At 31.9% G+C, this 72089-nt stretch overlaps 2 protein-coding genes across 2 annotated transcripts; one reads left to right on the top strand and one right to left on the bottom strand.

The window, feature by feature from the left end:
• The first annotated feature begins 42707 nt into the window (after nt 1-42707).
• LOC123211105 (novel plant SNARE 13-like) lies at nt 42708-47135 on the top strand. Its single transcript, XM_044629645.1, has 10 exons — nt 42708-43056; nt 43765-43857; nt 44411-44504; nt 44797-44834; nt 45381-45478; nt 45861-45940; nt 46016-46072; nt 46149-46241; nt 46373-46447; nt 46715-47135. Exons 1-10 carry the CDS (start codon nt 42980-42982, stop codon nt 46814-46816), a joined length of 807 nt encoding a protein of 268 aa, XP_044485580.1. The 5' UTR covers nt 42708-42979; the 3' UTR covers nt 46817-47135.
• Nucleotides 47136-47235: 100 nt separating this feature from the next.
• On the bottom strand, nt 47236-59623 carry LOC123211104 (probable sugar phosphate/phosphate translocator At3g17430). The gene is made up of 10 exons (XM_044629644.1): nt 59266-59623; nt 58635-58877; nt 58081-58188; nt 49712-49743; nt 49567-49617; nt 49177-49238; nt 48823-49084; nt 48167-48432; nt 47968-48062; nt 47236-47810 (listed from the first exon to the last, which is right to left on the bottom strand). Exons 2-10 carry the CDS (start codon nt 58716-58718, stop codon nt 47637-47639), a joined length of 1134 nt encoding a protein of 377 aa, XP_044485579.1. The 5' UTR covers nt 58719-58877; nt 59266-59623; the 3' UTR covers nt 47236-47636.
• Nucleotides 59624-72089: the final 12466 nt, after the last annotated feature.

Below are 72089 nucleotides of genomic sequence, written 5' to 3'. Positions count from 1 at the left end.
TGAAATGAGGAATGAAGGGAGAGGAGAAATTAGAGCTCAAAGGCGACTTGAGCCCATTTATTCCTTACCTAATCAGCATACCCCTCCTGAATTTAAAGGTACTAAAGATCCTTTAATGGCTGATGACTGGATCAAGCAGGTGGAAAGTACTATGGATTTATTTTCTATGACTGATAGAGAAAAAGTTCGGTATGCCAGTTTCTTGATGAGGGGAGAGGCCCGCGTATGGTGGGACCTAGTTAAAAAAACCAGAAATGTGGATCTGATGACCTGCAAGACTTTAGAAGGGCATTTGAGGCCGAATATAGAACAGCTGATGTGGTAGCAGTCAAAGTTCAAGAGTTCATTTCTTTACAACAGGGAGAGGGTTCAGTAAAGGATTACTCTACCTGTTTTGATGTTTTAGCCAGTTTTGGTTCAGGTATGGTGAGTACCCCTAGTCTCCGGTTGGACAGATTTCTTCAGGGCCTTAGACCGGAGATAGCCTTGCATGTATTAGCTGGACCACAACCTCCTCAAACTTATAAAGAGGCATTGGAAAGAGCATTAAGGTTGGAGGTATATGTTAATAAGCTACCCAGGAATGCACCTTCCATGTCAACACCTCCATCATTGACAATACCCCAAACAGTGATGCCAAGTCAATTAGCTTTACCTGCTTCATTGACTATTTCAGCACCTGCTACAGCATCAGGGGGTAGCTCAATTGGCTCCAGTTTCAGAAACAATAGAGGAAAAAGAAAATTCCAGTCAAAAGCAAATAGAAAAGGCTAGAAGAGTGATAAGATGCCTAGAAAAGAAAATATTCCCCAATGTCAAATTTATGGGAGACGTCATAGTGGGGAATGTTGGTACTAGCAGAAACAAGTGATTTGTTATAGATGTCGACAGTTAGGGTATATAGCAAAGGATTACCAAAGTACCGAAGTGCCAGTTCAGATACAGCCACAACAAAGCCTAATTCTGCCAGTGCAACCAGGGAGAGGTACTAATGCACGGGTCTATACAGCTACCCATAGTCAGGCGGAGGCTAGTCCATCTGCAGTTACTGGTCAACTCTTTTTCCACTCTGTTTCTTTATATGCATTGATTGATTCAGGAGCTACACACTCCTTTATTGCACCAGGGGTTATTAAAAGGGTAGGTTTAGTGCCTGTTAGATCTACCCATTCCATTAGAATTGAGATGCTAGATGGGGGGAGTGTGATTACAGATAAAATGCTAAAAGACCAGAAGGTAGTGATACATGGGAGAGAGTTAAAGGTGGACTTGATTGTCTTTGATATGCCCGATTTTGATGTTATCTTAGGCATGGATTTCTTAGAAAGATATGGAGTTGAAATTGACTGTAGAAAGAAAAAGGCTCGATTCCAACTCGATAATGGGGATTACTTTAATTTCGGAGAGGGCCATCAGCCTAGTATGATGATCAGTAATGTAAAAGCACAAAAATTATTGAAAAAGGGATGTACGGGATATTTAGCTCATGTGGTGCGTGAGCATGATATTCAAAGATTGGGTGTTCAAGATGTCCCAATAGTACAAGATTTCCCAGATGTCTTTCCTGATGAGCTACCAGGTTTACCTCCAGAGAGAAAGTTGGAGTTTAGTATCGAGTTAGAACCTGGCTCAGCCCCAATTTCAAAAGCCCCTTACCGAATGGCTCCAGCTGAATTACAAGAATTAAAGAAACAGTTGCAAGAACTTTTAGATAAGGGTTTTATTAGACCTAGCCACTCTCCTTGGGGAGCACCCATACTATTTGTCAAAAAAGAAAGATGGGTCGCTTCGTATGTGCATTGATTACAGGGAGTTGAATAAACTGACGGTGAAGAATAAATACCCGTTGCCTCGAATTGACGATTTATTTGATCAATTGAAAGGAGCTTCTGTGTTCTCCAAAATTGACTTGAGGTCAGGTTATCACTAGGTGAGGATTGCAGAGCAGGATATTCCAAAGACAACTTTTCGGACTCGCTACGGGTACTACGAGTTTGTGGTAATGCCCTTTGGATTGACTAATGCTCCAGCAATCTTTATGGATTTAATGAATCGAGTATTTCATGATTGCCTTGATAAATTTCTGGTGGTATTTATTGATGATATCTTGATATACTCTAGATCAGAAGAGGAACATGCCGAACACTTGAGATTTGTGTTACAAAGATTGAGAGAAAAGAAATTGTATGCCAAATTCTCTAAGTGTGAATTCTGGTTGGATCGAGTAGTATTTTTGGGACATGTGGTTACTAAAGAAGGCATAGTTGTAGACCCCAGTAAAGTGGAAACAATACTTGAATGGGTGAGGCCAAAGACTGTGAAAGAGATCAAAAGCTTTTTAGGGCTAACCGGCTATTACAGAAGATTTGTACAAGGTTTTGCTCGATTGGCTAAACCACTTACAACTCTTACCAGACAAGGAACTCCTTTTCTATGGACTGAAGCTTGTGAGAAAAGTTTTCAAGAGCTAAAAAGACGGTTGACTACAGCTCCTATTTTAGTATTACCAGAGGAAGGTGTAGATTATGATATTTATTGTGATGCCTCGCATAATGGCTTAGGAGCCGTGCTGATGCAAAAGGGTAAGGTGATAGCGTATGCCTCTCAGCAGTTAAAAGATTATGAAACACGCTACCCTACCCATGATTTAGAGTTAGCAGCAGTGGTTTTTGCTTTAAAAATTTGGAGGCATTATTTATATGGAGTTAAATGTAATATCTACACCGATCATAAAAGTCTAAAATATTTCTTCACTCAGAAAGACTTGAATATGAGACAAAGGAGATGGTTGGAGCTAGTCAAAGATTATGAATGTGATATTAAATATCAGCCGGGTAAAGCAAATGTGGTAGCCGATGCCTTGAGTAGAAAGATTGTCATAGCTCACCTCACCATTCAGATAGAGTTACAAAAAAAGTTTCAGAGGGAACAGATTGAGGTGATAAGAAGTCAAGTGGCCAGATTGGAAATTCAACATAATCTCTTCAATGAAATAAAAGAGAAGTAAGTAGAAGATTTATGGTGCCAGAAAATAAGTCAACAGATATGCGAAGGGAAAACAACTGAGTTTCAAATGATAGATGGAGTGCTCAAGTTCAGAAACAGGGTATGTATTCCCCAAGATCTGGAGTTGAGAAAGAAAATCCTAAGTGAAGCACATGATACACTTTACACTGCTCATCCTGGGGGAGTAAAGATGTATCAAGATTTAAAGAAAACTTATTGGTGGATAGGTATAAAGAAAGATATTGGTGACTATGTAGCTAAGTGCTTGGTATGTCAACAGGTCAAGGCCGAGCATCAGAGACCTTCAGGTTTGCTTCACCCACTTAGTGTTCCTGAATGGAAGTAGGAAGATATTTCAATGGATTTCATCATTGGCCTACCTCGAGTACAAAAAAGCTATAATGCATTATGGGTGATTGTAGATAGATTGACTAAATCGGCCCATTTTATTCCAGTGAAAGATAGTTTTGCTTCAGATCAATTGGCCCAGATTTATATACGGGAGATTGTGAGATTACATGGCGTACCCAAAACTATTGTGTCGGATAGAGACCCCAGATTTGTTTCAGCTTTTTGGGGTAGCTTACAAAGAGCATTGGGTACTAAGCTAGTATTTAGCACAGCATATCATCCTCAAACAGATGGCCAGACAGAAAAGGTGAATCAAATACTAGAGGATATGTTGAGGGCTTGTTGTTTAGATTATAAAATGACCTGGCATGAAATGATTCCATTGATCGAATTTGCATATAATAATAGTTACCAGTCCACCATTAAAATGGCCCCATATGAGGCTCTTTATGGAAGAAAGTGTAGATCCCCATTACATTGGGATGATATAGGAGAGCGAGATGATTTGAGTCAAGTTCTTGGGCCTGAGTTAACCCAAAGAATGGTGGAAGATATAAAGATTATCAAGACTAGATTGAAGCAAGCTCAGGACAGACAAAAGAGCTACGCGGATTTGAAAAGGAAAGAAGTAGAGTTCCAACCGGGTGACAAAGTTTTTGTGAAAGTAGCCCCTCACAAGCACGTGATGAGATTTGGAAGAAAAGGGAAACTTGCTCCAAGATTTATTGGCCCATTTGAAATTTTAGAAAAAGTGGGCAAGGTGGCTTATAGACTTGCACTTCCACCTAGTATGGATCGAGTTCATAATGTATTTCATATTTCTTTATTGAGAAAATACATTAGCGATCCTTCACATGTCTTGAAATCAGATGATGTGGAATTAAAAGAAGATTTAGCTTATGAGGAGCAACCAGTGCAGATACTGGACAGAAAAATAAAAGAGCTCCGAAATAAGACAATTCCATTAGTGAAAGTATTATGGAAGAATCATAAGGTGGAAGAAGCCACATGGGAGGTTGAGCAACAAATGAGAGAGAGATTTCCCAACTTATTTGTTTAAATTTCGAGGACGAAATTCTTTTCAGGGGGAAGAAATGTAACATCCGAATTCAGGTGTGTCAGTAAACTCCACTTCCAAAATTACCCCTAGAGTTGATTTTATAACTTGTTGTGTAAAGAAATTGCAAAAGAATCATAGAAAACTACTAAATGAGCAATATTTTTCAAAGGGGGTAAAATGGTCATTTTACAAAGATTCAAGAGACAAAGTAGGAATTAAAATTGAAGGGCACACTTGAAATTATATGGTGGTGCTAAGGGTTTTTGGTAATTGGTTAAGGATAAAATAGTAATTTATGGAAAAGGTTAAGGGCAAAATGGTCCAATAGGCTTATAAACTTATTTCTATTCATTTTCTCTCCCATTTTGCCGAGAACCTCCATTGTTTGAGCTAAAAACTTCCCTTAACCAAAATTCGTCCAAAAACCTAGCTAAACCACCTAATTTCTAGAGGCCCCAGTTATAAAAAGTGTAGATCTGTCAATTCTGGTCAGTTCTAAGGTAAGAAATTTAATTTTTAAGATATGTGAAATTTGGGAGTTTGATGAATGATTATATTTTTGGTTGATTAAGGTTGCCAAGAAGAAGAAAAGAAAGTGAATAAGCTTAAATCACCTATTTGGCAAAGAAAAGGTAAGAATTTCATACTTTACATACTTGAAGTAAATTTGAGTTAGGTTATTTAAATAACCTTTACTTATATCAATATATAAGGTATTAGAATTAATGTGATTTATGCTTAAAAGGATAAAGAAATTCATTAGGATTCATGATGTAATTTTTGGCCATAAGGGTAAAAAGGTAATTTTGGCCATAAGGGTAAAAATGTCATTTTATGTGATATAGGTTAATTTTGCTTAATTATGTGCATAAAATGTGTGAAATAACCCTTATATTAAGCCTATATTGTATAATTTAAATTAATTTGAGGCATGATATATATATAAATGCATGAGAAAATAATATGATATTTGAGAAGGAATGAAAAGAATAAGGGAAAATAACAAATGTGCATATTTCATATTATGGTTATATATGCATACATGAGGAATCATAACATATGCATGATTTAGAAAAAAATAAAGAGAGAGGAAAAATATTTTCTAAGTCATGCATGCTTTTAGAAAATGGAAAACAAGTATTTTTAGTTTTATAATGACTCATATGATACAGGAAAGCAGAAAACATACTAAAAATCCTTACACGCCAGCTGTACTGTGTGGACAACAAATAAAATAATCGGTTGTACTGTGTGGACAGCAAATAAAATAATCGGTTGTACTGTGTGGACAACCAGCTGTACTGTGTGGACAGCAAAGAAAAAATATCAGCTGTACTGTGTGGACAGCAAAGAAAAAAAAATCAGCTGTACTGTGTGGACAGCAAAAGAAAAATATCAGCTGTACTGTGTGGACAGCAAAGAAAAATATTAGCTGTACTGTGTGGACAGCAAAGAAAAAAAAATATGCGTGTAAGAGAGAATTATACTTTGTATGGTGACTGCAAGTACTATCATATGTAGTCTAAATCGATCAATGAGAATGAGAGAGAAACAAATTAGTAAATATTTTATGAAAGTCATTTGCATTAGAATTATGCATACAAGCCTGTGTGGCTGATAAAGAGTTGAGAAAGATGTACGATCAGAAAAAAAAATGTCATGGCACTCATACATGCATAAATCATAATGAGTGAATCATATCTGTACAGTAAGGAAATGAATAAATGTGTGAAAGAAAAGAATTATGATATGTGTTAAATGCGTGTTCTGTGTCAATTATTTTGTTGTAAATAGTTCAGACACGCTGAGTATGAAAAAGATTATAAAAGATTAATACTGGTATGAAATACTTTAAGTGTTTAGTATGATTTTCTTACTGAGCCATAGTCGCTCACTCCGTTTAATTTAATATTTTACAGGTAAAGAAATGCAGCAAAGGTTCTCGGGGAGCACTAATGAGACATGAGGCTAAGGGAGGAAGACACCATAATTTTGTTGGCTTAAATGTTATGATGTATATGTAATATATATATATGACTAATTTGGAAAATTAGTTATAAAGTTTCTGTGGGTGATAATTTTTTAATGATAGTTATTATTATGTACTTATTTTATTTATTATGATTATGTGATAAAAATCCAGTCGATTGGTAGGACTGGTTTGTGTGAATTATAAATTGGGAGTGTTACAGGGCATAATGAAAAAGAGAAAAAATTTCCCGGGCCCTCTAAAATAGGGGAACTCATGCCGATTTTCTGTAACACACCCAATGGTTAGGAGAGGTTATATGTTAGCTGAATGAAAGATTATGTACAAGAATCAACTTGTATTAATATAATAGATGCATTAGTTGAATGAAAAAATTGTGCACAATAATCAACCTGCATTAATGTGATTAGATGCATTAGTTGAATTAAACATTTTGTACAAGTATCAACTTGCATTAATATGACTGAGTTTATAAGTTGATAAAGGTGCATAAGGTTAAGTAACACTTAATGTTGATCAATTGTGAAAGTTGTCATGGTCTAATGTTAGGTAATTGTTACCTCAAATAAATATTTGGATAATACACATCATGTCATTTATATTTAAATGATTGAATCATTGCATTTTTTTAATATATCATATTTTATGGATTAATATTTAATAGGTTATAAATGAGTTTATAATTTATATTAAATATTAATGTGAATGTTGTATGAATGGTTAATTAAGGGATAATTATAGGTGTAATTTGTCTTCTTTCAAAATTTGAATAATTAGGATGTAATATTCTTTTAATTAAAGAGGTTTATATTAAATAAGTCTATCTCATTTATTTAATTTTATTTTATCGAGTATGCATGTCTTAGTTTCAAATGTAATTGGAGCGATTGGACAAGGACCCGAAGACAATCCGAATAGTGATCCAAATGAAGACATAGACCTAGGTGAATAGTATGTTATTAGGTTGTAATTTCAAAAATCCTATGATCATCCCATTATGTTTTAAATTATGCATATATGAGATGTATGTATGTCATGCTTAATTGAACTTAATTAAAATTAAGTTAAACCTAAATATCTCTAATTTAAATTAATAAATCTGTGTCTCCCATCATGGGATAATTAAATTCTATAACATAAATTTTAATATCTCAAGAATTTTATTATGTGAGAGATGTAAGATTTATATCATGGAATTAAATTTATCTTATTCTTGGATGGTTATCTTTATCATGACCAAGATTTCTATTATGTGAAAATATGATGAAAATAGCTATTTTGGGAAAGCGTGATGGTTTGGATTTAACTAGCCAAGGATATCAAGATTTTCATAATATGAGGTATCCAAAAGCGAAAGGCATGGAAAATGAATCAAGCTTTATATAGGGATATAAATGAAAAGCGTTTCCTACTTATTAAATTTAATTAACCAATATTTTTATAATGTGAGATTAATTATGTTTAATAAGAATTTGATTCCCTATTAAGAAATTTAATCTAGCGAAATTTCTAGATCCTATCTATGGGAGTGTAAGATTCGAATAAAATAATGAGAGCTAATGAGATTATGCACTAAAAGAGTTTAAATTCATACACACACACACACACAAAAGACACTAATGAAAATTAAATTTTCTTTGTAGTGTTTTCCAATCTATTGTGATATGATAAAAAGAAATAGCCAATAATGTCTTGTTATAAATTCTGGATAACAATATATTGATAGGGCCAAACTTTAAAGACTGGCTAAGAAATTTGAGAATTGTTCTCACCTTTGAAAAGGCTATGTATGTATTCGAAACACCCATTCTATTTGACTTGGCTCTAAATGCCACGGATGATGAAAAGGAAGTTCTGGAAGTTTAGCAAGATCATAATCTGAGACCCGAAGTACATGCTAGCTTTAATGAATAGAGAGCTTTAAACAAAGCATGAGAACATGCAGAGCACGTACAATATACTTATGGCATTACAAGATTTGTATGGTAAGAACTCACAAGTCGTCAAGTACAATCTGTGTGCTATACTTTTCGAAATGAAACTAAGGAAAGGAATGCCTCTAGATGACCATATCATTAGGATGATAAATATTCTAGAGTAGCTAAATGTCTATAGAGTTGTGATTCCCCACAAAAATCAACGTAAATTTGATTATCTAATTTCTCTTGAACAGTTATAAGCCGTTTATAATAAATTATAATTTGAATAGAATCAAATGCACATTCCTAGAGCTTCTGAATGAGATTTATGAATTCTATAATCAAGGGAAAGGGCATGGAAAAGTTAATGTTGCCTCCATCAGTGGAGCAAAGAAGAAACACAAACAACCCAGAAAAGGTCTAAAAGTTAGACCAAAGAAAAAGAGCATTCAGAAAATCCAACCCAATATAGACAAGGCCAAGGCAAGAGGTAGTGCTTTGACTACAATAAGGATGGACACAAGAAGAGGAATTATCTTCTGTACCTTTAGAGTTTGACGGAAAAGAAAACATCTATATTTACTTCATTTGCGATAAAAATTGAGTTAAATGTTAATTCAAATTATCAAATCTAGATATTAGATTCAACAGCTACATCTCACATATTTGTATCATTATAGGATCTACAAAATAGTTTTGCTCTATCAAAGAATTAAGTCATTTTAAAGATGGCCAACAAAGCAAGAGTTGTACTTGAAACCATAAAAGATTGTTTGCTAAAGCTTCCATCAAGACACCTTTTGAGATTGTGTAGAGTTTTGTATTTCGCTAAAGCTACTAGAAATATAATTTTTGTATCTATCTTATGTAAAAATGGTTATAATATGCAATTTAATGGTAATGAATGTTTGATTCATTTTAGAAATTCTCTAGTTGGCAAAGTAATAAATACAAATGGTTTGTATGTTTTGGAACAAAATAATCTCAATATTATAAACGTTGTCACAAATAAAAGATCTCAAGAAGAAATTAATCTAAAGTTATTTTGGCATCATTGCTTAGGTCATCTAGGAGACAATAGGATAATAAGATTAGAAACAAATGAAATTTTGAATTCATTGGGTTTTGAACCCTATCCAATTTGTGAATCTATCTTTAAAAAAAAAAGACCAAATCACCTTTTAAAAGTAAATAGGAAAGATCTAAAGAACTACTGAAACTAATACATTTTAATGTATGCGACCCATTTAGTAAAATAGCGAGATGTGGCTTTCAATACTTCATCACCTTTACTGATGATAATTCAAGGTATGGGTATGTGTATTTAATAGAATACAAATCTAAATCATTTGAAAAGTTCATAAAATTCAAGAAAGAAGTATCAGAAAATTCAAGAAAGAAGTAGAGAAACAATTCAAAAAGAATATTAAGTCCTTACGATTAAATCGTTGAGGTAAATATTTGAGTATGAAATTTTGAGACTACCTAAAATAAAATGTAATCATATCCTAGATGACTCTTCTATACACACCACAACACAATGGTGTATCAAAAAAAAGGAATCGTACCTTATTAGATGTGGTATGATCCATGGTAAGTTTTACGAACTTACCAACATCATTGTAAGGATATGCATTGTTTACCACTGCGTATATTATGAACAAAGCACCGTCCAAATCAATTCAAAAAATATCATATGAGATGTGATATGGTAAGCCTCCCAGTGTTAATTATCTAAAAATGTAACCTCTCCTAACCATTGGGTGTGTTACAGAGAAACGGCATGAGTTCCCCTATTTTAGAGGGTCCGGGGAATTTTTTTCTCTTTTTAATTATGCCCTGTAACACTCCCAATTAATAATTCACACAAACCAGTCCTACCAACCTACTGGATTTTCATCAACTTAATCACAATTACTACAATAAGTACATAATAATAATCATTATAAAATTTATCACCCACAGAACTTTATAATCAATTTTCATAACTAGTCGTATATATATACATATATATAGATATAGCTATACAAAATCATATATATATATATATATATATATAGGAAACAAAAAATATATACATATCCACCAATATCTACATCAAGTATATATATATGCATATATTCACATATACATCAACAAAAATATGGTGCCTTTCTCCCTCAGCCTCATGTCTTATTAGTGCTCCCCGGGAACCTTTGCTGCATTTCTTTACTTGTAAAATATTAAATTCATCGGAGTGAGCGACTATGGCTCAGTAAAAAAATCATACTCAACACTTAAAGCATTTTCTACCAATACTAATCTTTTCTAATCTTTTCCATACTCAGCGTGTTTGAACTATTTACAACAAAATAATTGACACAAAACACGCATTTAACACGTATCATAATTCTTTTCTTTCACACATTTATTAATTTCCTTACTATACAGATATGATTCACTCGTTATGATTTATGCATGTATGAGTGCCATGACATTTCTATTTTCTGATCGTATATCTTTCTCAACTATTTATCAGCCACACAGGCTTGTATGCATAATTCTAATGCAAATGACTTTCATAAAATATTTACTAAATTTTTTTCTCTCTTTCTCATTGATTGGTCTAGACAACATATGACAGTACTTGCAGTCACCATACAAAGTATAATTCTCTCTTACACGCATATTTTTTTTTCTTTACTGTCCACACAGTACAGCTAATATTTTTCTTTGTTGTCCACACAGTACAACTAATATTTTTCTTTGGCTGTCTATATAGTACAGCTGATATTTTTCTTTGCTTTCCACACAGTACAACTGATTATTTTCTTTGTTGTCCACACAGTACAACTCGCGTGTAAGGATTTTAAGTATGTTTTCTGTTTTCCTGTATCATATGAGTCGTTATAAAACCAAAAATACTTATTTTCCATTTTCTGAAAACATGCATGACTTAGAAAATGTTTTTCCTCTTTCTTTATTTATTTTTTTTTTCTAAATCATGCATATGTTATGATTCCTCATATATGCATATGTAATCATAATATAAAATATATTCATTCATTGTTTTCCCTTATTCTTTTCATTCCTTATCAAACATCATATTCTCTTCTCATGCATTTATATATCTCATACATTTAATTAATTTCAAAATATACAATGTACGCTTAATATAAGGGTTATTACACATATTATGCACATAATTAAGCAAAATTAACCTATATCACATAAAATGACATTTTTGCCCTTATGGCCAAAATTTACATTATGAATCCTAATGAATTTCTTTATCCTTTTAAGCATAAATCACCTTAATTCTAATACCTTACACACTTATATAAGTAAAGGTTATTTAAATAACCTAACTCAAATTTACTTCAAGTATGTAAAGTATGAAATTCTTACCTTTTATTTGCTAATTTGGTGATTTAAGCTTATTCACCTTCTTTTCTTCTTTCTGGCAACCTTAATCAACCAAAAATATAATCATCCATCAAAACTCTAAATTTCACATTGCTTAAAAATTAAATTTCTTACCTTAGAACTGATCAGAATTGACAGATCTACACTTTTTATAATTGGAGCCTTTGGAAATTAGGTAGTTTAGCTAGGTTTTTTTTTGGTGAATTTTGGTTAAGGGAAGTTTTAGCTAAAAAACTAATGGAGTTCTTGGCAATTGATGAAGAGAATGAATAGGGTATATATTTTATAAGCCTTTTCGACCATTTTGCCCTTAACCTTTTCCATAAATTACTATTTTATCCTTAGCCAATTACCAAAAACCCTTAGCACCACCATATAATTTCAAGTGTGCCATTCAATTTTAATTCCCACTTTGTCCCTTGAATCTTTATAAAATGACCATTTTAACCCCTTTGAGAATTATTGCTCATTTAGTAGTTTTCTATAATTCTTTTGTAATTTCTTTAAACAACAAGTTATAAAATCAACTCTAGAGGTAATTTTGGAAGTGGAGTTTACTGACACACCTGAATTCAGATGTTACAAAAAATTTGCAGATGTCCAACTTATGTTAAATTAGTTAAAACCAATACGCTAGACGTCAAGTCTAAAAAGACTCGGTTCATAAGATATCCTAAAGATTGTTTAGGAAATTACTTTTACCTCTTGTTTGATCAAAGAATCTTGATTAATAAAAATACGCACTTCTTAGAGAATGAGTTCTTGCAAGAATGGGGTGTGAGAAGAATAAAGCTCAAAGAAAATTTCAAAGAGTCTTAGATCAAACAGGTTGACCCAAGAGAGTCCTTTTAGTAGACTTTCACATTTGATTTACCAATTCCATTTCAAAGATCTTCTAGAATACCTAAACCCTAGAAAAATATGAATTTTTTCATGAGAAAGATTTTGAATCTTACTTAGTGGGAAAAATAAATCATAATAATGATCCTAAAAGCTATAAGGAAACAATATTGGATATTGATTCAAGTAGATGACCAAAAGCAATGAATTCTAAAATAGAATCCATGCTTACTAATCAAGTCTGGACACTTGTTGATTTATCAAAAGGAATTATTTTTATTGGTTGTAAGTGGGTCTTTAAGAGAAAAATTGGCAAGGATGGATAGGTGGTGACTTATAAGACACGACTAGTATTGAAAAGTCATACTCAAAAATAAAGGTTGGATTATAAGGATACTTTTTCACTCATGATCATGATTAAATCCATCCGAATAATGCTAGTTATCGCAACATACCATGATTATGAAATTTGATATATGGATGTCAAGACCACATTCCTTGGTAGATTCATTGAGGAAAACATCTATATGGAATAACCTATAGGTTTTTTATCCACTTCCAAAAGACATAAGGTATACAAGTTGCATCAATCTATTTATGGATTGGAAGTAAGCTTCCAGAAGTTGAAACATTTGAATCGATGAAATAATCAAATTATTTAGTTTTAAAAAGAATCAGGATAAACTCTGTGTTTACAAATGGGTTAAGGATCATGTCGTTACATTTTTCCTATTGTGTGTAGATGACAGACTACTAATGAGTAATGACATTGACATGCTAAACTAGGTTAATATCTTGTTATTCAGAACCTTCTTAATGAAAGATTTAGGAGATATTACATACGTCCTTGGAATTCATATCTATAGAGATAGAACAAAAGGATAATTGAACTATCTTAAAAATTATGCATAGAAAAGTTGTTGAAAAGGTTCAACATGAAAAACTCGAAAAAAGAACTTTTGCCCTTTACTTATAGTCTTCATCTTTCTAAATGTATAGGTCTAAAGACTGATGAAAAGTGATAATGGATGCATAATACGCCTTATGCTTCACTCATGTATGCAATGTTATGTATAAGACCTAATATAACATTTATTGTAAGTGTTATAAACAGATATCAAACAAATCCAAGGTAGAAACATTCAAGAATACTTAAACTCTAATTTCCAATAGGATATTGATGATAGAAAATCTACGCTAGGGTTCATTTTTATTCGTAATGAGGGTGTGGTTAGTTGAAAGAGTTTCAAATAATCAATCATAGCTGACTCTACTATAAAAGCTGAATATATTACTATTTTAGAAGTTACAGAAAAGGTTGTATGGATATACAAGTTCTTATTCAAACTTGGAGTGGTTCCAAATATGGCTTATTTGATAACAATGTTCTATGACAATATCAGTTCTATTACGTAGGCAAAGAAACTAAGTACAAATCAAAAGTTCAGACATATTCAATAAAACTATCATGTTTTAAGAGAATTTGTTGAAATTGGAGAGATTATAATTCAGAAAAGATCATAAATAGAGAATGTTGCTAACCCATTGACTAAAGTGATGATACTAAAGCAACTGGACCATCATTTTGAGAAGATGGGTATGCGATACCATAACGAATGACTCTAGTGCAAGTGGGCATTTTATGAGTGTATGCCTAAGAACCATTCATGTTATCGGTTTTAGGGCATTTCATCTCATATATAATCTTCCAAATAATTTATTAATAAAGAAATAGTTCTTTTGTTCATATGCATAAGTTGTTTCTTCTATTTTCGTTAATATAAAGCATGTGTATGAATTGTCCAGATGATTTACTTAATACAAATTGAATCATCAAATTGTTCCCTATGAATGTGATATAACTTAGGCAATTATATATATAGTAGACATACTAAATACCTTTGTTGAATGTCATGGATGACATTAATATAGGTGACAATGATGGTCATATCATTAAGGCATTAGTATGGATCAATAGTTAGAGAACCGTTTTTTGAACATGACCAATAATGATAAGTTGCATGATTATTAAATTGTATTCAATGACTTATCATATAATCATACTAACGTATGAAGTAATCTTTTAATCTGAGATGTCATGATCAGATTCGATATAGATATGTGTGGTTCATGTGTTATTTGTATATGGATACAAATGATGATCAAGATGGGATCTGTTGACTCGAAAAGTAATAGTTTCTAAATATTTGCTGATTTAACCTAGATCTGAATTTTAGAATGAACATCAATAAATATTAGAAATTGAAATCTCTAGCCAGAGTATAATATAAGTCATGTAAAAGATGTTCGTAATAACGTGTTTTGCATATTTAAATTGACAATTTATGAAGAATCAAAATTAGGACTTTAACAATTCTTAAGTTTGAAATCAATCTAGATTGGATAATGGAAGGATATTACCTACACAAAATGTACAATTAGAGATATCAGGTTCGATAGAGTAATTCTCCTTCGTAGTTTAGTGGTTATGATATATTGCTAGATTTTTACCAAAGTCATTGAGTTTTCAAATACACTTTTGGATCATTCAAGAAAGGACTTATGACCACGACATGGTGAACCTAAAGGGTCACACCAATAAACCAAGCTTTTGAGAGGTAGAATTAATTATCTAAGTATGGCTAGCACCTTTTGAAGCATAATGAAAATCATATAAAATGTTATGAATTTGTTAGGCCAAATAAGAATTTTAAAATTGCAAAATAGGCCACCATTATATAAAGTGCATTTTAGTTCATTTTGAACTAACATAAGCATTCTTGCACTTTACTTTCTTTTATAAAACAAATCAAAAGCTCTCTCTTCTCTCTAAATTTTGGCTTAGAAGGTGTATTCCTTTAAGGGGTTTTCAAGTGAGGAGCTTAATCCATCATCTTATATCTTTATAAGAGGCAAAAGAGTAAGTAAAAAAAAAGTTTCATCCTTCTCTTAATCATGCTTTGATTTTTATTCTAACTACATGTATGACATTCTTTGTATTAGGTCTGGGTCCACCCATGATAAGTTGACCCAATCTAACACGATTTGCTTAACTACCAAAAGGTAATTAGTATGGAAGTTATTAGCAGTTGGACTTTTATTTAAAGTCCAAAACTGCTCCCTTCAATATTGATGAATGTAATTTATCTTTCAAAAGAAGAAAATCTTTTTTCGCTTCTAGAAACCAAAGCACACAAGAATGTCTGCTAAAACAAATGTAGTACTCGGACAAATAGGGTTGTGAAAATGACTCATGTTAATACCTTATGATGTATAAGGATTGCTCTGGGTATGTTGAATTTATGTTTACAGTATTTACAGAATATGAATTTGGCATATTTAAATATTTCTAACATTGGCATCTGAGCGTAGGTTATGTGTATGCCATGTATTTTATGAATTATATAATATATTTGATTGAAACTTTGTTTAAATTCAAATTTTGGGCACAAATTAAATTTGGCCAAATTGAATGAAATTGACTCTTGGAAACATTTTAGAATATAGTTAAGATATGTTTTGCATGATTTGGTTTCAAAATTGCATTAAAATCTGGCTAAAATTATTGAAAAACCAAGACCCAAACTGTGTTTTTCCTCATCGTCGTTTCTCTAAATTCTAGCAATGATGGCACCAAAATTTGATATGAGGAGACTTGTTGTTGTAGGAGCTTTAAAAGCCTTATAATCTCATTATTGAAAGATGACCAATTAAACTGATCGAGAATTAGGGTTCTTCTACGATTCAGGTTACAATCGAGTTTGGAAAACCTGATTGCCCCACCAGTTTGGTCAATGGATTGTCTAAACCCATTGGTCAATAGGTCAACCTGGTTGAACATAAATCAGTAAACACCCACTAAGGGTTAGTTAACTGATCAATGATCAATGATCAATAATAATTCTCCGACACATGAGAACACGTAAGTGACCTCTTCCAACAAATGGTGACAGGTGAATACACATGCATGTATTATTTTCGATGCTCAGAGGATTATGCATCATCGTCTCGATGCATAGAAGTACGTGTGACATTACCTCGATGAGTGAAGACACATAGGGCCATGTTTTGGCACACGACAATGTGTGAGACATTGTTTTCAACACATTTAGGCATGTGAAACTTATTTTTTGGCTGGTGGCAATTGTGTGATGTTCAGTTCTATGCATGGAATGTGTTCTATCGGTCCTAAGATGTGTAAAGGCATGAATGCCTCATTCTGACTCCTAAAAACACATATCGGTGTTTCAAAACATATGTTTCTAATTCATGCAAGTTTGTTGACTAGGGACCATAAACTTAAGTATATGATGTGATCATCTGATAGTCTAAATAGTGCATGTTAAGACTATATTTAAACTTAAAGATAAGTCGTACATTCTTAATTGGACAAGAGATGGTATATAATATGATCATATTCATACATGACCATTAGGCCCCGTAATAAATGATCTTGTTTGGGACAAGAATATGAAAATTTTTTAGGATTGAGTAGATATATTATAGCTTACTAAAGAGCGATACATAGTAATGTTCATGAGAAAATCCATCGTTTTGTTGTTATTCCCAAAATTAATAAATTGTGGGGTATTTGGCCTATCGCAAATGACATAAAGAATTTATCATGAATAGAGTGCCTCTAAGAATAATACAAGTTGATGAAATAGTCTTGGTCATAATAAATAATGCATTTATTGTATCATATATTATATATGTTAATGTAGAAATTCTGAGATAGATAGAATTTAGTGAAATTCTCATCCAAAATTAATATTGGCGCAATTAGATTGAATTTTAAATGTCAAGCATTTAAGTCATAGAAGATGATTGGGAACATAATGAACTTTCAATTCTATGTCTTATGTGAGATATTTTAAAATTTAATATGTAATTGTAACAATTGATATATATTTGGTTGAATTGATTGAGTTGTATATGATATATGTTTCTGTGTTCTAATTAACCATAACATCCTAAGACATGATGACTCATTTGAATGGGAATGATATTAAATAGGGATAATTGTAATGTGTGGTATTTAAAAAATGCACAATATCCTAAATAAGCAAAAGGCTTTGGAGATTGTAAATCAGATTATAATTAAGTTGCAACTAAGGGATAGAAACCTGAATGGTGCCTTACACAAATGTGATGTAGATGCACATCACCCATGTAAAAAACAAGACTTATTTCATATGATATATTAACTAGTTTCATGAATAATGATCTGGTATATGAATACCAGTAATGCTCAAATGCATATGCCATAAGTATGGTTTTGATAGAAAAGTTTAGAGAAACTACAGTTTCCAAATGAAGACAGATGATCGTTAAATTTAATATAAGGTCAAATATGATTATGGAATTAAAGTCAGCTAGATGTAACCTAACAAATGAATAACGGGTTTATGCAGTAGAATGATTGTTTCCCAAAGTGGGAGCATATAAAGGTGCATATGACCCATAATAAGAATATAAGGACTTTAGTTGATAATTCTTGCCATATTAGACTAAAAGACAAGCGTCCTTGAAGTAGCTAAACCAATTAGTTATATATGGTTTCAAAAGTGAATGGCTTAAGTCCAAGTAAGGAAAGAGGTCATATGATGCTCAAAGAATAAGAACAAGAATTTAAAATGAGAGAGTAGCAAACATACTGAAAAAAGGGATAGAAACAAGATAAATTGTTACAATAGAAGCAATAAGAGTTATTTTGCTTATGAATGAACGAGTTGAAAATGATATTGTCTCGTTCTATATAAAGTGATGAAACTTTTGTTTCTAGTACTATGATATTAACTAAGTATTATCCTATGTGGATTATGGACTTAGAAACTATTGACCAAGTAGCTCATGATAAAGGAGCTTTAGTAGATTTCTATTGAATTTTGAAGAAGGTGAGTTGGATTTATGTAGGCAATAACATAAAGGTTGAAGTAAGAGGAATAAACATAAGTAAATAAGTTTTGCAAGGTGGTCGAATCCTATACCTACATGAAATCTAATATGCTCCAAATATTCAACGAATCTTGGTCAAAGTACTTGTTCTTCTTAAACTAGTATCTAATGTGAATTTCTCTGGGTGCTCTATCAAACTAGGATTTGGTTTGTTGTTCAATGAGTATATGGTTTTTATCACCCTTTATAATGATAATGTTAGTTTTTCATTATTTGTTTCTCCTATATGTATGGATGTGAATGTAAAATATATGACATGTTAGATTAGGACAATTTGGCCAAGATATGTTGAATAGATTGGCCCATGAAAGTTTATTAGGAACTTTTACAAAAATAAACCTACCTACGTGTAGGCATTGCTCAGCTGGAAAAACTACTAGAAAACCATTTGACAAAGCTATCAAAGTTTAACTTCTTTTGTAATTTGCACACTTAGGTATATGTGTTCTTATGAATGTAAAGTTTAAGAAGGTTTCTCATATTTCATTACTTGTACTGATGGTTATACTCATTTTGGTCTTATTTACTTGATCTCCTATAAGTTAGAAGCAGAAGATTGTTTTAGACAATATATAATTAAGATTGAAAATCGATTAGACAAAATGGGTAAAAGGTTTAAGAACTGACCGAAGTCTTTAGCTTTTGTCTAAAAAGTTCAAGGAACTGAGTAACGAAATATGAATAGTATGACAACTAATAATTTCAAGAACTTCACAATAAACTGATATAATGGAGAAGAGTAATTGAACTCTATTAGAGTTGTTCAGGTCAATGATGGTGCAAGCAAAATGTCAATATCATTTTGTGATGATATAACGTTAATTGATGCCTATCTACTTAACCGAGTGTCCACTAAATCAGTTACTTCCACTCCCTATAAGTTATTTTCAGGTAGAAAGTTTAAATTAATTGATTATAACCTTAGTGATTAGTAATGTTTATCTATAACATTTCCTATGAATTTGAAAAACTGGGATCGAGAAGAAAGGATTGTATCTTTATTAGATACGCTGAACATTCTAAAGGGTATGTATTTATTAGGGAGAATTTTGTTAGAAGATTAACTGAAATTGTATCAAAAGATGTTATATTCATAGAGAATATTTTTCTTAATGGGAATGATATTGATAAAGGTTTCATCTATATGAGATGAAAAAAATTTGAGAATAAGTACATCTTAACAACAATTAGTTGAGTCATAAGAGATAATACCTATACTTATTTGAGCCAATGGAACAAATGTAATTGAGTTCCAACTTATTCTAGATAGTTGGAACAATGATCCTCAAGTGTTTGCTTCATCCATCTCAACTTAGTAGGGGCATTGAGATTAAACTTCAATTTATTTTGGATAGTAGGAGCAATGATCCTTAATTACGTAAGAGTGGATGTTTGAAAACACTCTAATGACATTTAAATTGAAATCAAGGTTTTTATAATCTCTCCTTAAGATGATGAAGAACCTAAAATCTTAAAAGAAGTTACGTAAGAGTGGATGTTCGAAAGCACTCTAATGACATTTAAATTGAAATCGAGGATTTTATAACCATTCCCTAAGATGATAAAAAACCTAAAATCTTAAAAGAAGTTGGCTCATTCTTTGATAAGGACAAATGATAAGATGCATTGGAAGAAAAGATGAAATACATAGAAATAAACCAAGTTTAGAGTTTGGTTGACTCATTATCGGGCGAAAACCCGTAGGAACAAGTAGGTTACCTGAATCAATCGTAAGACAAATGGCTTAATAAATAGATATAATTTCGCCTTGTGGTGAATAACTATACCCAATGAGTAGGTATAAATTGGGAAGAAGAATATTTTTGCCGATTGAAAGATTTACTTCAATCAAGTTAATTTTAGTTATAGTAACACATTTAGATTTAAAATTGCATAAAATGAATGTCAAGATAATTTTCATTAGTGAAGAACTCGACAAAGAAATTTACATGAGATGATGTATAGATCTCATTGTTATAGGTCAAAAGTGTAAATTTTGTGAGCTTCAAGAATGTTACATGACCTAAAATAGTCATCTTGTAACACTCTTCTCTAGATACATACCCTTGATAGGAATATACCAAAAGAGGCATACACAACAGAACTATTTGAAAACTTTAATGCACGATCATAACTATAAGGCATACAAAAAGGTGATGTTATAAAAACACTTTATTAATCAATACTCATATGATATCATATGTCTAAAAATACTAGCAACAATGACAATAATAAAAATGATAATAAAAATAATAAAACTATATGTGTGATGAAAACTAAGTAATAAAAAGCTTTTCTCCTCATGCAACTATTTACTAGACCGCTAGATCTTCTGTCTGCCCTATTACTCACTTCTACTTGTAAACATACGAAAGAAAACATGTAAGTAAAACTTAGTAAGTGGTGATCTTTTGACACCTAAAACTATTATAAATAACTAATGACAAAACTTATGTTTATTTCATAAGCTAAATGTGGTCAAACTATGACATCTTAGTACCCTGACATGGATCATCTATGGAAGGTGTGAAGACCCAAGATGAAATTGGCATATCTGATGCCCTACTGAAAGCTACTATCGTGCCTTGCACACATGCCAAACAACTTATTGTGCTATCTAATTGGGAAACCTTAATCATAGAGAGAAATCTCTAATAGCAACTATTTCCTTTACCATATAAGTTGATCAAAACTATTAACTAACCATCCAGAGATGACCTCTACCTTGAGTACATATATGATGCATTCTGCTAATCATGTGAGAAAAATCTAAAAACCATATCTTTACCATGCATACCTGAACTGAATTAGGTGGCCACATGTTTTGGCACCGAGTGCATGATGCATCTCATGGGTATCCAACCCTATTGCTTCCATAATTATCGTTAGTTATGCACATAGTTGTTGACTATCTAATTGTGTGACACTAGCATTAAGGTTGTTGACTTTGAGCTTGAATTTAACTCAATCTGAGTTTGTGCTATCATCTACACAATCGGGCATCTCATTTATGTCTTTCTTGAATTCTTTGTCCTCTAATAGCTTATTATTCTTCTTACTTAACTCTCCCATTCTATGCACATAGCCTAATAGTACAATTATTCTTTTGTCTTTGTCTAAAGGTACACAGTCGTGTGCTTTTCTACCCAGACTCGTGTGTCGCCTAACCCATATACATATATGTGTGTCTCTTAGCACACAACCATACACAAAGTAGATGCATAAGAGGAGTTGACTTAGACACACTTTCGTGCACAATGATCCAAGTGTGCAAGCCATAATCCTTTTTACGCACGTTGTCCTCTTTTAGAAAGCCATACACAGGTATGTATACTATACCACTTGGTTATGCATGTCTTCCTTCAGAATGAGCACGAGATTTTTCAAACTTTTAAAAATTTTTAGAATAACACATGGGCTTGCATAGCATGTAATATACAGTTTTTGTACAAAGAGAAAAAGGAAACACGTACACTTTTTGATAAAGAAGATATGAAGAGATACCAAGATTAAATAGATATGGTTGCAAAGCAAGAATTAAGGAAATTTTATACTAGAGGATTAGTATCTTTGAAAAAAAAAAAAGATTTTAGGATTTGATGAATTTTTTTAAAAAGAGAAAGAAGGGATATGATTGGATTTATTTGAAGATAAGAAGATATCAATTGTTTACAATTAAAAGAGTCTTTATCCCTTTGAATAGATTTTTATAGGCTATAAAACTGTTTTTTTCCCAAAAGTTTAGACCTCACAAGAAAAAAAAAATATTAGTTTTTATTTCTATACTTGGCAATTGAAAGAGAGAGAGGTGTTGAGTTATTTGGATCAACAAAAAGGGTTGGAGATTTGAGTAAGTTTAATCTTTTAATTTCATTTTATTTAGTTAAGTTAAATTTAGATTTAAATTATGTTAGCATTATAGTTAGGTCAATAATTGTGTTTGTGTATATTAGAAACTGAAAATTCTGGACAGTTTGTTATTATATTTTTATTAAATGTTTTGATGAGGAAATTTATTTTATTTGCAATCGAAAAATTTTCTGGAAATTTTATAACATGTATTTTCAATTATAACAAATTTTCGTGAATTTTTGATAATTGCAGAATTTATTAAGAATCTTAGAGCAATGACTGTTCAATAGAACAAATCTGCATTCTAGCAATTTGATGATTTGAATTTCTTGAACATTTTGATAAAGTATTTGAACTCAATTTTATCTGAAGATTTTTATTCAAATTGTATTATATGCCTACTCATACATGCCCAAATTTCATAAAGTTTCAATGCCTATAGAAATTTTTAAAAATCAAGAAATAAGGGCTGTCCAATAAAGATCTGGTTTCTTTGACAGTGTTGATGTGCTCTCTTTATTGAACGTTTTGAAAACGAAATTTAACTTTGTTTCATTTGAAACTTTTTGTGAGTATTTTGTTACATGTCTACTTTAATTTATCCGAATTTTGTGAATTTACCATGAGTGAGTAATTTATTAAAAATCTTGCAACCATAACTGTCCAGTGAGGAGTTTGTATATGCACAGTTGGTTTTAATGGAGTTTAGTATGATTTAATACTAGGATGATGATTTGTAAGGTTTATAGGTTATTAGTGGATACTTCTAAGATTAAGATTTGATAGTATTAAGTTTGAATTATGATTGCTAGGACAACGTGAAGATATTGGTATCTCGTTGGGTGATTGAAGGCGTACTTAGAAACTGTTGAAGTAAGTAAAAGTTTACATAATATGTAATGATTTGTGTTCTATATGGAAAATGTTTATATGATTATTTATATTATAAAATTTTTTTTACTAAAATTTATAAATTATATTATGAGTTACTTTAGAAGTATATAATCTTCTTATCTAAAATATTTTTGAAAAGTGTTTTGATATTTTTCTATAGAAGAAAACTTATGTTATATTATACAGTTGTTAAGATAAAAGTATTTGAATGAATTTCTTGAATAAAGATTTTCTACTATTTTTCAAAGATAAAGATTTGTTAGAGCAACAGGCTTTATAAGATTGTTTTGCCAAATGTCCATAGTAAGATAAGGAATTGACGGATTTATGGATCGATAAATATGACCGGATCATAAAACATCCAGGGACATATGTTGAATGATGAAAGGTCTGCAGACCAATTATGAATATGAACACAATGAAAGGTCTGCGGACCAATTATGAATATGATGAAAGGTCTGCGGACCTGTTACGAATATGAATACGATGAAGGGTCTGCGGACCAATATGAATAAGAATATGAATTATGAAAAGTCTGCAGACTTATGATGAATATAAATAAGAATCGAACTAAGTCACCACGAATGTATGTGACACTATGTGACAAAGGCTAAGTACAAATTTTATGTTTTCTATTTATGATTAATGTTTATGAATTATTTTAAGATTATCTTATGACAAATGATAGGTCTTGTTTCTCTTTATAATTGATGAATATAAAATATTTATGTTTGCTTTCCTTAGGATAATGAATATAAATTTGTTTACATTATTTCTTTTATAATTTATGGAAATGTTTTATTTTCATTATGGTTAAGGAATATCAAGAGTTTTATTCTTTGTTTTTTTTATGACTTATTAGTTTGAAAATAAAGAAGTTTTACAACGTTTATTTATTAAAAAGTTATGTATTATGTTTGTTTTTACTTACCGAGTTGACGGCTCACTCCTCGTCTCCTTTATTTTGTAGAATAAGTTTTCTAGATTAGCTAGGAAGAGTGAAAGAAAATGAACTCAAGATGAGTTAGGAGATTGAAGAGTTTTTATGTCTAGATTTTATTGTTTATGAATATTATAATTGTGGATTATTTATAAGACATGATTATGTTTAATTACTTTTAGAACTATTTTGGGAAGAATAAGAATATGTTATGCTATAGAATTATTTTTATTTAGAATAAAATCATGGATTAAATTAGTTCTACATTTTCGAGCGAGTAAGTCTTTACATACCTTAGGCATGATATGCACATGATTTATTTAATCAAAGTACACATACATGACTCTAAAGCATTAATCAAATCAAAACCTAAACATTCATACATTCAATAGATTAGACATGCATATAACTCTTCATGTTTGCATATCACCATCAATTCTTTTAACAAAATCATCACTATTATATAACATAAATATTTCCCTTATATAGCTACAATGATTCTGATGATTGCTAATGGCTCCACAAGTGACGAAAACACCCTTCACTCTCTCACACTTTTTACTTTCTGTGACTATGAAAGATAATGGAAGAGAGTTAGAGTTATCGCATTTTTATTTATCTCTAGAACACGATACACGGGCATGTATAGACCATATATGGTTGTGTGTTTAGTTGCATACCTAAGGCAACCTCTTGTTTCATCATGATCACAATCTAATCCATTAATTGACTTTCTGCTGACCATACATGACCGTGTATGCCTTCATACATTGGTGTGTATTCTTGGAAATTATTAATCACTGAATTTAAAAAACTAGAAAAAAGACTGAGATTCCTTTAGGCATACTTGTAGGTGTTACACATCTAAATAGTGATACTTGAAATTTTATAAGACTTAATGTCTTATGACTTTAAGATAATTAATCAAGACCACTATGTCTACGTGACAAATTCTGATAACAAATTTGCAATTCTATCTTTCTATATGATGATGTGTGGATAACTAGAAATAATTTGAAGTAAGTGATGATCATCAAATAATGGTTGTTCATGCTTTTAACTTGAAGATGTGGGTAAATAGATTATATATTGGGAATTAAAATGCAAAATGATTGTTTAAAGAAACTTTTGATTCTATCACAAGAGCATAATATTCAAAAAAAATTATAGAATAATTTAGTATAGTAAATTGTGAACCCATTGATACTTTTATGTCAAATGGTGAATTATTAAACTAAGAGAGAAGTCCCAAAATTCAAGATGAAAACAAATAAACGTCAATAGTTGCCTATTCAAATGTTATCGGATGTATTATATATGCTATGGTGTATACATACCTAGACATTTGTTTTTTATTGTTAAGTTGGTTAGTTGATATAAGTTAATACTGAAAAAAGGCACTGAGAGGTTGTCTAGAGAATATTGATATATCTAAAAGGTTTTGTGGATTATTGTTTATGTGATTAAATATCGAATTTGCATTTGATTGACTATTTAAATGTCAGTTGGGGAGGTAATTTAGACTAACGCAATCCAATTTCTAGCTATGTTTTGTTACTCCAAAAAGTGTCCATATCTTGGAGTGATAAGAAACAAACATACGTAGCTTTATCCACAATGGAGGCTAAGTATATAGCATATTCAGTAATTGTACAAGAAATTGTTTGGTTAAAAAGATTTTTCATGAATTTGGATAGACAGGACGATATTATTGGAGTAATAATTGTCAGGATAACTTTCATAAAAGATCCTGAGTTTTATAGTGTAACCAAACATATCGATACTAGACATAATATTTTAAAAGACATCATTTTCAAGAAGGAAATAAACATACAATATAATTTTGTGGTCACTGATCTTTTATCCAAGATTTGACCAAGATTGTTCCAAGAGATGTATATCTTGCATATGTTAAATCTCTTGATTGCGTAAACTGTGATTGATAAGTTGTTGAGCTTATATATTGTGCTGGTGACATAACGTCAAAAGCCATGCATTCAAGCTTATTTTGTTTTGAACTTGCATCCTAAAATTCTTAAGTTTTCATTACATACACATCGTTTTTAGCTTAATGAGATTACAATATCATACGAGTTAAAGATTGGCTCACTCACACGAGTAATCGCCTTTGGCGTTGAGAAAGAAAATAAAGATGAGACATTATTCTTAAGAAATGTGGCATTAAAAGGGCAAGCCAATGGGAAACAAATTTCTTAAGAAAAGATTTATTGAAATTAAAATGTCACATTGATAATCGATCAAGAAAAGGTTATGGATAAATACATTTGAAAATGACCGATTAGGATTCTCTGCATCCAAATAACTTATGAATGTCAAATGTGAGTTTTTAATATGAATAACTACCTGCAAGTGTGAAAATGATTAAGAACTCAGATTAGATGTTAGATGTAACAACTAAACTAGGATCTATATAGTGTTAAAGTAATAATATTTGTGAAAAATATGCATTGTAACACATGATTCATACCATGTGTGCATAAGTAAGATAAGTAGTTAAAGTAGTGAGAGGATGAATCCTTGCTTCCTAACTGTGTGAGACTTTATCAGATTTAACTTATATCAGTGCCCTTTGACTCTTTATTGTTACTCGATATTTACTTTTAATGTTGCTATCTTAGCTTGACATTTATGACCACACACGATTCAATATATGAAACATGACTAGAAAAGTAACTAAGTTTAAACTAAGAATTTCGAGTAAAAGAGGAGACTTATATATTACGTGTGTTCCATTGGTCAACTAATCGTGTCACTCATATAGGAGAATGGATTTGATCATGGATACATAAGAAAATAACACAATGATAAATGAGGGATCCAAAGGAGCTAATGTTATCAAGTAAGTCTGGATACTATGAGCCTAATGCTTTATTTTATTTTATTTAGGTTGAAGTGGTTGTATTATTCCTAACAAATACATCGTATTTAGCTCTCAAGTGCAAGTTGCTTGTGAGGTTGCAAGATACATTTGTAAATATGAAACATACTATCGTATGAGATTTTTGTGTCTAAGTATTTGATTTGGGTTTTTCATCATGTGTGAGTAGAAGATATTAGGTTTGAGTCCACCCATAATAGGTTATCTTGACCTGGTTTGTTTAACTACCAAAGGGCAATTAGTATGAAAGTTATTGGCAATTGGAAAAAGTCCAAAACTACCTCCCTTCAATATTGATGAACAAAATTTATTTTTTAGAAAAAGAAAATCTTTTTCTGCTCTCATAAACCAAAGCACACAAGAATATATTCCAAAAAAAATGCAATACTTGAGAAAATGAGGTCATGGAAATAAGTCAAGTTAACAAGATGTATACAGATTGTTTTCTTCATGAAATAGAAGTCAAGTACACCGAATTTATTTTTACAGTATTTATAGAATATGAATTTGGCATGTTTAAATGTTTCCAACACTTTGCATCTTCTTTTTCATTTATTATTTTTCATTGGTCATATAGTATAATCCTAAAAAGTTGGTCAATATTATTTAGGTTTCATAAATTTTGGTTATTTTAATTAGTTTTCCTGTATAAAATCATCAAATTGGGCACAACGCACTTCTTCTCTAGTCTAGTTAGTAAATTCATATTTCATTAGTGCATCATACGGGTTTTTTGTATTTTACCATTTTAAACAATTTGAGTTATATTTTTTAACCTAAAACATACATGACACTTATTTTATTACTTGTCATATTAAACCTATATTATATATTGTCATATCTTTTTATGTGGTTAAATATGATAACATATGGGTCAAAAAAGGGTCAGTAAATAGGGGATAGGGTAATAAAATGAGTTTGTCCAAGTTTTAGGGTTTGTAGTAGGCTTTGAAAATGGCTTATGGTAAGGGTAATGGTTTTGGGTTTGAAAGTTGGGTATATAGTTTAATTTTTGTAGTGAAAAGGGTTTTGTAAATAGTGTTTAGGGTTTTAAAATGAGTTGTTCAAGCATTAACGGTTGGAAGCTATGATTGAATATTTGTTTAAGTTGATGTAAATGGTATTTGGTTTGTAAGTGGGTATATTGTATAATGCTTTTATCGAAAACGTTTTTGTAAATAAGTTTTAGGGGCTTTAAAATGAATTGGTTAAGTGTTTAATGTTATAATTTGGGATTGAAAATTGCTTAAAGGGTGATGAAATAGGTTTAAGGTTCAGAAATGGATACTTGGTTTAAGGTTTCTGTAGGAAATGGGTGTTGAAAAAAAAAGATGTATATATGGAAAGAAAAATAGTTTAGTTCACTGTTTGGAAAATGTTACTCTAAAATGGTTTAGGTTCACTAATTGTTTTTTATATATGCTATTTGTGTGTTGATTCTGATATCATAAATATGATGTAATTTTTTTTGTTCACTACTAAAAAGATGTATATATGAAAGGGAAAATAATTAAGTTCTCTGCTTATTTTTTGTATGTGTTATTTGTGTATTCATTATAATATGATAAATATGATATAATTTTTTTTGTTCACTGCTAACAAAATGTATATATGAAAAGGAAAATTATTAGGTTCACTGCTTGATTTTTTGTGTGTGTTATTTGTGTGCTAATTCTACTATAATAAATAATTTGTTTTCGTTCACTACTAAAAAGATGTAAATATAAAAAGGAAAATAATTAGGTTCACTACTTTTTTAAGTTTTGAAGCACAAAAAAAAGGTTTCTTTGAGGTTTGTTCACATTTCATATGTGTAAATAGGTGCCATCTGAAATGTTTATATGGTGGTGTGTTATTGTCAGCAATTTCCATAGATGTAAAAATTGAATACAAACTCTTAGGGTATTTCATGAGTTTTTAGGAGACATTCACGCTATAAAAATAATGAGTGATCAATAGTTTAGTCAATGCCTTGGAAACATACTAGCCAAATGCAAATATAAGACATTGTGCTAGACATGTCCATGCTAATTTTAGAAAAAAATTTCCAAGTGTGCTATTGCGGAATTTGTTTTAGGGTGTTAGTAGGGTTGTAGATAAAGTAGATTTCATACAAGTCTTGAATGATGTTAAGGCTGTTGATGAAAATGCTCATAAATGGATTTTAAAAAATGATGTAACTTGTTGGTCAAGAATTGTTCTCAAAACCAATGTAAAATCGTACCACATTACTAATAATACTAGTGAATCATTCAATCAATGGTTAAGAGTAGATAGAGAATTGTTTATATTAAGCCTGTTAGAGTTGTGTAGGAGGAGGGTTGTGATTAGAATGAGAGCAAGGTAACATGCTAGTATTGATTTGGTGACTACAGTTTCACTAGTCATCCACAGGAAGCTAAACAAATTGATTGAAAATGCAAGGAATGTTAGGGTGACATGGTCTGGTGAGGATCAATATGAGGTTATTAATTAGAGTTCCATTAAGAGTAGAACCTAAACACTGGAGTTACAATTACATACATGTGATTATGGGTTATGGCAACTATCTGGTGTCCCATGTGTCCATGTAGTTAGTTGTATTTTTATAAGGAATTTTCAGATGTTTGAGGAGTTTCTACATCTTAAGTTGAAAATTGAGTCTTACATGAAAATATATTCTAGATATATTCATCCAATCCCAAACATGAAGAATTGGCTTGAGGTTGGGATTGAAAAGCTTTGGCCATCTCAAATACTCAACAATGTGGGCAAACCACCAAGAAGTAGGAAGAGAGACAAATAAGAAAAACTAAAAAAGGGTAAAAGCATATGTACAGTTTTTCAAGAGATAAGGCACAATAAAAAAGGTTGCAAGAACAATCCCTTAAATTTTAACAAACAGAAGGTAAAACCTTATATTTCTTAAGATAAATTATTTTTATATGTTGTTAAATTTATTATATTAAATCTTATAATTGCAAAGAAGAAACAAGTCTTCAAGCCAACATGAAAATGTCAAAATTTAGCAACAAAATATCATTGGTATACTTTGATTTCTTTTACTTAAAATTATATTTCATGTATATGTGTATATATATATATAATTAACATTTTCTTTATGGGTCAAAGTTCAACCCAAACCTCCACACAAACTTCAACCCTCACCCAACAAAGAGACAGCTAATGTAAAATATTATATTGGTAGCTATTAAGTATAATGTTTTGTTTCATGTGTTTTAAATTTTCCAACATTGGTATCAGAGTTGACATATTTTAAATTTTCTAACATTGGTATTAGAGCTTAGGTTGTGTATATGTCATGTATTCTGTGAAAATTAAATTCTGAATTATGTGAATTTTGATTGAAAAGTTTTGTTAAAATTCATTTTGTGCACGAATTCAATTCATCTAATTTGCATGAAATTAAGGACTAGAAATGTGTTTGATGTTGCTTAGAGTAGTTTTAAATGCACCGGATTAAAAACGCTTGAAAATGGCCTCAGAAATGGCAAAATTAGACTAAAATCCATGACCCATAACGTAACTTTCATGCCACTATTTCACTAGATTTCGATAACATTGGTGCCAACAGTTTATATGAAAAGGATCATTGTCAAAGGAGCTTCAAAAACCTTGATAGTTGGAAGACAACCAATCGAGAATTAGGGTTTTTCACTAATTCGGGTTGTGATCAGATTGGAAAACTTGATTGTTTGACCCATTTGGTCAATGAGTTGTCCAAACTCACTGGTCAACTAGTTAACTCATTGTCAATCAGGTTGAACTCGAACTAGTCAACACCCACCTAAGTTAGTTGATCAATCAATAATCAAAATTTGACCAGTTAATGATGATCAATCAACACTAGTCAATGATCAACAGTTGTTAACTGGCGCATGAGAGCACATAAAGGTGTACAACAGACCTCTCTCAGCATATAGAGATGTGTATGGCTTATTCCCGATGTGTGAACGCATGTGCATGTTATGTTTTTGTGCATAAAAGCACATGTGATGTCATCTCAGTGCATAAAGGCACGTGTGACATCGACTTGGCACATACGACTATGTTTTGGCACGTGAAAGTGTGTGAGATATTGTTTTTGTGTTTGGGTGTGTGAACCCATTTTTTGACATGTGGCAACTATGTGATGCTCGGATCTATGCATGAAATGTGTATTATGGGTCCAATCACATGAAAAGGCATGTAATAAATCATTCCAGCTTCTAAAAACACATATCAATGTTTCAAAACACATGTTTCTAATTCATGCAAGTTTGTTGACTAGGGACCATCACATTAAGTCTATGATGTGATCATCTGATAATCTAATGGTACATATTGAAGCTATATATATACAATAAAGATTTAGACTTAAAAGATAAATTGTACTTTTTTAATTGGAAAAGATATGATATATAGTCTAATTATATTCATGTATGACCATTAGCATCGTAATTAATGATCTTGTTCGGGAGAAGAATATGAAAAATTTTTTGGAATAAATGGATATATTATAGCTTGCCAAAGAGTGACGTATAGTAATGTATATGAGAAAATTTACCACTTTGATGTTGTTCCCAAAATTACCAAAATGTGAGGTATTTGGCCTATGCAAATGACATAGAGACTTCATTATGGATAATATGACTCTAAGAATGTTACAGGTTGATGAAATAATTCTAGTCATAATAAGTGATACATTTGTTGTATCACATATTATATATGTTAAATATAAAAATTCCGAGATAGGTAAAATTTAGTGAAATTCTCATTTGGATTAATATTGTCATAATTAGATTGAATTTTAAAATGTCAAACATTTGAGTCATAGAAGATGATTAGGAATATAATGAACTTTTGATTTTATATCTTATGTGAGATATTTTAAAATTTAATGTGTGATTTCGACAACTGATGTGTATTTGGTTCCATTGATTAAGTTGTGTCTGATATATGTCTTTATGATCTAATTAACCATAACATCCTAAAATATAATAACTAATTTGAATGAAGATAAAACTAAATAAGGGTAATTTTGATGTATGATATTTAAAGATGCACAGTATTCTAGATGAACAAAAAACTTTGGAGGCTGTAAATCAGGGTATGATAGAGTCATAACTGACTAAAGGATAAAAATTCGAATGGTGTCTTACACAAATGTGATGTGGACACATGTCATGCATGTAAGAAGCAAGACTCACTTTGTCTGATATGTTGAGTAGTTCCGTGAATAACTTGGTGTACGAGTATCAATAATATTCAACTGCATATGTCATAAGTATGGTTTTTGATAGAAATATTTGCAAGAATTGTAGTTCCTAAATAAAGATAGTTGATCATTAAATTTGATAGAATGTCAAATATAATTACGGAATTGAAGTCAGTTAGGTGCAACCTGACAAATAAACAACTTGTTCATGTAGTAGAATGATTTCTTCCCGTAGGAGAGTACAAAAGTCCATATGACCTATAGTCATAATATAAGCACTTTTATTGACAATTCTCACCATATAAGAACTTAAGATAGTTAACCAAGCGCTCATGTATACGTTGCAGAGTTTAGTTCCAAAAGTTGTTCATGGTTTCAAAAGTAAGTGGTTTAAGTCTATGTAAGGGTAGGAGATCATATAATGCTCAAGAATAAGAACAAAAATTTAAAAAGATAAAGTGGAAAATGTACTAAAAGAAGAGACAAAAGCAAGATGAATTGTTGCAATAGAAACAACGAGAGTTATTTCACCCGTGAATGAATGAAGCTGAAAATAATAGTCTTATTCTTTATAAAGTGATGAAACTCTAGTTTCTAGTACTGTAATATTAATTAAGTATTATCCTATGTGAATTATGAACTCATAAGCCACTGAGCAAGTAACTCATGACTGAAGAGCTTTAATGGATTTTTGTCAAATTCCAAAAAAGATGAGTTGGATTTATGTAAGCAACAACACAAAGGTTGAAATAAGAGAGATGGACACGAGTAAATAAGTTTTGCAAGGTAGTCAAATCCTATATCTACATAAGATCTAATATGCTTTAAATATTCGAGGAATCTTGGTTAAAGTACTTGTTCTTCTTAAACTATGATATAATGTGAATTTCTCTAGGTGTTTTGTCAAAAATGTAATAAAATTGATTTCTATGGATTTGGTTTGTTGTTGAATGGGTAAATGGTGTTTGTCACATTTCATTATAATAATGTTAGTTTTTTATTATTTGCTTTTTCTATATGTATGGATGTGAATGTAAATATATGGCATGCTAGATTAAGACATGATGGCTAAGATGAAAGGAATGAATTAGCATATGAAAGTTTATTAGAAACTTTCACATAAATAGAACTGTCTAAGTGTGAGTACTGCCTAGCTAAAAAAATTATTAGAAAAACCATTTGACAAAGTTGTAAGGGTTTAACTTCCTTTGCAATTTATATACTTAAATATATATGTTCCTATGAATGTAAAATTTGAAAAGGTGTCTCATATTTCATTACTTTTATTGATGGCTATGTTTGATTTAGTCTTGTTTACTTGATCTCTTATAAGTCAGAAACAGTATAATGTTTTTGACAATATATAATTTAGAATGAGAATCAATTAGACAAAATGAATAAAAGTTTTAAAAATTGACCAAAATATTGAGTATTTATCTGAAAAGTTTAAAGAACTAAGTAATAAAAAATGAATAGTATAACAATTAATTATTCTAAGAACTTCGCAACAAAATGATATAATGGAGAAGAGAAGTTGAATTCTATTAGACATGGCTAGATTAATGATGATGCATGCAAATATTCAACATCATTTTGTGATGATGTAACGTTAACCTTTGCCTATGTACATAACCGAATGCCTATTAAATCATTTGCTTCCACTCCCTATAAGTTATAGACAGGTAGAAAACCTAAGTTAAAAGATTGCAACCTTAGTGGTTAGCAGTATTTATCCATAACTTTTTCTATAAGTTTGAAAAATTGGGATTGAGAACAAAGGAATATATCTTTATCAGATATGTTGAACACTCTAAAGGGACATGTTCATTAAAGAGGATTCTCCTAGAAGATTAACTAAAATTGTATAAAGAGATGTTATATTCATTGATGATATTTTTTCTAATAGAGATGACATTGGTAAAGTTTTCATCTGTAAGATATAATGTCTATACTTATTCCAAATAATGGAAGCAAATGTAATTGAGCTCTAACCTATTTTAGATAGTAAGAGCAATGAGCTTCAATTGTTTGTTTCATCTATCTCAAACTAGTAAAAGCATTGAAAATAAACATTAATCTATTTCAGATTGTGAGAGCAATGACCCTCAATTGAGTATGAATGGACATTTGAAAATTCTCTAATGACATTTTAAATTAAAAACAAGGTTTCAATAACCACTCCCCAAGATGACGAAGAACTTAAAATCATGAAAGATGTCATCTCATCCCTTGATAAAGAAAAATATCAAAATGCATTGGAAGAAGAGATAAAATACATAGAAACAAACCATGTCTAAAATTTGGTTAACTTACCACCAAGTCAAAAACTCATTGGGAACAAATGGATTCCTTGAATCAATTATAAGATGGATGACTCAATAAATAGTTACAATTTTACCTTATGGTGAATAACTATACTCAATAAGAAGGTATAGATTGTAAAGAAAAAGGTTTCCCCAATCACAAGATTTTCTTCAATCTATTTGAGTCCAACTATAGTATTACATTTGGTTTTAGAATTGCACCAAAGAATCCCAAGACAACTTTTCTTAATAAAAAAGTTGACAAAGAAATCTATGTGAAACAATATGTAGATCTCATTATTATAGGTCCAAAACACAGAGTGTGCAAGCTTCAATAATGTTACAAGACCTAAAATTGTCATCCAGACAGTGGTACTTGAAATTTAATAGCATTATAGTATCTTATGACTTTAAGATGATTAATCAAAACCACTATGTCTATGTGATAAAGTCTAATGACAAATTTACAATTTTGTCTTTGTATATGATGATGTGTAGATAGTTAGAAATGTTTTGAAGTGATAATCATCAAAAGATGGTTATCCATGTTTTTTACCTGAAGGATATAGGTAACCGAATTACATATTATGAATTAAAATCCAAATGGATCGATCAAAGAAACTTTTGACTCTATTACAAAAGTATAATAGTCAAAAGATTCAAGAATAATTTAACATGGTAAGCTACAGACCCATTGATACTCCTATATGAAAGGGCAAATTATTGAGCTGAGAAATATGTCCTAAAACTCAAGATGAAAGCAGGGAAATGTCAATAGTTATCTATTCAACTACTATCGGATGTATTATGTATACTATAGTGCGTACAAAACCAAACATTTGTTTTTAATTGTTAGACTTGTTAATCGATATAAGTCAAGTACTAAAAAGAGCATTGAAAAGTTGTCAAAAGTATATTGATATATCTAAAAGGTTATATGGATTATTGTTTATGTGACTAAGGATTAAATTTTCAATTGATTAGATATTGAGATGCCAATTAGAGAAGTGATTTAGACCAACGCAAATCAATTTTTGGCTATATTTTCTTACTTCTAAAGCTAGAGTGATAAGAAATAGACATGTAAAGCCTTATCCACAATAAAGGCTGAGTATATAGCTTATTTAATGATTGTGTAAAAAATTGTATGGTTAAGAAGATTCTTCGTGAATCTAGGTAAACTAGACAATATTATTGTAGCAATAGTTGTTTGTTGACATAACTAAGATGGGATGACTTTTATAAAAGATCTCAAGTTTCATAAAATAACCAAACATATCTACATTAGACACAATGTTTTAAAAGACATCATTTCCAAGAGGGAAATGAGTGTACAATATAACTATACGCATCAAATGGTCATTAATCCTTTGACCGAACTCACTTTAAGAGATATTTATCTTGCACATATTAAACTTCTTAATTGTGTAAACTGTGATTGAAAAGTTGTTAAGCTGATATATTCTACTAGTCACACAACGTTGAAACCCATGAATTCAAGTTTATTTTGTTTTGAACTTACATCCTAAAATTCTTGGATTTTCACTGGATACACATCTTTTTTATCTTAACAAGATTAAAATGTCACACAAATTAGAGATTGGCTCACTCACACGAGCAATTGCCTTTGGCACTGAGAGAGCGAGCAAAGATAAGACATTATTCTTAAGAAAAGTGGTGCTAACAAGGCATACCAATAGGAAACAAATTTCTCGAGAAAAGATTTGTTAAAGTTAAAATGTCACCTTAATAATTGATCAAGATAAGGTTATAGATAAATACATTTGAAAATGACCAATTTGGATTCCTCACATCCAAATAACTCATGAATGCCAAATGTGAGTTCTTAATATGAATAAATACTTGCAAGTGTGAGGATGATTAAGAACTGAAGTTAGGCACTAGGTACACAGACTAAACTAAGATCTATATAGTATTGGTAATGATATTTGAGAAAATACACATTGTAGCATATGATTAATACCATATGTGCATAAGTAAGATAATCAATTGACGTAGTGAGATAATGAATTTCTACTCCCTCACTATGTAAGACTTTGTGAGGTTTATCTCATGTAGGTACCCTTAGACTTTTTATTGCTATTTGATGTTTACTCTTAGTATTGTTATCTTAGCTTGACACATATTGCCACACACGATTCGGTCTATGGAATATGACTAGAAAAACAGTTAAGTTTAAATTAAGAATTTCTAATAGAATAAGAAGACTTATATATTACGTGTGTCCATTGATCGGCCGATCATATCACCTACATGGGAGAATAAAGTTTATCATAGAGATATAGGAAAATGACACAATGATAAATGCGTAATTAAAATGAGCTAGTGTTATTGAATAAGTCTAGGGTACTGCGAGCCTAACACTTTATTATGTTTTATTTGGGTTGAAGCAACTATGTTATTCTTAACAAATGCATAGTATTTAGCTCCCAAGTGCAGCTTGCTCATGAGGTCACATTACACATTTGTGAGTATGAAACATACTATCATATAAGATTTCTATGGCTAAGTATTTGGTTCAGGTCTTCCATCATGTGTAAGCAGGAGATATTGAGTAATGTTTGATTTATGTTCTTATTGAAATGAAATATAATCCATTGAACAATATATCAGTATTATTTATGTTCCAAACATATGTTAATTTCTTTTACTCAGTTATTATGTTTCATCCATTGTTTGAATTCTAATTCATACTTTATCAGGTAAGTTATGATTAAACTGAAAAACTATGAAATCAAACATAAAACCAATAAACCATTGTAAATAAATATATACATAACAACTATGAAATCATATGAATAATCAACGATAAATAAAAATATACATCCACGATTTATTTAATATAGTGAAAATACAACTGTGAGGCTGAAGGTATATGCATTGAGGTGGACAACTTGTGGGTGAAATCCAAGGTTCATGAAATCACCAAACATTCTACGAAGCGTAACATAAAAATACCGTAGTCACCTTGTTAAAGGACACCGTCTGCCATTCACAGTATCAAGTGATCTTCTTGTAGTGTACGTTTAGTTGTAGTCCAAAAACCCGTCCCGACTAGTAATATTGAGATGAATGTGGTGTAGGGTCGCATCCATCGCGTGAGCCCATCATGTCTGTCTATATAAGCTACCTCGAAGTCATATACGATGATCGTCAATCATATAAATCTAGGACCCCAATGACCCAATAGACACAATCGAAGTTTATAGGGATAAAAACCTAAAAATATTGAGAAATTATAATAGACACATGTGTTGTATATAAGTAAATTATAATGGAAACACACATATACAATACCCTATCAACCTCCCCTCATGGTTTGTAAAACAAATCCGACGTGTAATCCACCTCTACCATCTTCATGAATACTTCTAGCCACCCATACTCATCTGGTGGTATGGTACTGTAACTCTCTTATGTTATCCCGATATGGCCTACAAAGAATGTGTGAACCATTGTCTAATTCTGTGAGAAGATGGCTGCTACTTGTGTTGGTACCGACTTAGTAGTACCAAGAAGGAATCTACATGTTGAAATGAATATAGAACATGAATTGTATTATATTTTCATGAATATATAAAATATTTAAACAGAATCGATAGATATAGACCACTTACATTTTCGGTCAACCGTTCGCGTAGCTCGACAACTATATGCCAAAAAGTGACTTAAGACTTTGCTCTTATGCAATATACTTCATGTGGGTTTGATGCTACAGCTCCAGTGTACCATTTGAGGAAAGTTTCCTCATGCTTTACAATAGAGGAGAGAATAATCCTAACCTACCATTTTGCCCTCGATTTTATTTGATTTATGCACAAAGTACAAATGAATATATCCTTCCATATGACCTTACCATGAGTAGTTTACACTAACTAAAAAATTACATAAAATTGTTAATTCAATCATTCATCTTAATTAACAAACATAATGAAATCAGTTAATGTTATCTTCTTGACGTACGACAGAGGACATTTGGCAAATGAATCCTCTATTGTTGTCAAGTTAACCATCTTATCCTTGGGATGCACTGGAGAAGTAATTTAATATTATCAGTGACTAATATATTTGTAAATATGCATTTAATTATGGATATACCTCATCATGCTCTTCCTGTGATATAATATCCAGTAACTCATCCCCATGTGAACTAATACCAATGACCTATTTGCTTGCACTTGGGAGGTCAGCAATGAACTACAATTGCTCATCTTGAAAAAAAAGAAAAAAACAATTTAAATATATATAATAATATTTAACTACACTCAACTAATTTAATAAATAATAAAAATCTACCATATCTCCACGATTGGGGAAGGTGTACATGGAGAACTCTCAATTGATACTCTCTCATGGTTAGTACCCTATACGAATATTAATAATTAATGTTCAATGACATTTTATATAAAATATACTAACAACAATTAATTATAAACCTTAGGTGGGGGAAGTGATGGAATTGCACGACCAACGGGTAAGGGCCCTTTAGCACTGTCACAAGTACTCTTTACGAAGTTAATATAAATATTAAACAAATAGGAAATACAATTTACGAAAAGAATAAATTGTATTTACTTTGTCACATGCTTGATTGTATCTAATTGTGTACGCATGACAATGTCCTTTAAACGACTTATCTGATCCTCCAGTTGAGACATCTAGTCTTGCAAACTAGAAATCTCACACAATATCATATTGCCCTAACAAGCCAATGCAACATCTAAGGGGGACAAAATGGGCGACGTAGTCCATAGGCACTCCTGCATGGGGTGTTTGATAGTAGGGGCCTGAACTTCATGAATGTGTGGTCTCGATTGTTGGGGTCTTAATGGTAGGAGATGTAGTTTACTCGATAACAAGGGCCTAAACATCGACAGGTGTCTCAGGACTAAGGGCCTGAATGTCTACAAATGGTATAGCTAGTGAAGCTTTATCTCTTGCTGAAAAGGATAAGGATAAGTGGGAATCTAACATACCTGTGTAGGTAACAACGTGAACATACCATCGTGTAGCCTTCTTAATTGGTGATGGTTGGAGCAGAAAAGTAACATCATTCTACTTATTCAGATATATAATTAAACATATTTTTATTAATCCAACTAATCAATTAATAATTACATACCTTATCACTGGTGAACATAATTCTCATATGACTTCATCCAGGAATATCTCTCGTATACCACCTAAACATCTGTGGAGACACATCAATAGCAACCAAGTCCACCCAATTATATAGGGCGTCGATTATCTCATAGATCAAATACTACAATATAAACATTAATGTTTAAATTCAATTAGCAATTTTTTTCCCTTAACAATCAATATATATAGGAATATGAGCGGGAACCCATAAATATCATATTTACGCATATTTGGCATCTGACCAGAGCATATCCTGTTACCGGCCTTGGACATCGACTTATATGTCATTTCCCAAATCGAAATACCCCATGGGTAGGAATTGAAACCATTCAAGTGATTGACTAATTGAAGATACTTTATAGATACCTTCTTTCATTTGTTGTTCCCTAGTAACACCATATAAATACAATACAATAGGGCTATTTTGATGACGTCGATATCGTCATCCCTTATGCCCATGTCAAAAAAAACCCACTTTAAATCATGATATTATACTTCTGACATCCCCAAAAATAGGTCTCCCGAATCTCATTTTCAGATCTACATGAAATATATGATGAAAGAACAATGATTCGACTAAATGGTAGCTCGGTCATAAGTGCAAACTCGAATGGGTTAAATCTCACATTCACACCATAAATCCTAAATCAAAACTTATTTCTCTCTAATCTCCAATACAATTATCATAACGTGAATGAATGCACCAACACTCTGCTAAATCTCGTATTTGGTAATCAGATTAAATAGTCAAAGCATGTCCACTCAAACAACTGCAACTGTATTTATGTCAATGTAAATTTAATCTTGGACATTGTGGTTTACTATACACAAGAAATAACATTTGCTTGAAAATGTCGTGCCTCGTCCAAGATTCTTAATTTATTGTCCTCATGTTTTCTTTTATAAGAAAGAAATTATTATCATGTCAAAGTTGATAAGAATTTTAGAAAAAACATACATAAAATAAGATATAAAAATTAAAAAAAACCTCAAATTCGAAAACTACAAATAAAAAAACTCTAAAATGACAAAAACTAAAAAATTGACTTGAAATTTGAAAACTACATATCAAAATACCCCAGAACTACAAAAATCGAAAAACCAACTTAAAGTTTGAAAACTATATGTCGAAATACCTTAAAATAATAAACATAAAAAAAAGGGACATGAAATTCGAAAATTACACGTTGAAATACCCTAAAATGACAAATATCAAAAGATTGACTTAAAATTCAAAAACTATATATTAAAATACCATAGAATGATTAAAACCAAAAAACCACTCTAAAATTTGAAAATTACAAATAGAAAAATTCTAAAAAGACAAACATCAGAAAATGGACTTGAAATTCAAAATCTACAAGTCAAAATAACCTGAAATGACAAAAATAAAAAAATAAACCTAAAATTCAAAAATTACATATAAAAAAAACTTTAAAATGACAAAATTTAAAAACATATCTAAAATTTCAAAACTATACATTGAAAACCCTAGAATTACAAAAATAAAAAAAACTGACCTAAAGTTCAAAAACTACACATAAAAAAACTCTAAAATGATAATCATAAAAAATTGACCTAAAATTTGAAAATTACATATTAAAATATCCTAGAATTACAAAAATTGAAAAATTAATCTGAAATTCGAAAACTATACATGAAAAAATTTAAGAACGACAAAAATTGAAAAACCGATTTGAAATTTGAAAACTACACGTCAAAAAACTCTTAAATGATAAACAATGAAAAATGGACCTAAAATTCAAAAACTATATGTCGAACTACTCTAGAATGATAAAAATCGAAAAACAAACTTGAAAATAAAAAACTATATATCAAAAAACCAAAGAATGAGAGATATCGAAAAATGAACATTAAATTCGGAACCTAAACATAAAAACCCCTAAAGTGACAAAAACAAAAAACCAACCTATGAACCACAAAAACGAAAAAGCTTAGAATGAATAAAATTAAAAAATTATGCATCGAAAAACCCTAAAATGAATAAAATTGAAAAACAGACATAAAAATATTAATTTGTCCCCTTATATATTTTTTGTTGTCCTGCAGGTCTTGAAATTTCAAAAAAAAATCAATTCCTCCTCCAAATTTCCCTTGGGTTCCCCAGAGAACCCCTTGGGGTTACTAATCAAAGTACCCCTCCTTCCAAGGTTTCCCTCATCATCTCTTAGGGTGCTCACTCTTTGAATTTTTGCAATTCCCCCCTCCCACATGACGTCAACTCATCTTGGTGGAGATTTTATCCACCTCTAAGAATCCCAGGGTCCACCAAGGTGTAACGCTGACCCAAAACATTGATTTTTCGACTAAAAATTATTTTGTCAACCTTTTATTTCAACAATAATCGAATATAAACCTACTGTAATACAATATATCTCAACAAATTTAATCAAAATAAGAATCAACATATTTTATGCACTGTTAAAAAATAAAATCCTAAAATCAATAATCTTTAAAATCTTCAATAAATTGATAAAATCTAAACAATAAAATAATTCAAACAAAACAAGGGATGATGCACTAGCCTTCTTTGTCATTTTCATTATTGGAAAACTTGAAAAATGTGTAAAAAATCTGACGAAGTCAAGCTATTGTTGAGTTGTGGGAGCCTTGGGTTTTTTTTTTAATTTCAACAATGAATTCGGGGGAAATTTGGGTGGGGAATAAAAAAATTTTTTGTTTATATATAAGGGTATTTTAGTTATTTCAAATAAATGGGGTATTTTTGCTTAATGTGCAATTTTGGGGCAATTTTGTTAGACCCCTAATGTTTAAGGCAATTACTTTAATATCTCTAATGTAAATGATAGGACAATAATTTTCTACCCAAAATTTGCTTTGTTGACATTTTCCACCCCACCGTAGGCTCATGTCATGGACCGTGTTGGGATTCACTTACACTAACAAAGCATAAAAAAATTATGTATAACCAGGCAGACGCCCATTCTCTCTCTTTCTCTTCATTGCGTTACACGATTCACGGCTCCTTTTATTTTTCTTCATTTCTTTTCATTACCTAATTTCCCTGTTTTTTTTTTTTCCATATTTTAAATATTTTTCGCATTTATAAAAAAATAATTAACAGTATGGTACAGTAAGGGTTTCGGAGATCGGTGGGATTCGAATTTGAATGTGGATGGTGATTTAATTGCCGGGATTTCGATTTATTTTCCGGCGAAATATGGCCTCCGACTTGCAGATGAGCCCTCAGTTGGAGCAGATCCACGGCGAAATTCGTGATAATTTCCGAGCTCTGGCGTAAGTTCTCTTCACTTTAATTCCTTTTTTTTTTTTAATTGAATAATTATGTTGTATATATTTATTACAATCGTAAATTATGCGAAATAGAATGAAAATTTATGGATAGTGTGTTGAAGATTGTGTGTAATTGATATCTTATCAACATAGTAAAAATTATATCTTGAATTTCCGAGTTTAGTTAGATGAAGTGTCTGGGGTTCATTTAGATCAATTCTAATCAAAGAGTTGACTTTTAGTTTATAATTAGAGTTTATATGTTTAGTTTGATTGCAATTTGAAATTCTCTTGCTTGAGTATCTTTTCAAACACTTGAGAGAATGTTTATGCATAGATGTGAACGGCACACAAATTATGGCTCTTGGAGAAATAGTGTTTTCAAATTGCTGTCTATTTGGTGAAATGGTAAAGATGTAAATTTTTTATCGTAGCAATTTACTTGGGTGAACTGTATGGGATTTATTTAGGTTCTCTTGAAGTCGAGAGTTAAAATCTACTTTATTGTGGTGTCTTGGAATGTGGTTTCTTGACTTTTTCATATTAGGGTTCTGTAAATGTTATAATTTGCTTCTCAGTTTCAATTTTGCTGAGGAGGGGTCTAACTATGATGGTGCTCCGTTATAGAATTTTCTTTTTTAATTGTTATCTTAATTCTTTGTTGTATGATTACATTGTGAATATGTTAATTTTTCCCCTTTTTGAGTTCAGAAATGGCTTCCAGAAACTGGATAAGATCAAAGATTCAAACAGACAAAGTAAACAGCTGGAAGAACTTACTGGGAGGATGAGAGAATGTAAAAGGTTTGCTACTACTATGTTAATTTTTATATTTTATTATATATCGTTCTCCTAACTTGAATTACTTTCTTTCTCTCATTCTATATTTATGCCAACAACAAAATTTACCAAAGTGATAATAGAGGATTATTATCGAATGTAGACATATTGACCCATTCAATGTCAAAAGAATCATCATAAGTTTCACTCCAGGAAATATTAACTATCTTGTCTTGAAACTCAGTTGTTGATCAAGAGAAGTGAGTTGGGCTGAAAACTGGACATATTTAGCATTTTAAGTTTGATACATCCATCAGACTTAGATCCATTGTTAAAAGGAATGGGCAGAGGTTTAGAAAGTCTTAGTTCAAATCTTAATAAAGGAATGCTTTAATATGATCATGATGGAGCATTTCAGCCATCCAATTCAAATTGTGGGAACTACTTGTCATATTTGAAAAATAAAATATTTGAAAATGAAATAAAATAGCATTTATTATATTATTAAAATTTCTTGTTCCAGTGCATTTTGATTATCTATCCATCATACAGTCTTATATGCAGTGGAATTTTTCAGATTAATTAAAGAGATGGATCGTGAAATTAAAGATGAGGAAGCCCAAAATCCTCCTGAAGTCAATAAACGTCTCAATGATGAAAAGCAATCTATGGTCAATCCCTTAAAACTTGCTCTTTCCTCCTCATGGTGTGAATGTAAAAAATGCACCACAGAGACTTGTATATTATAACATTGGAGTGGATTCTATAGGGTTTGGTTGGATTCTTTTACCTAGTTTTCTTGAGTTCCAAATTTGTATTGGCTTTAATCAATATTTTGTATGGAAATTGACAAACCAAAATTTTTAAAACGACGGATGTTTTGACCATATTTTAAATTAGATATTGATCATTATTCTTTTTCTAGTAACATTTGCTTTTCGGTTGTTATTTTTTCTGTTGCAGATCAAAGAGTTGAATTCTTATGTGGCTCTTAGAAAAACGTAAGTTCACCACTTTGTTGTGTTCTCTATGGATCATGAGCTTAGAGTTTGTATTTCTGGAGTTTGGTATTTGTGTTGGTTAGTTTATAGATACTAGTACAATTAGTGCTGGTTAGTTTGTAAATTAAAAGGACAAGTGGTGTTTTCAGTCAGAATTTGGCCCTTCATTTGTAGTAAGTCCAGCCCTGAAAATTCTAATGAGAGATCTGTTCATATGTCCTTTGCATATTCTTCGCCTCTAGGTTTTGTTCTTTTTTTTTTTTTTTTTCTGGGGATCAAAAAAACTGAAATCAGACAAACATAGATGGGTTTCCATTTATTGAAACTAAAGCTGTGCAGCACTCAGAAAAAAAATTGAACCAATGCAGAGCAAAGAAATTTAATTTGGGGTATTAATTTGGAAAATAGTGCATAGGGATGATTAATTTTCTTGTTAAGAACAGTCCCATACAGAATTAAAGAGGAAAACATGAAGAAACTTTCAAATCCTTTCCTAAGTGAGAAAGAGCTGTTTGATGATTTGTTCACACTCTGGTATCTTTGCAGGTATATGAATAGCCTTGGTAATAAGAGGGTTGAACTCTTTGATATGGGAGCAGGAATTAGTGAACCTACAGCCGATGACAATGTTCAAATGGCATCAAGTAGGTTTGATTTATATGATATACATAAAGTGCTAATGTTAATAAATAATTTTTCATTTAGTGCTGTTATATTGCTGTCATTATAGTGCAACATGCAACTTGACTAAATGGCCACTCGGGAATTTTTTAGTAGTAAAATCATATTTACTTGTGAAATGCAATAGGCTAATAGGGTAAGGAAGTGACTTGAAAATCAACTAGTCATAACAGTGTATGTGACATCTGGAAATTGTCCATAATATTAACTAAAATCATAATCATATTTTAACGTAATTGCCAACAGGAAGGTTTATATGTGCACATGTTTTTGGAAGCTTGTTTAATGTATATTTCAGACGATAAGATCAGTCACTTTTACTTATTGACATGTTTTGCCTTGTAGCTATGTCAAATCAAGAGCTAATTACAGCTGGGTCAAAGACAATGGATGAGACTGATCAGGCTATTGAACGTTCCAAAATGGTAAACAACTAACGGATGTGTTTTTGCGTAATTTTTTAATTTCTATCATCCTAACTTCGGAATTGACCCCCCTAGGTTGTTGAACAAACAATTCAAGTGGGAACCCAAACTGCTACGACCTTAAAGGGCCAAGTAAGTATGGTTACTAGTCATCTTAGTGGTTTCCTGCTCATGAGCATTTTGTATATACTGATCTCAAGTTCTGCAGACTGAACAAATGGGCCGTATTGTTAATGAGCTGGACACAATTCAGTTCTCAATTAAGAAGGCCTCTCAGCTAGTGAAGGAGATAGGAAGACAGGTAAGTTGATTGGTAGCCCAATAAGTTTTGACTTTCTTTCTGCATTGTTGATTGTTTTCGATCTGAGTTCCAACTTCATTTCTACACATAATGTATTATTTTAATAAACTAAAATTCCCTCTTTCTTGCAGGTAGCCACTGATAAATGCATCATGCTATTCCTATTTCTTATTGTCTGCGGTGTAATAGCCATCATAGTTGTGAAGGTATCCGTTCAGTTTCTATTCTTAAATACCAAGCCATATATTGATGGCAGGCTTTTTTTTTAAATTTTAAAAAATAGTTCACCTCAAAGTGCTTGAGAAATAAGGTTTCCTTTTAGCTTACAAATTTTGCAAAATTCTAGTAACGTAACCCTAATATGTACAGGTAAATATATTTAGGTACAAATATTTCTGGTCCTTACAGCATCGCATCCTCACCAATGCTGGAATTAAACTACACAATGTAATTGTTTGTGTTTAAATTTTCAGATTGTCAACCCAAACAACAAAAACATCAGGGACATTCCTGGATTGGCACCTCCAGCTCCGGCAAGGAGGCTGTTATCTCTCAGCGGGTCAGAAGCATTCTAGTAGATTCATCATTTCATGTTAGGAAGAAATTTTCCGTGTCCAGATTCCATGATTTGCATTCAAGTGGATGGCAGGAAAGATACGAGTTCATGGGCATATGCTTGTCATTTCATATATGTTCAAGCTCCTATATTCTTGTCTTGGTTGAGATGTGCATATCTTGTATTTGATATTTTCTATTTGTAAATTTGAGCGGTTTTTGCATTGTGTCAAATGCTATGCTATGCTCTATGGTGTAAATTTGAGTGATAGACCATTTGTATGACAACGATGCTGTGAGATTTGAGATATGTTATAATACACGATGTATTATGTTTTACTGATGAGTGTTTTGCAATTTGATGGCAATTGGATCTATTTTTCTTTTTAGTTGAATAAACTGGGATTTCTAGAAAAAGGAAAAAAAGAAAGAAGAAAGATTCCACAATAGCTACCTGGAAATCGGCAGATCAAATATCCATAAATACAATAGCCAACGGATTTTCAGACTACAAAACAACCGTTGTGGACAACTATGACTCTGTTTAACTGGTAAATCCTATCAATCACTTGTTTGAAATTCTTACTCCAAGGAAAAAAAAAAATTCCAAAAAATTGCCTTGACAATGTATTTGTGATCTTGTTCACCCGATTATGGGTTGTAAGCCCATTTTTGCCCCTTTTTACCCCAGCAGGAAAATCTTGCGAGCACATGCATCAATTGTTCTTCACCATGAATGTGAAGATTCATTCACTAAAACAAATATCTTCCCTTGAATACACTCAAAATTTGCCTCATGATATAATCTCAAACATTAGATCTGTATAGTTGGTTCACAGATCATGAAGAATAGTTGCTAACCTGTGTGCGTCCGATATGAGATAACCTTGATGATGCAATTAGAGGTGCTTCTTCATCTAAATTGGATTCAGAGGCAATAATATTCCCTCCGCTGTTATCGTTGTTGTTATTTGGATTGAATATATCGGATGACTTCTTCTCCAACTTCCAATCCTGCATAGTTTATTCATAAGCATTAGAGAGAAGATAACAAAATGTAAAACAAATCTAACCAGATCTCCTTGTGTAGAGAAAGAATTTGGGGTTTTAGCCAGGAGGGTGGATAGAGAGATAATAAATCATTTTGATCATCATTATCAAGAATACTAACCTTTGCCATTCTCTCTGGAAGACTCTCAGGAGGCAGTTGAGACGCACGGGTATCCTTCACCTTTATGTAGTTGTACATTACAACACCACATAATGCTGCACGAAAAGAACTCATCACATAATAAGTCATTTAGGGAAAGAAAAGGTGCAAAAAATGTCGTTATCATATAATACTTCTATATACAGTACATGAGAAGTACCAATTGCATAGCCAATTATATTTAGTCCAGTTATCATGGATTCGGGAAATATAACAGTAGAAAGTGCTATCAGTATCCAGTCTTTTAGAACACCAGAAACCCTTATGGTAACTGCTCCTGTTCTTCCAATCACTAGGAATATGGAGAAGTTCAATGCCAAAGCGCATAGAGCATTGGAGAAAAAGATCCAGAAGTTGAACTGAATCTGTGAAACTTCCATCACCGGCTGCTCCAGTAAGTACCAGGGCACAAAAAGAAACACAAAACTGCACAAAAATGGAATTAAGATAAGCTCAATTTTTGTGTACCTCTTAATACTTACCCCTGACAAATGAAATAAAACAATACTGAAGCAATAAAATGATGCCTAATAATCAGACAAAAACAATGTAGTACCTAAAAAGAAGTATGTAATCTCATCTTGTAACACACAGAAATCAGATGATAGCAAACTTCCATGTTTTTATAGATAAATAAAAGAAACAGCATGCACAAAGGAAACATCACAATAAAGGATATCAACCACCATATCATAATCACATTCCACAATACTAGCAATGGAATCAAATCAAATGGTTAAATTATTACCTTACCTTGTTTAATATGTTGTATTAAATAAATTCTTTTCAAAAAGTTAAAAAGAAAAAGTATGGTACCTGCATGGAGCTATGTAATATAAGCTGGTGATAGGATTTAGAGTCAAGCCCTTCTTTTGTAACAGGACTTGAGTTAAAACCAGCCTAAGAGCTTCGGCAAAGATGCCAGTGACCTGGTAAACTGTGCCAACTATATTAAAATGAATTTCCCCATATGAGGAAATGACAACTCCAACACTGACCAGCACCATGTTCAAGAACACGTCCAACCTTGCTTTATCAGTACCACACAAAACAGCCATGATAAATGTAGCCACTGGCACTGCAATATCCAAGTTCAATTATAAGCATACATTTATCAGCAGTAAAGAGCCAATAACATGAAAACAAAATTACATGTTTATTTCGACATACTTAGAGCTTTGAGCATCTGGATGAATGCCACTGAGATGTGCAAGTAAGCAGTGTTACCAAACCTGCAACAGCAACAATTGAAAATGGTAAACATAAACTTTTGCTAGAAAAATAACATTATACACAAGTAACGAGCAAAAACCCTAGAGATAGATTAAGACTAACAATACTTCTAAACTTTAACATGCTGCCTCACATGCAAGGCATGTGAATCAAACACAATCACAACCACAACCACAATGACACAAGCTATCATAATTTTATTTGCACGATGAAGGGATGCACCTATGATATTTCAGCCAGACAATAAGTTACTTAAACTGCCATGCCATATATATAAACACCATACATCAAAAGATAAATCCAGTTTTACCCAATTTAAGTGCTTACCAAAGACTTGATGCAAAGAAGGCACTGATTGGTATCACACACGTAGCATATCTGCCAATCAAGAACAATATTGTAGGAGATAAAAATGAGAAAACTAAAGAACTGAAGTCATAACAATTTTGGGAAAACAAATTGCATCACTTACATTTCAAACGTCATTTTAACAGGAGAAACAACCTGCAAATTTGGAGAGAGAAACATAACTTAAGCACAAGAATTCAAACAAAAATATATATAGAAATGAGCAAAAGCAAAACTGTGATGCAATAATTTTTTTTTTGTTTTTGCATACATGTGCACCCTTGTTGAAAACAAGTGATAACCAATTGATGGAGGCATTGTGGAAGCACTGAGCCAGCAAGAAAATTCGCTACACATTCCAGTTAGGCCAATTACGAGGAGCAGAGCTAAGAAGGTGCAATAGGTCTTAGAAGGGCTCATGGAAGGCTTAGGGACTAAAACCAACTCACTCAAGGACGACTGGATGCTGAAAGGAGCCAACAGAGGGGTCAACTTGATTCAGGCCCAAGCCTATGGAGAACTCTAATCCAAAGTGCACAGATGAACTTTGAACGGTCATAACTTTTGATCTAAAATGAGTTACGAGGTCTATAATATATCAACGCGAAGCTCGTTTCCAGCTCTATAACAACAACCAACTTCGCCGGTTGCACCCAATTTTGTAGGCCAAAATAAAGGCCATTTTAGTGTGTATCAGGTAGTTTTTGTTTTACCAAAATTAGGATTTTCAGTTTTTATGATTTTGCTCTTGTTTGTAACCAGGCCAGACTTTATTGAGCCTAATTGACATACTTCCTATTAAGTTAATTAGTGTTTGGATAGTTAATTAGGTAATGGGCTTGGGAAGTTTGGAAGTCCATTGGGTCATGGGTATTTTTTAGGGTTAAGTTGGCATGGCACTATAAAACTTAATTTTTTTTGCGATGAATGAATCTTTTGGCTGTCTTTCACAATAGATTTCTTATTGTTGAATTTACAATCTTTGAACTTATCAAGATTCGTCTTGTAGCGTTCACCATTAACGATACCAAGGTTCGTTCGATTTCATATTGATTCGAGTCAAAGTTTAATTACGTGACAAAACTAATTCTATCCTGGGGAAATATCTTCTTGAATGTTGGGTCTTGCGCCAAATCGTCAAGGTTTGCATGAGGTGGTAACAGTACCGAATCGAATCAGGTTTCGTATCTATCCTTTCTTGTGTTTGCGATTTGTTTCTTAGGAATCTTTGAGTGTGTTCTTGATTTCATTTTCTTTGTAAGTGTTAATTCTTATATTCCTTGCTTTGTGGTCTAACGTTCTAGTGTCCTTGTTTCCATGGAATTCTTGAATTCTTGTTGAACCCTAGTATAGCCAAATTCTAGGTAGTGTGGGTGTCTAATTTGTCTTCTTGATTGATACAAAAAGAAAAAAAAAGGAAAAAAAATTGTCTAAGGCCGAAAGTAATTAAGATAAGGGTGGAGTGATCTTTTTGATCTAGATTCAAACAAACCTTTGGGGAGTGAATTAAGGTTAGCTTTGTGTGGGTTGTTCCTGGATTCTTGGGAAAGATCTTGGGTGGCCGAAATTGAAAGGGTAGTTCTTGGTTGAAATTATTGTTGAACTTGTCAAAACCTTGTGAGATTCTTGTTAAAAAAAAAAAACAGAGGCAAAAAAAAAAGTGGGATTTGGGGATTCTGAAATTGGGGAGAATAATCTTGGATTAGGATTGCCCTGTTTCCTTTAACCTTTAGGAAAAGCCTTGTAATTGTCTAAGTTGGGAGATTGAGTTCTTGAATTGTTCCTAAAATCTTGAATTTCCTTGAAAATTTTGATATTATTGAATTGGGAGATTAGTCCTTGGGTTATTTCCTTAATTGCCTTAAATTTCTTAGGAGGGAATTTTGTGTGATCTAAGGAATTTATTTCTTTTCTATTTTCGGACAAGTAGTCTTAAAAAGGGGGGAAAAAAAGCAGTGAAAAAGACAGAAAAAACGTAAAAGAAAAGAAAAAAGGAGAGAGATCAAGGAGAAAGTTAGCACACTTACCTCCTTTGAATTTGATTTCCTTTATTCTTGTTATCTCTTTTGAATTTCTTTTCCTTTGATTATTCATTCTTGTAGTTGCGTTTTTCCGGTTCTAAAAATTTTCCTTATTCTTGAATCTTAGCTTTTTTTTTGAATAGTAGGTAATCATAACGTAACTTAAGTTGATTGGTGGTCGTTTGTCACAAGTACCGTTTTGATTTGTTCTAAAACCAAAAAAAAAAAATTTCAAATTATAAAGTGTGTGAGAACATTAGAGTGAACACACGAGTGCGAGTGTAAACACAAGGGAGCGTGCGAGGATTATTGTTTACAAACACATTTTGTTTTTTGAAATTTTAACATGGTAGAATCAAAAAACCCCAGTGTTGTAGAAGATTCAGGTAAAACTGAGGCTTTTACAATGCAAGCGATCCAACAACAGTTTGAGCGACTTTTTAATGTAATAGGGAGCGTTAATAATAGATTAGATAGATTAGAGCAACAGCAAAGTGATAAAGGGAGTAGTACAATTAAAGGTAGGAGGAAAGCACCAATGGTGAGGAACGAGGATAGGATAGTTACTGACAATGAGGATGATGAAATAAGTGATAGGTTGAATAATATAAGGAGTAAGGGAGGACATCGAAGTCATTGAAACAGTATGTTTAGAGAGAGTAAGCAGAGTGATAATAACCTTAGTAGCATTAAGATGAAAATTCCACCTTTTCAGGGTAGAAACAATCTGGAAGCCTACCTAGATTGGGAGAAAAACGTATACCAGGTTTTTGACATACATAGGTATTCTAAGGAGAAAAATGTGAAGTTGTTTGTTGTAGAATTCACTGATTATGCTAGTATTTGGTGGGACCAGTTGCTGAAAAATAGGCATAGGAACTTGGGTAGACCCATAGATACTTGGGATGATATGAAGAGTGTAATGAGGCAGCGTTTTGTTCCTAGCCACTATCATAGAGGTTTACTTTAGAAGTTATAAGGGCTTAGGCAAGGGACCAAGAATGTGGAAGACTATCACAAGGAGATGGAGATAGCCATGATTAGGGCTAATATAGAGGAAGATCGGGAAACCACTATGGCTACGTTTTTAAATTGTTTGAATAGGGAAATAGCAAATGTTGTAGAGCTCCAACACTATGTAAAGCTAGAAGATTTCGTACATATGGCAATGAAGGTAGAGAAACAATTACAATGGAAGGGTAAAAGGGATGTAGGTTCCTATTCTAGTCCTGTGAAGCCAAGCGTGTCAAAGAGACTTGATAAGCCACCTTTTAAGCCAAAAACCGAGTACTCTAAACCTAAGGGAGAGGAGTCTAGTCAAGAGAAGCCTAATAGCAAACCCGAACCACCAAAGAGAAATAGTGAAATCAAATGTTTTAAGTGTTTGGGTAGGGCTCACATAGCCTCTCAGTGTTCTAACAAAAGAACCATGGTGTTGAAGGAAGATGGTAAGTATGAGATAGAGGAAGAATCTACTGATGAGTCTATGCCACCATTAAAGGATGCTAGTGATGTAGAGTTGGAGTATGCAGTAGAGGGTGAGACATTAGTGTCTAGAAGAGCTTTGAGTTTACAATACAAGGAAGAAAATGATGAGCAGAGAGAATATTTTCCATACTAGATGTTATGTGAAGGGTAAGGTGTACACTTTAATTATAGATGGGAGTAGTTGCACGAATGTAGCCAATATTGAACTTGTAGAAAAACATAGTTTAACCACAACCAAACACCCTAGACCTTATAAGTTTCAGTGGTTGAATGACTATGGAGAAATTAGGGTGAATAAGCAAGTGGTGGTGGTCTTGTCTATGGGTAGGTATCAAGACAAGGTTTTGTGTGATGTAGTACCCATGAATGTTGGACATATCTTGTTAGGGAGACCATGTCAGTATGATAGAAAAGTGACACATGACGGATTCAAAAATAGATACTCTTTCATGATAAACAATAAACTCATCACACTTGTACCATTGTCACCAAAGCAGGTTTATGAGGATCAAGTGATAAGAAGAAAGATGAGTGAAACCAAAAATGAAAGTGAGAGTGAAAACAAAAAAAGAGAAAATGTGAGTGAGGATGAAAAGAAGGGAGAAGAAAAAGAGGGAAAGCAATTCGGCCATGAGAGAAAAAACAAGAGAGAAAACAAGGAGTGGAAAAAAGAGATTTTTTATGGGAAGATGAGTGATGTGAGGACTGCCCTTGTGACTAAACAATATCCATTATTGTTAGTTTACAAGGAAAGTTTTTTTATCTTTCACTAACGCTGACAATTCTCTTCCTAGTGTGTTTGTTTCTCTTTTGTAGGAGTTTGAAAACGTATTCCCTGAGGAGATTCCCAATGGACTACCTTCGATTCATGGGATCGAGCATTAGATCGACTTCATACTTGGCGCAGCGATATCCAACCGACTAGCCTATAGAAATAATCCCGAGGAGACAAAAGAGCTTCAAAGGCAAGTGGAGGAGTTGATGAAGAAGGGATACATGAGAGAGAGCATGAGTTCATGTGTCGTACCAGTGATTCTAGTGCCTAAGAAGGATGGGATATGGAGAATGTGCGTTGACTTCAAGTCATCAACAAAATAACTGTAAAGTATTGTTATCCCATACCTAAGATGATATGCTTGATGAGTTGCTTGAATTATGTATCTTTTCTAAAATTGATTTGGAAAATGGATATCATCAAATTAGAATAAAAGAGAGCGATGAATGGAAAACTGCATTTAAAACCAAGCATGGACTATATGAATGGTTAGTAATGTCATTTGTGCTTACTAACGCACCCAGTACGTTTATGAGATTAATGAACCATGTCTTGCGTGCATTTATAGGCAAGTTTGTAGTTGTTTATTTTGATGATATTCTCATTTATAGTCGTAGTCTAGATGAGCATCTAGGACACGTGTGTGATGTTTTGTTTCTACATAGGAAAGAGAGGTTATTTGGTAATCATAAGAAGTGTTCCTTTTGCATTGACCAAGTTGTGTTCCTAGGATTTGTGGTCTCATCTCAGGGGATTAAGGTCAATGAGAAGAAGGTTAAGGCTATCCGAAAGTGGTCAACACCTACTTCCGTGACAGAGGTTAGGAGTTTCCATGGATTAGCTAATTTTTATAGGAGATTTGTACGAGACTTTAGTACACTAGCGGCACCACTAACTGAAGTTATTAAAAAGAATATAGGGTTTAGGTGGGGTGAGGAACAAGAGCGTGCATTTGCATTAATTAAGGATAAGTTAAGTTTTGCAAGTTTACTTGCTTTACGTGATTTTTCTAAACCATTTGAACTTGAGTGTAATGTTTCAGGAATAGGTATTAGAGCTATTTTGATGTAGGAAAATAAGCCGATAGCGTATTTCAGTGAGAAACTCAACAGGCCTACCTTGAAGTACCCTACGTATGACAAAGAGTTGTATGCTTTCGTGAGAGCATTAAAGACGTGACAACATTACCTTTGGCCACACGAGTTCGTCATCAGAACAGATCATGAGTCCCTAAAACATTTAAAAGGATAAGGTAAACTGAATAAGAGACATGCAAGATGGGTCAAATATATCGAAACTTTTCCTTATGTGATTCATTACAAGCAAGGTAAGGAAAATATTGAGGCAGATGCATTATCACGCAGGTATACTCTAATGTTGACCTTAGATACTAGGGTTAGATTCGAGCCGAGCTGAGCTCGAGCTCGTGAAAGCCAAGCTCGAGCTCGACTCAAATTCAGCTCAACTCGTTCATTATTAAAACAACATATTAGTCAAAACGACGTTGTTTTAATACATATTGGTCAAAACAACGTCGTTTTATATCAAAATTTTTAATTGAAAATTTTGGCGAGTAATTCAAGCTCGAGCTCTGCTAAGGCTGGCTCGTTTCAGACTCGTTCAAGCAGAGCTCGAGCTAGAAAACGGGCTCGGTTCGAGTCCGGCCCTATTAGATACTAAGTTACATGGTTTTGAGTATATAAAGGATTTGTGTGTGAATGATTCTAACTTTTCCAGTATTTATGAAGCTTACGAGAAAACTGCATTTGGTAAGTTTTATAAGCATGATGGTTATTTATTTCGAGAAAATAGATTGTGTGTGCTTATAAGTTCCTTGCGTGAATTGCTTGTGCAGGAAGCACATGGGGGTGGATTAATGGGTCATTTCGGTATAGCTAAGACTTTAGATGTACTACAAGAGCATTTCTTTTGGCCACATATGAAACGAGATGTAGAGCATATTTGTACTCGTTGCATTAAGTGTAAACCGGCCAAGTCTAGAGTCTCACCCCATGGTTTATATACACTTTTACCTATTCCTATTGTACCGTGGGAGGATATTTCTATAGACTTTGTTTTAGGGTTACCTAGGTCTAGGAAGGATAGTGATTCAGCTTTTGTCGTGGTTGATAAGTTTTCAAAGATGGCACACTTTATTCCATATCGTAAAACTAATGACGCAACTTACATTGTTGATTTGTTTTTCAGGGAGATCGTGCGTTTGCATGGAGTTCCAAGGAGTATTGTATTTGATCGTGATGTGAAGTTCTTAAGCTATTTTTGGAAGGCATTATGGGTTAAGTTAGGTACTAAACTACTATTTTCTACAACGCGTCACCCACAGACGGATGGACAAACAGAGATAGTCAACAGAACTTTATCTCAATTATTACGTGTTGTATTAGAAAAGAACTTGGGAGGATAGTTTACCACATGTAGAATTTGCATATAATAGGATTGTGCATACATCTACTAGTTATTCACCTTTTGAAGTTGTTTATGATTTTAATCCACTTACACCGTTGGACTTGTTACCTTTACCTGTTGAGGAATGTACCAGTTTAGATGGTACAAGAAAGGCAGAGTCAATTCGACAACTTCATGAGAAGGTTAGGCACAATCTTGAGAGGAAAACTGAACAATACACCAAACAAGCTAACAAGGGAAGGCACAGGGTGGTATTCCAACCAGGTGATTGGGTTTGGGTGCACATGCGAAAGAAACGGTTTCCATCCCAATAGAAATCTAAGTCACAGCCAAGGGGTGATGGTCCATTTCAAGTGCTTGAGCGTATCAACGATAATGCCTATAGATTGAATCTTCCAAGTGAATATAATATAAGTGCTACTTTTAATGTTTTTGACCTATCTCCTTTTGATCGTGCAGATTTGAAGGCAAATCCTTCTCAAGAGGGAGGGAATGATAGAGGCATTGTGAAAGCATCAAGCTAATAAAGAGATCCGCTACATATTCCGATTGCGCCAATTACGAGGAACAGAGCTAGGAAAGTGCAGCAAGCCTTAGAAGGGCTCGTGGAGGGCTTAGAGACTTAAATCAACCCACTCAAGGATGACTGGATGCTACAAGGAGCGAACAAAGAGGTCAACTTGATTCAGGCCCAAGCTTATGGAGAACTTTAATCCAAAGTGCGCAGATAGACTTTGAACGACCATAACTTTTGATCCGGGAAGAGTTACGGGGCCTGTAATATATCAACGCAAAGCTTGTTTCGAGCTCTATAATGACAACAGCTTCGCCGGCTACAGCCAATTTTGTAGGCCAAAATAAAGGTCGTTTCAGTGTGTTTCAGGCAGTTTTTGTTTTACCAAATTAAAGATTTTCGGTTTTTATGATTTTGCTTTTGTTTATGACCGGGTCAAACTTTATTGAGCCCAATTGACATACTTCTTATTAAATTAATCAGTGTTTGAGTAGTTAATTAGGTAATGGGCTTGGAAAGTTTGGAAGTCTATTGGGTCATAGGTAGTTTTTAGGGATAAGTTGGCATGGTACTATAAACTTAATTTTTTTTATGATGAATGAATTTTTTGACCGATTTTCACAATAGATTGCTTACTATTGAGTTCACAATCTTTGCACTTATCAAGATTTGTCTTGTGGCGTTCACCATTAACCATACCTAGGTTTGTTCGATTCCATATCGATTCGAGTCAAGGTTTAATTACGTAACGAAACCGATTCTATCCTAGGGAAATATCTTCTTGAGTGTTGGGTCTTGCATCAAATCGTCAAGGTTCGCATCATCAATCAAGATCCAAGTGTAATAACTTTAACAAGAAAAGTACAGCAATTCAACTTGTTCAACTTTACAAGATAATTTCGTTCATATTCATGAACCAAGCTTATGAAAAATGATAAAAGTATACATTAAATGTCTTGATTAGCTACAACTATAAGAAGGCAAACACATCAACTTCGTAAGCAACAAAATTGCCAGCATGCAATGACAACAAGGCTTTATCACTATGATTGTCAATCCTCTTCAAGTACACATTAGCTCCAAATTTCAGATATATCAATTTGGAAGATATTAGAAGAATATGAAAACTAATAGTAAATAAATACTTATAGATACCTAGTTTTATACATGTAAAACTTGTGTGACACTAATAGTGTGGGGAAAGAAATCTTCAAATGAGAGAAATAATATCCGGAAGTAAATGCATTAAAAAATTTAAGAATACTGACCTTAAATACACGAACAAGAATAAACGCTACAAGTCCAGAAAATCCCATATGAATCATAGTAAGCGTTATAGGTAACGGAAAATTGAAGTATTTTGGAGAAAGTACCCACTGCAATAAAATTCCTATAGTCAAACTTCACCAAATAGATCACTTGAAATTATATGTGAAAAATAACATGTTTCCGCTTCACCATACAAACCATCATACTGGGAAAAAAAAAAATACTCAGTATGTATAAGGGTATGTCGGCAAGAGATAAAGACTTAGAATCTCACGTTTAAATATAAGATCTTGGAACATAAAAATTTCAAGCCAACCGCACGAAGTGGTCAAGCAAACCTTGACCAAACTGTTCAAGATAAATATATAACCGTTTCTATTTCCCAGCAATGTCATGCATGTTGATGACTAAAAGCAACAAAAGGAAAACATTGCAAAAGCCTAACACATGCACATATACAACATTGCTGTTTTCAAGATTCATATGAGAAAAAATTAAGGAATACAGAACATTAATAATACCGAGTTAAAATTAAGTGGGAAGCATGCATTACCTTGTTGTATAATATAACTCCTGATGAAAGCAATATGTAGATCAACAAGTACAGATACGTCAAAACAAGTGGCTTGTTTATCATTTTGCCTGCTTTTTCTTGCACCAAATGGTAGCGATAAAAACAACGCTCTCAATATGAACCTCTTAATAATTAGTCTCTACAGCAACTTGATTTTCATAGCAGACAAATAATCTTCTCAACTATTACTAACTCTCAAGATACACAAATCCTTGCAATTACCTGTCAAATAAACATCAAAATAGCACAAAAACTTAACCTGATTCATATCTTCACACATCAGTCAAAAATGAGTAAAACCACAACAATGGAAGCAACGAAACTAAACTAACGACACAACCCATGTCACACTTTCTCCAAAAGACACATCCGGGTCAACCATTTGTCCGACAATAAACATTTCCAAACATAGTAATAACTCCAAAAAATAACCGACAAAAAAAAACCAGTATTTGATCTAAAACAATACAAACAGCGATCTGATCTGTATTACAACGGCAAAAAGCAATCGCCCTTGATATGAATTGAAAACCCTTTGAAGCTCTAAGCTCAGAGATCCAAACAGAAGCCTAACTGATCAACAAGTAATAAAAACACTTTAAAAACTCACAACGAAAATGGTCGAGTCTTGAAATCTCAGAAGGGCCGTTACGGTGAAAGGCAATAAATAAGTTGGTTAAGGTCAGAGCTCTGAGTTTCAGAGAGAAGAAGAAGATAAGTAATGAAATGAAGCCGTACAGAAGAGACCCTTTGATGGGAGCTATTTTACCACTAATTACTAAACACAAAATCCAACAAGTCCGGATTTTATTTTATATGGGCTCAGCCTCAGACATTTTGAAAGAACAGAAACGGTGTCCCTTTGTGCTTTTTGTGTTGCGCGCGTGTTGGTTTTAGCCTGTGCACACTCTAGCGGCGGTGCCGTGCGATTTGCATCAGACGGTGGTAATTGAGTCGACTGTAGAAAATAAGGGTATTATTCTGGTAGAAAGTTTTCTTCTGTTTAGATTTGCATGATTGATTTTGGCACTTTGTGCAATGTGCCTCATCTCATTTGTGGGCAGATAATTAAAAACTCCAATTCCTTTCATTTCTTTACTATAAAACTCTTATTAGTGATAAAGCATAAACCTTTAATTCTTTGCATCTTTTATAATATCTTAGGTTATAATTAATGATAGTTTATTCAACTTACTATTATTATGAATTTATTTTACTATTAAATTTTGGTATCTTGAAGGTTTCTTAACCCTAGAGTTATACGAAACAAAAAAGATATAACAAAATTTTTATATGCTTTCTTTTTTATGTTCTTCCCTTGTGCATTAACCTTCTTTTATTCTAATTTTGATTGAAGCAATTTTTGGATGTCAATAATGGAAAAGGATGTAGATGAGTATAAAGCTAGATGTCTCACCGACCAACAGGCTAAGTTCAAACACTAAAGACAGTCAAAGTTGTTACAGTCTTTGAGTGTACCAAGGTAAAAATGAGAGTACACCTCTATAAACTTCATTGTAAGGCTCCCAAGGGTTTAGAATAGGTATAATACATTATAGGTAATTGTGAACAAATTAACGATGTCACCGCACTTTCTACAAGTTTAGGATATGACTCATACAAATTAGTTGGGTTGTATCTATATGAGAAAGATAGCCAGCTTTTTGGATGAGCCTTTAAAGGTTGTTAGGTATGAACTGAAAGATTGGATAAAGAGAATAGATGCAAAACAAACATACATGTTAAGAGAGAAAGAATCAAATCATGCATTTGCAAAAGAGAGAAAGAATAAGAATTTTACCTATTTTATTGCCTTCTATATGAACATAAGGTGATAGAATGAGTCTTCCACTTACAAGACTTCTAAAGAAAGTCCACCACCAGACCAAAATACAACTCTTGTTGTCAAGTAGAGAGAGGGGAGAGAGTTTTTAATTTAGTGAGAGAATTTTTAATTTAAAATGGACTAACTTACTTTGAATGAACTAACTTCATTCTTTTATAATAGTGGTTAGTTATAGTTTTCTAAAATTCTACTTTTGTTATAGATTTGTCTCGCATATATATATATAATATATTTTAGTCATATTAATTTCATCTCATTAATACCTTAACTTTTAAAATGTTGTTTTTGCATCCATATAATATTGTATATGATTTTTATTATCCTTCATAAGGTGCTAATTGACCCTAGATAATTAATTCTCCCTCTCGTAAGTTTGGTTTATTGTTGTGACCCTTTAGGTTCACTGTGGCATAGTCATGAGTTCTTTTTCAAACGATATGAAAGTTTATCTAAAAACTCAACGACTATGGTAAACATCTAGTAATGTGTTACAACCCTTAAACCACGATGAAGAAATACTTTATCGAACCTAAAATATCTAAGTGTACGTTCCATGTAGGTAATATCTTTTTATTATCCAATCCAAATCGATTTTGGACTCATAGATTTTCAAATTCCTAATTTCAATTCTTTACGAATTATCGATTTAAATATTCAGAATATGTCAACGAATATTTTTTGTATGATTTACATTATACTCTAGCCAGAGATTTGATATTCAATATTTATTGATGTTTGATTCAAAACTCAGATTCAGATCGAATCAAAAGATATTCAAAACCCAATATATTCTGAGTCAACAGATCTCATCTAGACCATCATTCTTCTCCACATACAAATAACACATGACCAGTATAGTTTGTATTACGAGATGTAGTTAACCCTATATATATATATACTATGTAAATCACATATATCTGTATCAAATCCGACTATAACGTCTCAGGTTAAAAGATTATTTCATACACTAGTACGATCTTACGATAAGTCATTAACTACGATTTAATGACATGTGACTTATTGTTATTGATTATGTTCAAAAAATTATTCTCTAACTATTAATCCATACTAATACTTTAATGACATGTCCATCGTCGTCACTCACACTAATGTCATCTTATAATATTCAATAGAGATATTCAGTATGTTTACTATGTGATATAATTGTCCAAGTTATATCATGTCTGTGGGGAACAATTCGATGATTCAGATTGTATTAAATGAGTCATCCAGATAATTTATATAGATACTTTATATTATCGCAAAATAAAGGAAACAATTTATGCATTTGAACAAAAGAACTACTTCTTTATTAAAAAATTATTTAAAAGATTATGTACAAGATGAAATACCCTAAAACTGATAACACGAATGGTTCTTAGGGTATACACTAACAAAACTCTCACTTGCACTAGAGTCATTAGCTATTGTATTGCATACCCATCTTGTCAAGATGATGGTCTAACTACTTCAGTGTTATTGTCTTAATCAGTGGGTCAATAACGTTCTTTACTGATAATGTTTTTTGAATTATGATCTCTCCAGTTCCAATGAATTCTCTTAAAATATGATATTTTCACTGAATATGCTTGGACTTCTAATATGCCCATAGTTCATTTGCCTGTGCAATAGCACTAATATTATCACAGAACATGGTTATTGGTTGAGTCATGTTTAGAACCACACCAAGTTTAGTACGAATTTGTGCATTCATACAACCTCTTTTACAGCTTTTGAAGTAGCAATATATTAAGCTTCTGTAATGGAGTCAGTTGTGGTTGATTGTTTGAAACTTTTCCGACTAACCGTACCTCTATTACAAATAAAAATGAACTCTAACATAAAATTTTTATCGTCAATGTTTAACTAAAAATCAGAGTCTGAGTATCCTTGAATGTTTAACTCAAAACAAGATTCTTAGTCCTTCTTTAAGTACTTAAGGATTGATTTCACAGTTGACCAGTGTTTGTCCCTTAAATTGGTCTAATATCTGCTCATAACACTTACAACAAGTGCTGTATTAGGCCTTGTACATAGCATTGCGTACATGAGTTCATCTACAGCCAAATATTATCGTTTTTCATTGGACTTTGGACCCATATCTTTAAAAAGATGAAGACTATGAGTGAAGGGCAAAAGTCTTTTTTGCGAGTTTTCCATATCAAACCTTTTTAACAACTTTTCTATGTACATTTTTTAGGATAATCCAATTATCCGTTTTGTTCTATCTCTATAGATACGAATTCCAATGGCGTATGTAACATCTCCCAAATCTTTCATTGAGAAGGTTATAGATAACCAGATCTTGACCTCATTCATCATGCCAATATCACTACCCATTAGTAGTATGTTATCTACATACAATATAAGAAATGTAATGGCATGATCCTTAACCCATATGTAAACACAAGGTTCATCTGGATTTTTTTTTAAACCAAGTAATTTGATTATTTAATCAAATCAAATATTCCAACTTCTGGAAGCTTGTTTCACTCTATAAATGGATCAATGCAACTTGTATACTTTATGTCTTTTGGAAGTAGATACAAAACCTATAGGTTATTCTATATATATGTTTTCCTCAATGAATCCATTAAAGAATGCAGTTTTAACGTCCATTTGCCAAATTTCATAATTATGGTATGCTACGATAGCTAGCATTATTTGGATGGATTTAATCATAGTCATGAGTGAAAAAGTTTTCTTATAATCCAACCCCTGTTTCTAAGTATAAACCTTTGCTACTAGTCGTGCCTTATAAGTCTTCACCTATCCATCCTTACCAATATTTCTCTTGAAAACCCATTTACAGCCAATAAGAACAATTCCTTCTAGTAGATTAACACATGTCCAAACTTGATTAGCATGCATGGATTCTATTTCAAAACCCATTGCTTCTAACCATCTACCTGAATTAATATCTAGTATTGCTTCCTAATAGGTTTTAAGATCATTATTATGATTTATTTCTCCTACTAAATAAGATTCAAAATCTTATTCATGAAGAAATTCGTATCTTTCTAGAGGTTTGGATACTCTAGAAGATCTTTAAACTAGAATTGGTACATCAAATGAAAAGGTCTGTTGAGAGGACTCTCTTGGCTCAACCTATTTAATCTAAGGTTTTCGAAATTTTCTTTAAGCTTTATTATTCTTCCCACACCTCCTTCTTGTAAGAACTCATTCTCCAAAAATTGTGTATTTATACTAATCAAAATTCTTTGATCAGTTGAAAAGTAAAAGTAATATCTTAAACAAGCTTTAGGATATCCTATGAACCGAGCCTTTTCAGACTTGACATCTAGCTTATCGATTTTAACTAATTTAACATAAGTTAGACATCCCCAAATTTTAAGATAATTGACATTATGAGGCTTACCATACCACATCTCATATGGTATTTTATGTATTAATTTAGACAATGCTTTGTTCAAAATATGCATAACAGTAAGCAATACATATCCCTATAATGATGTTGGTAGGTCCGTAAAACTTACCATGGATCGTATCATATCTAATAGGGTACCATTCCTCCATTCTTATACACCATTGTGTTATGGTGTATAGGGAAGAGTCATCTGGGATATGATTCAATTTTCCTTTAGAAAGTTTCGAAATTTCATACTCAAATATTCACCTTCATGATCTAATCATAGGGCTTTGATATTCTTTTTGGATTGTTTTTCTACTTCAAACTTGAATTCCCAGAACTTTTCGAAAGATTTTGATTTGTATTTCATTAAATACATATGCCCATACCTTGAATAATTGTTAGTAAAGGTGATGATGTATTAAAAACCAACTCTCGTCATTTCACCAAATGGTCCATATACATCAAAATATATTAGATCCAATAGTCCTTTGGATCTTTCCCTTTTATTTTTAAAGGGTAATTTGGTCAATTTTTCTTGAAGACAGGATTCATAAGTTGGATAGGGTTCAAAACTCAATGAATTCAAAATTCCACTTGTTTCAAATCTTATCATCCTTTTGTCTCCTGTGTGACCAGAATGATGATGTCAAAGTAAACTTGGTTAATTTCTTCTTGAGATCTTTTATTCGTGACATAATTTATAATACTTAGATCATTTAGTTCCAAAACATACAAACCATTTGTATTTAATGCTTTGCCAACTAGAGAATTTTCAAAATGAATCAAACATTCATTACCACTGAACTACATATTATAACCATTTTTACATAAGATAGATACATAAATTATATTTCTAGTAGCTTTAGTAAAATATAAAACTCTATACAATTTCAAAAGATGTCTTGATGGAAGCTTCAGAGAACGATCCCTTATAGGTTTAACTATAACTCTTGCTCTATTGGCCATCTTCAAAATAACTTTATTCTTGGACAGTGTAGAACTATTCTGCAGGTCTAGAATGACACACATGTGTAAGATGTAACTGTTGAATCTAATATCTAGATTTGATCATTTAAATTAACATTTAACTTAAATTCTATCACAAATGAAGGAAATATACTTGTTTTCTTTTCCTTCAAACTCTGAAGGTATAAAGGATAATTCCTTTTCCAATGTTTGTCCTTATTGCAGTGGAAGCACTACCCCTTTGCCTTGACCTTGTTTGTATTGGTTCGGTTTTTCTTAAAGTTCTTTTTCTTTGGTACAACTTTTGGACCTTTTCGAGGTCGTTTTTCTTCTTTGCTCCACTTATGGAGGCAATGTTAATTTCCTCATGCCTTTTCCTTTGCTTATAGAATTCTTGAATCTCATTCAAAAGCTCTAGAAGTGTGTATTCAGTTCTATTCAGATTGTAATTTGTTATAAACTGTTTATAATCGTTCGAGAGGAATTGGAGAATCAAATTCACCTTGATTTTGTAGGGAATCATAACCCTATAGACATTTAGCTACTCTAGAATATTTATCATCATAATGATATGGTCATCTGGAGGCATTCCCTCATTTAGTCTCATTTCGAAAAATGTCACACATTGATCGTACTCGACTATTTGTGAGTTCTCGCCATATAACTCTTGTAAGGCCATGAGTATATCATACGCACTCAGCATGTTTTCGTGTTTTGTTTGGAGCTCTCCATTCATTGAAACTAGCATGATCTTTCTAGACTTCGAAAACTTTCTTTTCATCATCCATGACATCTAGAGCCAAGTCAAGTGGAATGGATGCTTTTAATAAATACGCAACCTTTTCAAAGGTGAAAACAATTATCAAATTTCTTATCCAATCTTTAAAGTTTGGCCCCGTCAATATATTATTATCCAGAATTCGTAGAAAGACATTATTGGTTGTTTCTTTTTATCTTATCACAATCGTTTAGAAAATACTACAAAGAAAATTGAATTTTTATTAGTGTCTTGTATATATATGAATTTAAATCCTTTTTATTACATAATCTCATTATCTCCCACTATTTTACTCAAATTCCACACTCCCTTAGACAAGATCCGAAAATTTCATTAGATTAAATTTCTTAGTAAGGAATCGAATTTTTATTAAATGCAATTAACCTCACATAATGAAAATTTTGGTTAATTAAATTTAGTAAGTAGGAAACCTTTTCCATTTATATCTCTATATAAGACTCGATTCATTTAACATACTTTTTACTCCAGATACCTCACATAATAGAATTCTCGGTACCCTTGGCTAGTTAAATCCGAACCATTATGCTTTCTGAAAATAACATTTTCATCATGTCCTCACATAATAGAATTCTTGGTCATGATGAAAATAATCACTCAAGAATAAGATAAATTTAATTCAATGATATAAATCATACATCCCTCACATAATAAAAATCTTGGGATATTAAAATTTATGTTATAAAATTTAATTATCCTCTGATGGGAGGCATAGATTTAATAATTTTAATTAAGGAGATTTAGGTTTAACTTAATTTTAATTAAGTTTAATTAAGCATGACATAAATACAACTTATATATGTATAATTTAAAACATGGTGGGATGATCATGAGGTTTTCAAAATTACAACCTAATGGCAAACTATTCATTTAGTTCTATGTCTTCATTCGGATTGCTATTCGAATCTTCTTCGGGTCCTCGTCCAATCGCTCCAATTACATTCAAAACTAATGCACGCAGACCCAATAAATAAAATTAAATACATGGGATAGGGTTATTTAATATAAAACCCCTTAATTAAAAGAATATTAAACCCAATTATTTAAACTTTGAAAAATGACAAATTACAACCATGATCATCCCATAATCATCTATTTATCCAACATTCACATTAACATTTAATATAAATTATGAACTCATTCATAATTTATTAAATATTAATTCATAATATATAATCTAATCAAAATTATAATTAACAACATACAATTATTCAATCATTTAACCATAAATGATTGAATTATATTATTCAAATATTCATAATATTTATTTTAAACAACATTTACTTAACACAAAATCATGACAACTTTTACACTCAATCAACATTAAGTGTTAGTTGACCTTGTGCACCTTTATCAACTTATACACTCAATCGTATTAATGTAAGTTGATACTTGTACATAATGATCAGTTCAACTAATGCACCTAATCTCATTAATGCAAGTTAAATTTTGTACACAACATTTTATTCAACTGATGCATCTAATTTCATTAATACAAGTTGATTTTCGTACACAACCCTCCATTCAACTAAAGTGAACAAAATCATGCACATCATCTCATAGCTCATATACATCCATTACCATTCAAAACAACATGTAAGTACTTTCACCATGGATCATATCCTTTTAGATTACATGTAATTATATACATTCATCACATACATCATAATTTTCACCCAAATGTATTAATCAATATTAAAACATTATTTAGCATGTCCAAATGTAAACTTAAAAAATAATCTAGAATTTTTTATGAACAATTTCAAAATATATATGCAAATATATTAACATATCTTCATACATCAAACTTTCCTATGCATATACCATACATGCATGCCCTTAATTCAGGCATTTTATGTACAATATGCAAAATCAACATAACTTTTTCAATGTGTATCATCATATACATCTAGCTAACATGCATTAATAAAAATTTCAGGATTTAAATTTCAATTCTCAAGCCAAAAAACACATGTATGTCTAAATCAAGCACATATACATGAATCCTATGAACATTTCATCATATACATGCCTTAAAGCACATGTTCTTCATCTTAAAATCATTAGAACATGGAAAAAAGAAATGAAACTCAGCCAAGAATTATAAAGCAAAACATGCTTGAAAAACTTGATTTCTTAGCAAACTAACAACATGCATGTACATATATGATACATATACATACCCTTATGTGTAAAATTCATATATTTAGCTTTAAAAAGACATGCAAGGTGTTGAACCAAGCTCTGATACCATTTGAAAGATTGGGTGAAGAAAACAGATGTAAAACAAATATGCATGTCAAAAGAGAAAAAATCAAAACATGTATTTGCAAAAAAGAGAAAATACAAGAATTTTACCTACTCCTTTGCCTCCTATATGGATATAGGATGATGGAATGAGTCTCCCACTTATAACACCTCCAAAGAAAGTCCACCACCAAGCCAAAATACAATCTTTGTTGTGAGGTAGAAAAAAGGGAGATAGTTTTGCAATTTAGTGAGAGAATTTTTAGTTTAAAATGGACTAACTCATTTTGAATGAACTAGATTCATTCTTTTATAATGGTGGTTAGTTGTAGTTTTCTAAACGGCAAACAACTATTTCCCATCCAAATTTTAACTCAATCTCAAAAATATATCCATGACAGATGAAAAATCCAAACATCCACCCACTCCTAAACTGGTATTAACTTTTCTGTACTCTCTCCTAACTAATAGGTGTGTTACAGAAAAACGATAAGAGTTTCTCTATTTTAAAGGGTCCGAGGGATTTTCTTTTTTATTATGTCCTATAATACTCCTAATTAGCAATTCACACAAACTAGTCCTACCAACGAACTGAATTTTCATAAACTTAATCACAATTAATAAAATAAATACTTACTAATAACCATCATAAAATTACTATCCACAGAAACTTTATAATCAATTTCAATGACTAACCATATATATATATATATATATATATATATATATATATATATATATATATATATATATATATATATATATATATACATATATAAATATATACGCACAATCACATATATACATATAGGCAACAAAATATATACATATCCACCAATATTTATATCAAGTATATATATATGTATATATTCACATATACATCAAAAGCATATAAATCAACAAAAATATATATACAAATAGGAAACAAAATATATACATATCTACCAATATTTATATCAAGTATATATATATATATATGCATATATTCACATTTACATCCAAAACATATAAATCAACAAAAATATGGTGTCTTCCTCCCTTAGCCTCATGTCTCACTAGTGCTCCTCTGGAAATTTTGTTGCAACTCTTTACCTGTAAAATATTAAATTAAATGGAGTGAGCGACCACGACTCAATAAGAAAATCATACTCAATACTCAAAGCATTTCATACCAGTACTAATCTCTTCCATACTCAGCATGTCTGGGCTATTCAAATACAAAATAATTGACACAAAATACGTATTAAACATATATCATAATTATCTTTTTTCACCCATTTATTCATTTCCTCACTATACAAATATGATTTACTCGTTATGATTTATGCATGTATGAGTGTCATGACTTTTCTATTTTCTGATCATATATCTTTCTCAACTCTTTATCAGTCACATAGGCTTGCATGCATGATTCTAATGCAAATGACTTTCATAAAATATTTACTAGTTCTTTTTTTCGGTCAAATATTTTCATCGACCGGTCTAGACTACATAGAATAGTACTCGCAGTCACCATATAAGGTACAATCCTCTCTTACACGCATATTTCTCTATTTTTTTCTTTGTTGTCTACACAGTACAACTGACATATTTCTTTGTTGTCCACACAGTACAACTGATATCTTTCTTTGTTGTCTACATAGTACAACTCACGTGTAAGAATTTTAATTATGCTTTCTACTTTCCTATATCATATGAGTAATTATAAAACCAAAAATACTTGTTTGTTTTCCGTTTTCTAAAAACATGCATAACTTAAAAAATGTTTTTCCTCTTTCTTTATTTTTCTAAAATCATGCATATGCTATGACTCCTTATATATACATGTATAACCATAATATGAAATATGTCCATTCATTATTTTCCCTTATTCTTTTCACTCTTTATCAAACATCATATTATTTTCTCATGCATTTATATATATCTCATGCATCAAATTAATTTCAAAATATACAATATAGACTTAATGTAAGGGTTATTCCACATATCATGCATATAATTAAGCAAAAATTAACCTACATCACATTCAATAACACTTTTACCCTTATGGTAAAAAATGACATGTTTACCTTTAGTGCAAATTCTTTCATCAATTCACATTTCTCACATATTCAATACACAAAATCCACTAAGCTAACCCCAAGAATATGAAATGTTTAAAATACCCTTATGGCAAAAATTACATCATAAGTCCTAATGAATTTCTTTATTCTTTTAAGCATAAATCACCTTAATTCTAATACCTTATACACTTATATAAGTAAAGGTTATTTAAATAACCTAACTCAAATTACTTCAAGTATGTAAAGTATAAAATCATTACCTTTTCTTTGCTAATTAGGTGATTTAAGTCTATTCTCCTTCTTTTCTTCTTTCTAGCAACCTTAATCAACCAAGAACATAAACATCCATCAAAACTCTAAATTTGACATCTCTTAAAAATTAAACTTTTTATCTTAAAACCTACCAGAATTGATAAATCTACACTTTTTATAATTAGAGACTTTGGAAATTAGGTGGTTTAGCTAGGTTTTTTGGTGAATTTTTGTTTAAAGAAAAACTTAAGTAAAATTATAGAGAATTCTCGGCCAAGGAAGAAGAAAATGAACAGTTGGGTTGTTTTATAAGTATTTTGGACTAATTTACGCTTAACCTTCTCCATAAATGACTATTTTATCTTTAGTCAATTACCAAAAACCCTTAGCACCATTATATAACTTCAACTGTGTCATTCAATTTACATTCCCACTTTGTCTCTTAAATCCTTCTAAAATGACCATTTTACCCCCTTTGAAAATTATTGCTCATTTAGTAGTTTTAAATAATTCTTTTACAATTTCTTTAACCAACAAGTTATAAATTCAACCTAAGGGTAATTTTGGAAGTAGAGTTTACTGACATACCTAAATCCAGGTGTTACATTTCTTCCCCTCTTAGAAGAATTCCATTCTCGAAATTTAAACAAATAAGTTGAAAATTTTCTCTCTCATTTGTTGCTCAACCTCCCTTGTGGCTTTTTCCACCTTATGATTTTTCCATAATACTTTCACTAATGGAATTGTCTTATTTCAGAACTCTTTTATTTTTCTGTCTAGTATCTGTATCGGTTGCTCCTCATAACCTAAATCTTCTTTTAATTCCACATCATCTGATTTCAATACATATGAAGGATCGCTGATGTACTTTCTCAACAAAGAAATATGAATTAAATTATGAACTCAATCCATACTAGGTGGAAGTGCAAGTCTATAAGCCACCTTGCCCACTCTTTCTAAAATTTCAAATAGGCCAATAAATCTTAGAGCAAGTTTCCATTTTCTTCCAAATCTCATCACGTGCTTGTAAGGGGCTGCTTTCGCAAAAACTTTGTCACCTGGTATAAACTTAATTTTTTTCCTTTTCAAATATGTATAACTCTTTTGTCTGTCTTGAGCTTGCTTCAATCTAGTCTTGATAGTCTTTATGTCTTCCACCATTCTCTAGGTTAACTTAGACCCAAGAACTTGACTCAAATCATCTCGCTCTCCTATGTCATCCTAATGTAATAGAGATCTACACTTTCTTCCATAAAGAGCCTCATATGGTGTCATTTTAATAGTGGACTGGTAGCTATTATTATATTCAAATTCTATCAATGGAATGATTTCATGCCAGGTCATTTTGTAGTCTAAACAATAGGCCCTCAACATATCCTCTAGTATTTGATTCACCCTTTCTTTTTGCCCATATGTTTGAGAATAATATGTTGTGCTAAATGCTAGCCTAGTACCCAATTCTCTCTATAAACTATCCTAAAAAGCTGAAACAAATCTGGGGTCTCTATCTGACACAATAGTTTTGGGTACACCATGTAATCTTATAATCTCTCGTACATAAATCTGAGTTAGTTGGTCTGAAGCAAAACTATCTTTCACTAGAATAAAATATGCCGATTTAGTCAATCTATCTATAATCATCCATAGTGCATTATAGCCTTTCTGTACTTGAGGTAGGCCAATAATGAAATCCATTAAAATATTTTGCCACATCCATTTAGGAATACTAAGTGGGTGGAGCAAACCTGAAGGTCTCTGATGCTCTACCTTAAGCTGTTGACATACCAAGCACTTGGCTACATAGTCACCAATATCTTTCTTCATACCTATCCACTAATAAGTTTTCTTTAAATCTTGATATATCTTTACTCCCCTAGAGTGGGCAGTGTAA

This window comes from Mangifera indica, chromosome 3 (genome assembly GCF_011075055.1).
Source record: "Mangifera indica cultivar Alphonso chromosome 3, CATAS_Mindica_2.1, whole genome shotgun sequence".
Taxonomy (NCBI): Eukaryota; Viridiplantae; Streptophyta; class Magnoliopsida; order Sapindales; family Anacardiaceae; genus Mangifera; species Mangifera indica.
The sequence above is the reverse complement of the archived record's forward strand: the minus strand, read 5'-3'. Positions and strand labels throughout refer to the sequence as shown.

What these genes read in the sequence shown, in the direction of transcription:
- LOC123211105 (XM_044629645.1), top strand. Translation starts at nt 42,980, where the DNA reads ATGGCCTCCGACTTGCAGATGAGCCCTCAGTTGGAGCAGATCCACGGC. An exon ending in CAATGTTCAAATGGCATCAA is followed by an intron (nt 45,479 to 45,860) that starts GTAGGTTTGATT and finishes TTTGCCTTGTAG; the next exon opens with CTATGTCAAATCAAGAGCTA. An exon ending in TGAAGGAGATAGGAAGACAG is followed by an intron (nt 46,242 to 46,372) that starts GTAAGTTGATTG and finishes TCTTTCTTGCAG; the next exon opens with GTAGCCACTGATAAATGCAT.
- LOC123211104 (XM_044629644.1), bottom strand. Translation starts at nt 58,718, where the DNA reads ATGATAAACAAGCCACTTGTTTTGACGTATCTGTACTTGTTGATCTAC. An exon ending in TTCTTGTTCGTGTATTTAAG is followed by an intron (nt 49,744 to 58,080) that starts GTCAGTATTCTT and finishes CCAAATTTGCAG; the next exon opens with GTTGTTTCTCCTGTTAAAAT. An exon ending in TATAATTGGCTATGCAATTG is followed by an intron (nt 48,063 to 48,166) that starts GTACTTCTCATG and finishes CTTTTCGTGCAG; the next exon opens with CATTATGTGGTGTTGTAATG.